This window comes from Psammomys obesus, unplaced genomic scaffold (assembly GCF_907164565.1).
Source record: "Psammomys obesus unplaced genomic scaffold, mPsaObe1.curated_primary_1811, whole genome shotgun sequence".
Lineage (NCBI taxonomy): Eukaryota > Metazoa > Chordata > Mammalia > Rodentia > Muridae > Psammomys > Psammomys obesus.
The window spans coordinates 16,612,338-16,684,426 of record NW_026585894.1 but is presented as its reverse complement, the minus strand read 5'-3'; the positions used below and the strand labels follow the sequence as shown (position 1 = coordinate 16,684,426).

The 72,089-nt window shown below is 39.5% G+C and overlaps 1 protein-coding gene and 1 pseudogene across 3 annotated transcripts; both read right to left on the bottom strand.

Annotated features, from left to right (window-relative positions):
- Nucleotides 1-33,804: 33,804 nt before the first annotated feature.
- Nucleotides 33,805-59,618, bottom strand: LOC129671031 (PABIR family member 2-like). 3 transcript variants are annotated; one of them, XM_055599672.1, is made up of 10 exons: nt 59,552-59,618; nt 58,653-58,758; nt 55,949-56,024; nt 50,489-50,532; nt 50,349-50,403; nt 50,003-50,104; nt 49,644-49,729; nt 48,618-48,682; nt 41,651-41,747; nt 33,805-36,622 (listed from the first exon to the last, which is right to left on the bottom strand). In XM_055599672.1, exons 2-10 carry the CDS (start codon nt 58,748-58,750, stop codon nt 36,478-36,480), a joined length of 768 nt encoding a protein of 255 aa, XP_055455647.1. In that variant the 5' UTR covers nt 58,751-58,758; nt 59,552-59,618; the 3' UTR covers nt 33,805-36,477. The 3 variants fall into 3 exon arrangements, with proteins under 3 accessions (XP_055455647.1, XP_055455648.1, XP_055455649.1); XM_055599673.1 differs by having other exon boundaries at nt 48,618-48,679; XM_055599674.1 differs by lacking the exon at nt 41,651-41,747.
- Nucleotides 59,619-62,276: 2,658 nt separating this feature from the next.
- Nucleotides 62,277-62,707, bottom strand: LOC129671020 (histone H3.3A-like; annotated as a pseudogene).
- Nucleotides 62,708-72,089: the final 9,382 nt, after the last annotated feature.

The following is a 72,089-nucleotide window of genomic DNA, read 5'->3' as shown; positions in this document are numbered from 1 at the left end:
TCTCTGCCTCTATGTCTCTGTCTCTGCCTTTGTGCCTGCCTCTCTGAGTACTCCTATTTGCTCCTGCCTCTCTGCCCCTGCTTCTCTGTCTCAGCCTTTCTTCCCCTGCCTGTCTGCCCCTGTCTCTCTGCCTTGTCTTTCAGCCCTGGCCTCTCTGCCCCTGACTCTGCCTATACCTCTGTGTTCCTGCCTCTGTGACTTTCTGCCTCTGCCTCACTGCCCCTATCTCTCTGCCCTTTACTCTGTCTCTGCCTCTCTGCCTCTTCCTGTCTGCAACTGCCTTTTTTAAATCCCTCATTTTATAGTCATGGAAATTGGACCTTCAAATGGTTCAAAGGTTGCTCAGGATTATCCAGCAGGAAATCTAGAATTCCAGCCTAGGATATCTGTCCAAGAAACAGGTCTCCAGTTTGTGCAGGTGTCACCATTATCTGGATAGCTTTTTAATACACAGATGCCTGAGCTCCCCCTCTGTCTGCTGATTCAGTATATCCAGGATAGGGTCCAAGTCTGCAAATTTGTTTTGAGGCAATGTCTCTTGTAGTCAAGGTTAGCCTCAAACGTAGCAAAAGTCTTCCTTCAACTTCTGATCTTCCTGCCTCCATTTCATAATTGTTGGGGATAATAGCACACACCACCATAATTGGATTGTGTGGTGCTGGGAACTCAGACCCAGCGCTTGTGGACACAAACAAACACTGTACCAACCCTACCCCATCTCTGCCCCCAAGGATTTTACATTTTAACAAGTTTTCAGTGACACTAATGTTGCTGTACAGGAAACACATTTTGAACATTAATACTTCTAAATCTATGTTCTTTTAACAGTATATTTATGATTAATTCATAATGTTCTTTATTGATACATGTTATTTATGGAGTAGAGAATAATGTTTTGATTTGTGTAGATGCTGGGCTGGGAACATAGATAGCTTTAGTAGTTGAGTAATTGGTTTGCCAAGCATGTACAAGGCCCATCAAATTTCCAGACAGGGATGGATAGCTGGCTAATTTAACTTAACATAATGTCCTCCAGTTCCACCTACACTGTTGCAAATGACAGAATGTCAGGTTGAAATCTGAGCTACCTCCCTTCCATTATCCAGGTCATTCCCTTGAGAAATCTTTCATTGACTCCTCCATAAGACTCAAGATAAAGTACAGGTGCCTCCTCAAAGCATGCAAAGTATTTTAATAGTGATCTGGCCTTATTTAGCTTTCTAATCTTACTTCATTCTAAAATCCATTATATAGTGTATATTCATCTGCTAAAACTATTTTCCCATTGTAGAATGTACCCGAATATGCCAGAAATTTGCTATGGCTTCTGTCTACATTTGCTATTTCTTTTCTCTAGGATGTTTGTTTGTATACATTCCTGCAAGCAACAGTTGACAAAATTGCCATATGAGTTTCAGCCCAAGCATTACCAACTGCCAGAGGCCATACTGAATACTGCTGCCTATCCTCATTCTCACTCTGAGCTAGAGTGAGGAGGCCTCCCCAGGGTTCTTTCTCCCTAGGCCTCCCTCAGTCACAGCCTTGCTCTCTCTGTGATACTATTTCCTACACACTAGTTTCCCAAACAATCTTGAAGGATCTGTTTTACTCATTTCCGTATTCCCAGTGCTTGGCTAATGTCTGTTGAATGAGTACTAACAGTGGATAGTCGAGAAACATTACAAGAACCCAGGTGACAATATTTAAAGCTGCTTGGGGAGAATATGAACTAAGGGGGCAGAGAGGAGAGGGCAACTGTCTCTTTCTCTAAGCCTGCCTCAGATGCAAAGTATTTCTGACCATTTTTTGTCTCTACTTGTCTCCATTTCCCCCTCTCTCTCCCTGGTCCCATCACCTTCCAGCGTTGGAGACATTCTGTCCACACTCTTTGGGCTCCTTGCCAACCCTCTGTTGTACAGAGCACGGCTTTTCTTTTTGCTGTGGAGGGAAAGCCCCAACTGCTTGTCTCTGGAAATATCACCACACAACTCTAGTTTCTAAGCAAGTATGCTCCTTCAAAACCCGGGAAGCTTAGGAGTGGAAGGAAATGGGTAGGGCCATCTTTCCTGGGTTGTTTTATTTTTCCTCTTGCATTGTGGTTTGTTTTTATTAGGGTATTTTCTAGCTTTTTAGAAGAATAGAATGAGGTCATCTCTCATGGCTACAAATCTATTATATTTTTCTCTTCCTGACATGAAGGCAGATAATGAATACTGATCGGCTTTGTGATGTATGGGTTATTTCAATGGAGGTTTCTCAGATAAGATCTAAGAAGCACCAAGAATAGCATAATGTTTATGACTTTCTTCTCCAAGTGACTGGCCTCGAGTTTCAGCAAAAGAGTTGTTCAGTGGCCAAAGCCAACAATAGGGAGAGTTCTACTTCATAAACTATAGCTATGAGGTAGGACCAACCACCTCTGCTAGAAGTTCAACTAGAATGTCACTGAGCAAACAGCCACCACTACTACAAGCAACACCCACAGCAAATCTGGGAGGAAAAGAATCCAACTTCCAGGGTTGCTACACTCCACACCCAAAATGTCAAGTTTCAGAGGAACCAGCCCATACACAAGATTAAGAAGTAATTAACAAAAGTATGTTCACAAAAAATAAAAAGAAAAGAATGCACACCAAAAGGAAAGAAAGTAAGAAGGGAGGAAAGAAAAATAAAAGGAAAAAAGGGTCAGAGAAAAACCATACTTCAAGAAGCCCAAATTCTTTGAACTTCTTAGATAAATTTAATTCACCCATTTTAAATGCTAAAAAGCTAAAGAGAACCATATCTAAAAGCTAAAAGAAGATATGAGAATGGCGTTTCAATCAAAAGAGAATACACCTAAGCATAGTGCCAAAAAACCTATAATCCTCAGGAGGTCAGCAGTTCTGGGACTGCCTGGACTACAGAGTGAGTTCCAGATCAAACTTAGGGAGATACCATGTAGAAAAGAAAAAAAAATGTGTCTAGGGGTCGAAAGCATAATAGGAGAAAAGATCCATTTGCTAGAGCAACAGGTATTAACGGGCAATAGCAAGAATTAGGAACCTTGAAGATACTGACACAATCCAGTATGAGAAGCACATGGGGAGAAAGGAAGAAATAGGGAGAAAAAAATAAAAGAAAAAATTGTTAGATTCTATGTCAAGTCAAAATTTTTCCTTTAGAATGAAGAATGCATGAAGACAGTTTGAATATTGAAAAAGCAAAAGAGGATGTTGCAAGGAGACCTGTATTACAAGAAAATACAAAACAAAAGGATGTTAGGAAAGTCCCTTGAGATAAAACAAAAGGATGTTAGGAAAGGGCAGAAAAGACCAAAATGATCCAGATGTATAGAATGCCACAATGAAAGCCACCACTTTGTATGCTAACTATAAAAGTCATTTTAAAGATTAAAAATCCAATTAAAAAAAAGAAATAACTATGATGGAAAGATTTATGTTGTTCCTGTTTTGCCTCCAGTTCAAAAAAATAAAAATATATAAACGGAGAAGGAGCTATATAGTCCTGCTATAACCTTATATCATAAAATAAACAAATCCATATATATACTTGAAATAAAAATACACTAAATGGAAATTATAAGCCACTTGAAGAAATAAAGAATGCTTGTAAATATTTAATGGGACATTTTCTTTAGTTTTGTGTATTGAGACAGTTTCTTGCAACCCAAACTCACTATATAGCCAACTTCTGATCCTTCTGCTTCTCCCTCCTGAGAGCTAGGATAATGGGTCTATGCCACCACATGTAGTTGATAGGTAAGGACAGGCACATGGGAGTGTTGGAGTGATGTGGGAGGAGCTTGGGCAGCATTGTGTCTTCCTATGGTACCCCAACACATGTAGCTCTGTATGCCTCCTGTCTGGCTACTTTTCTAGAGGGAAGTGAAATCCAACACCCGATCTGCCCAAGACTAGACCCTCAATTCATACCAATTTGGTCTAATGGGTGCAGAGGAGGTTAATGTACATGATGGGCCATTTTTGAAAGGGACATTTTTATGACTGCCCCACAACTGCAGTAGCATAGAACTAATAGCTAACCAAGGGCTGCCAAGTACTAGCCTGCCTGATTTCCTTTAATGACAAGATAAGAACATTTACAATTAACACATTTGGTCTATCCTCCCAGGTTTTTGAGTAGCATGGGCCCATTGTGCCTAGTTCAGCTTTGGGGATACCCAGTAAGGAGTGGGTGATAGACAGAAAACAGGGATGTTACTTCAAGGCCAAGAGTTACAAAAAAGGTATTTGGAACCAACTACAATGAAGGAAGCCCCCACAAAGAAACACATTTGCTGGTCCCTGAAACTGCCAGGAACAGATACCTACTTCTGCTTCCCCCCCCCAAACAAAATGAATTGACAATGGTCCTATGTACATTCTCCCATGGTATGCATACACATTAGCACACACACATGTATTCTATACACAAGTCCTTTGTTAAGCTCTGAAGCAGAAAGTTGGAAATTTAAAAAGAAGGCTTCCTGCCATCCATTGAAGGAGCCAAGCCTGAGTGATACAGACCAGAGTCCCTTTCATGGAGTCTTCAAGTTCATCCTAGATGCAAGGCAGAAAACTTTCAGGGCTCAAGGCAGGAGGAGATTTTCCTACCGGATGCTCAATAACCCCACAGTTGCCCTGTGGATGCCCTGGGTCTGTCTATTTTGTTGCAGAAGCCAACAACAGGAAAAGCTCCAGTCACCTACTTTTGCTAGGTCTGAAGAGGCAGCCACATGGATAGATGTATTTTTCTCCTACATACTTTTTTGTATGACCAAGGTGTTTTTTGTTGTTGTTGTTTATTTTTTGGGTTTTTTCTTTTTTTTTTTTTTTGGAGGGATCCTCTGACTAGTGGAGAGATTTAGAATTGGTGAGGATGTTCTTGTAGGCAGTTTGTGTCAAACAGCCCCACGCTGGGTAATAACAGAGAGGCTAGAGATACCTGACCCTTTTCCCTCAGAGAGTGGGACATATGTAAGGATGGAGAAGCTGTAACTTCTCCAAGGGCATTCCAGCAGCTTAAAGGCAAGCAGGAGCTCTGCAAGGTGGCAGGGGTGGTGGGGGACAAGGATGCCCTCTGACTTGGAGGACCTGAGGCCAGGAGGAACGGTGAAGGAAGAAGAAACCAGGTTGTTCTTGTCAGAAACTGCAAGTTACTGGTATGAGAATATTCACTGCCCTTCCACTGTGTGTGTATATATATAAGTATGTGTATATGAGGGGCCTGTGTGTGTGAGTGAGTGCATGGGAGAGAATAAGTGTGTATGAATGTGCGTGTGAGTGACGGTGTGAGTGTATACGTGTGTGAGTGAGTGACTGTGTGACCGTGCGATTGTGTGCGTGCATGTGAGAAAGTGCCTGAGTGTGTGTGTGAGAGTGTGTGTAAGAGTGAGTGTGTGTATATAACTGTGTGAGTATGTATGTATGAGTGTGTGTGATATTATGAGTGTATGAGTATACGTGAAATATGTGTATATGAGGATTAGTATATGTATGTGAGTGTGTTTTGCATGAATGTGTGTATGTGAGTGAGTGTGTGTGTTTGTGATGTGTGTTGGGAGGTTGCAGACTGACGGGATTTTTCTTGCTGCACATCAGCACAAGGTCTGTGTAGTAGCCTCAGCTTTGTAGAATAAATCTCTCGTTCTTCAAAGTCCTGAGTGGGTCATATGAAACCTAGTTGAGGTTCTTGCCCAGATGAAATAAAGTAAGCCAGGACAGCTGTGCCTGATGAGGAAAACAAGGAAGCCTGTGCCTGGCTCTGCCTTTTCTGGGAGAGGAATATTCTTGTGGGAGCCTCCACTCCCAGTCCCTGCTCAACCTCTCTGCTTCCATTCCACTTCCTCAGGCCTGGTTGGGACCCCATTCGAATCAATTGGGTTGTAGATTGGGAATAAATTGTTGAAGTAAGGTGGATTTTTTTTGTCCTTTGTTTTCTTTTGTTCTTTGTTTTTGCTCAGACTCCATCCTGGTGGTCTTTTCACACTTAGCCTATTGTCCAGTGCCCATTGGCAACAACCTGGGCTCAATCACAGCCTGCTCATTTTTAGATAACTGTGAGTTCTGGGAAACTGTGGGACTCAAGATGTACCCAGAGCTCAGCAAGCCAGTTCCCTTTCTCTGTTCTTCGGGGCTGGCAGGAGCTTAAATTCAGGCCAAATCCCTCTACTCCACACCTGCAGAGGGGATAATAAGCCTAATTTTTGCCCCCAGGGGCTGGCATACAGGGGTCTCATTCACAATTCACTGCCTCTCATGAACTGGTCTTTAAGGAGACTTTAAGGAGTTACCACTAACAGCCAAGCTACCCTAATCTGGAGGATAGGCCTCAGCTTTCTCTCCCTTAGCATATTTTTAAGGAATGGTGTTTCCCCCTCCCCTCTCCATTTTTTTTATCATCATCAGAATGTATTCAGAAAACACCCACATCTCTGTCCACACTATAAATCAGGGTGGGGAGCCTCTGGCCCACAGCCCAGATCTGGTCCTCAGCTTTATTCATCTGGCATGGGGAGGATGCTGTATTGGCTGCCACAGCTGCAAGCTGGAGAATAATGCCTCCCTCCCCACAGCTTCACCCTCCAACTCCCCCCTCCCCGGGGCCTTCCCACTCCAAATGGAACCTAGAAAATAGCAAGGCCCCAGTGTGAGTGTGTGTGTGTGTGTGTGTGTGTGTGTGTAGGGGGGGGCATCTCCTGCAACTCCTTCAGCCAACAAGGTGATTTTCAGAATAAGTAAAGTCAATATTTAGTGGCTACTTTGCTGATATTCAGGGCTTGGCTAACATTTTCTTCTCTAACTTTTTTTGCTCTGAGACCTCGTGTTTCCCTCTCCAGAGGATGGTACTCCATGCCTAGTGAACAGCACAGCTAGGAAACAAGTTCCCACACAACTTACAGTAGGCACACTACAACCATTTTGCCCATGGGGCTGTCCTTGGAGGAGCTTGCCTCCAAGGCAAAGATTTTTTTTCTGTTGTTTCTTTTGTTCTTTACTAATTTGTTCTCTCTCTATCTACTTACTTATTTCAGATAGAGTCTCATTATGTAGCTCTGGCTTGACAGGTACTTATGATATTGCCAGGCTGACCTTGAACTCCCAATAACCTTCCTTCCTCAGCTGTGTTGAGATGACAGACATGTAGGCCACCACAGCTGGCCTCTCATGGTTCTTGAGTCCAAACCATGTGGTAATCCTGTAGTAACTAGAAATTTGGCTCCTGTTAATTAAGTCTGACAATTTGTGCTCTAAAGATTCATTTCCAAAGAGAGACATATGGCTAAAGGATGGATATTGTATTAATCAGTTACTTAGAATTTGCTTGAGACAAGGCCTTACTTTGTTGCCGAGGCCAGCCTGAAACTCACTGGGAGACCAGCCTAACCTTGAACTCCCAGTGATCTTTTTGATTCTGCCTCCTAAGTGCTGGGATCCAGGCAGATACCACCATGCCTGGCAAAAGACTAGTTCAAAGTTTAAAAAACAGTGAAACTCTTCTGCAATTCAAAGCACAGAGATTCTTCTTTATTTCCCTATATAAGTCCTTTGTTATTATTAATTGAGGGAAATGAAAAAAAGAATACACACATAAACACAGGGTGCAGGGGACTGGGGTCTCAGTGAAACAGAGATCATGGAAACCCACTGATTTCATACACCAAGTGACTTCTTCAAAACTTCTGACAGCACTTCGTTGCCTCAGCTCCCAAAAGACCAAGTTGGAATGGCAGCTCTGGGTGGGTTAGCTAAAATCCAGAAACCATATCCCAACAAAATAGAAATGTGTCTGTTCAAGAAAAGTGGTATGTGTCCAAGAGTACCCAGAAGTTAAATGGTTAAAGACAAAGAGATCCTGCCAGATCATCTGTCTGTCTTAAAAAAGAAAAGTGTGGGTGTGTGGTGTAATATGAAATCTACAGATCCTCGTAGGCTCACAAGTGCCCCTTGCTGACCTTGCATGGTAACAGCCAACTGCTTGGGTTTAGGAAAAACCAGAGGGAACTCTAGACTGATCCAAGAAAGAAAGGCAGCTTCTGGGTGACAGAGCCTAAGGAGGCTCCAGATTCCTATTTCTTAAGGCCTAAGTGAATAGAAGTACAGAATAAAAGGAAAGCTTGACTGGGCCCTTGACCCTACCACTAGGAGTGGTCTCTGAATCCAACAGCTGATACTAACAGTCCTGGCAGTACAATACTCCAAATGAGAACATCTTGTCCCCTCAAGGTCCTAGGAGACTGAGGATTTGCTATGCTCATTATGAGAAGGCTCTGGCACCCTTCAACCCATTTGTACCTTATCATCATCTCACTAAATATTTGTCGTCTGGCAGGCACAGCTGCAGGCTCCTAAGAAACCATGGCCCTAAGCCTGTGGAAGGTCCTACTGAAGTGGACCAAGTGGAGCAGTGCCGTGAGAGCCATCATTCCTAGAAGTCACTGGACTCTACAAGACTGACCACAGAAAACCCATGTGTCTATCTTCATAGACTGTTTGTATCTTCCCCTGTGTGGCACTCCAAAGGAGTTTAATTCTCCCCAGAGGGAAGTATACAAAAACTACAGGAATATAAGGATGTAAATCAAAATAGCAGCGCCTCTTGCAGCCTGGTGACCTATTTCTGAATTGGATGCTGGAATCTCCTTCTCACAGAACAGCCAATTGTGATGTGCTAGTATTTTCATGCTGTGTAGCCCTCTGGCATGGGGGCACTGCCCCAATCCTTCTCAAGGAAATTCCACTCCAGGCAATGTTATGATTAGTGGACTAATAGCACTTGTCGTTGGAATACTCCAGACAAAGCTGTAGTGTGGACTGCCCTCCAAGTCCCTTAATTACCTATTTCATCATCTCAACACTGAAGCCCTGGCAATGAAGAAGGGCTTGTGGATCCCAATAATTAACCAAAGAGACAGTTGCTCCTTTGCGTGGGGAGCTTCCTTCCTTCCCTTCATAATTCCAACCCAATCTGGGATATTAACTAGTGTGAATACGTTGGCCAATAGTGGATGGATTAGTACATAGGCTAATTCTGGGGCAAGTCACCTGCTGACTAAGTCATGACATTCATGCACACACAGTTTCCTTGTGATTAACTTGCTGCCATTCTGGACTGGGGCCAGCGGAGGAGCAAAGAAATGCATGAATGTGCCTGAAAACTGACTGGAAGCACCAGCGATTCCCAACTACAGTAGCTTGCTTCTTTATGCTTCCCCTTGACATTGCAAGAGGAATGTGGAGGAAGAGGTGCAAAAACTCCTTACATACCAAAAGTATATAGGTAGCCAGTTGGGTGTATAGGAAATCAAGGGGAGTTGGTGAAGGGGACAAGAATTAATAAATTTTTCATTCTGATCCCTTTAGATTGAGCTTCAAACCAAATGAGAATTAATTAGCTGAAGGCAGGTGCTTATAGGTTCTGAAGGAACTAACTCACAAATGAACACGGGTGAAAAGAGAATGTGACAACAGCGATGAATAGAAAAGAGTGAAGTTGACATAATCAGATGAGGAGAACGGTGCCTTTGGGGACTGTTTTCTCACAGCGGCTGGTTATTGCCAGACCAATGGATATGACACCCTTTGTAATCTCAAGAGCCATCAGAGCTCTTTGGCCACATCTTTGAGGGAAGAAATAAATGTATAAAGAGAACGTTGAGATAAAGGGGAAACCACAGAGTGGAAACAAGACAGGGTGTGAGAGAAAAAGAAAATTCCAAAAAAATAAAGGAGAAAGATCTATTATTGTTGTAAATAGGTTCCCTAATGGCAATGTCTGGGAGCCCTAAGCAGAAGCTTTGGAGCTTTGGGGGATCCTCAAACTGACTTCAGGGAGAAGCTCTTCTCCAGGGCACAGAGCTGGACTGTGTGAAACACTTCAGCAGTCCTCTCAGAAACAACACACAAGACACGCAATTCTTCATGATTTCCTTCCCACAGGTGTTCTCCACCCCCAAGGTGCCTGAGAGAAGTGTACTCTTCACGGAGTTCTCACAAGCTCTTTTCCAGGATGAAATGGCTCCCCCCAGGGTCAACTGAGAAAATCTTAGGTTTCCAGCCCCACTGGGCCCAGGTAGCAACAGAGAAGAATTGCATCTGCTCCCTTCTCCACCCACTCTGGGAAGGACAAATTGCGCAGTGACCAGACAGCTCAAACAGTCTCTGGGAAAGTTCCACCCCAATCCTGTTCCCAATGACCTTTCCAAAATCCGTTTGGCTTTGTTTTGGGCTCCACAACTTATGAAAGTGAGCTTCCAAGGGAGCTTGAGAGAGGCATTCCCAATGTGGGATTTAGAATTCATTTTTTACCCAAGTGCCAGAGTAGAGTCTAGGGCTGTTTCTCCCTCATATTTAGACAATGACGCAAAACTTATTGATTTATTTAGATACAATTGTCCCTCAGCAAGACAGATGGTATCTGACAGAATGGAATAATTTAAAAGAAATTTAAAATAATTTAAAAGAAATTTTAAATGGAAATTTAAAAGAAATAATTATATAGAAAACATGGTTGGAGTTGAGGAAGCCTGATAATCTATGTAAAGAATTCATGTTTTAACCACATAAAATTATCACTATTGATGTATTGCCTTGTTATCCTAAATTAAGTTAACTCCATCAAGAAGACATGTGTTATACTGTACTATTAAAGACAAACTTTAAAAAAAGATTCATGGGAAAAGTGACACAAAATTTTCAGTTTTTAAATTCCTTCCTGTAAATAAAGTAGTTGTAAATAAGAAAAAAAGAAGTAACACAGTAGGGTGTGGGAAAGCTATTTTATTAAATTATTTTGTTGTTGTTTTCCAGCTTTGAGCTGCTTTTGGCTCTTTGTAGCTCAGGATCCAAAAGATAGGAATCCTTTCTTTTTTTTTTTTTTTTTAACAGACATTTCTTTAAATGAAAGCTTTCAGAGGCTGGAGGTAGAGTGCTTGTCAACTGTGTGTGAGGGCCTGAGTACCATTCCCAGAACCACATAAATGAATAAACAAATAAGTAATTGCTTCATGCTTAAAACTCCTTTACTCACACAAGTGAGGGTGAGACACGTAATCCTGAGCCAGCTGACTCCTCCAACAAACAAGAGGCCTACCGTTAAGGAAGAAGCGGTTACACTTGCCTTGCACACTTGTTCACACACTGTGCTTCTTGCCTGACCCTCCCTCCATGTCACTGAGCTCTCTTTTGCTCTCATGATATAATAAAGACAATGCAAGCATGAGTGTGATCTAGCATGTTGACAGCATACATGAGCCAGAAAGATAATTTGTAATTCTTCAACATTATCTATCTAATCTGAATATACACAACTTAAGACCCATAAATTTCAGTCTTAGGAAAACCTAATGAAAAAGTATGACTGGGTTTCCAGGAAACAAAAAAGAAACGTTCCTAACAGCATTAGTCATATGAGCCAAGACTGAAAAAAACCCAAAAGTTGTATCAAGAAAAGAAAGGGCATTAGGGATAAAACAAAACACAAAACATCCAGTAGAATACTATACAGCAACAAGAAGAATGGTCAATAACTACAAATAATCTCATAGAATATGTTTACAAGCATGATGTTGAGAAAAAAAAAACATTCAAAAAAGGGCATAATCATTCTATATCCATGATTCCATTTGTACAAAGTTCAAATTTAGAAAAACACCCAATCTGTTAGGGGCCAGACCAGTGGTGACATCTGGAAAGGGAATGGCTACAAGGATAGATGAGGGGTATAGTAGATTGATTGGTGTCTCCAAGAAAGATTATGTTCACATCACAGATATGAAGCTGACCTTGTTTGATAAAGGATATTTTTAAAGACAGATTTCCCCCAGCTGGTCTTGAACTCTCTGTAGACCAGGCTGGCTCTTAAGCTCACAGAGATCCCTTGCCTCTGCCTCCTGAGTGCACAATTAAAGGCATGCTCCATTTCACCTGAGGAAAGAGTCTTGCAGATGTAACTAAGTTATGGATCTCAGGATGAGATCATCCCAGATCATCTGAATAGGGCCTTGGCTCAACCATTCAATGTCCTTATGAGAGAAAGAAGAAGGGAAGGCACAACAGAAGGCAAAGATAGAGGCAGATATTTTTGGACTGATGCAGCCACAAGCCAAGGCATACCGAGAACCATGAAAGATACAGAAGGACTTTTCCCTAAAGCCCCTGGAGAAAGCAAAGTAAGTCTTGCTGTAAAGTTGATTTCAGATTTCTGGCCTCTAGAATTGTGATGAAATAAATACATTTTCGTTCTTTCCTTCTTTTCAAAGAGAGAGAGAGAGAGAGAGAGAGAGAGAGAGAGAGAGAGTGTGTATGTAACCACATGCATATGGAGGTCAGAGTACAACTTTCAAGAGTCAGCTCTTCCTTTGTACTGTGTATTTCAAGGCTGGTACTCCTCAGGCTTATGAGGCAAGCACATTTTCCCCACTGACTCATCTACCCACCCCTTCTTCTTTTTTTTTAAAGGGGGTCACATATTGTTTGGACTAGACTCAAACTCTTTAGGTAGATCAGCAGGCCTTGAACTCCTCTGATCTACCTGCCTTTGCCTCTCATGTTCTGGGGTTACCAGTGTGCACCACACACTCAGCTTAATTTCTGTTGTTTCACACCACTAAATGATAATCATTTTTTTTTGTGGAAGCCACAGCAAAGTTAATCCTCTGTTTTGTTCTGGTTATATGAGTACATCTGTTTTTAAAATTCAGCATGTTAGGCAAAATCATGTTAAGCAAAGTAAGCCAGACTAAAAGAGACAAATGTTGCATGTTTTCTCTAATATGTAGAATCTAGACTTAAATATAAATATGACATGAAGGTAGAGGGGAAACAACTGGAGGAGAAGGAAGAAATCTCAGGGAGAGAAAGTGATGGGAGAAAGATACCATATCATGTTTTTTTCTCATGGGCAGAATCTAGACTTTACTTGATGTGAAAGCAGAGGACCATTAATGAGGGAGTGTGTCGTTAGCAGAGGCATGAATAAAAGCAAGTTGCTATAATTATATGCATGGTAAATGCCAAAATAAAATCCATTATTTGGTACATAAATTTTAAAATGAATACACCAAAATGATCTTTACATTTATAAACATTTCTTCCAAAGATGAGTATCATATTTAAAGACAAGCTAGAGAGTAAGGCACAGTAGTCTGCAGGCATGGGCAAGGGGATACCTTGAGCCAGTAGGCCCAAGCAAGTCTTCATGCATAAGGACACTTCATCTAAAGCAAAGTTCAAGTTGTCCACTGAGTATTCATGTTCTTTTCTCCATGTATACTATATTTCGGTGAAAAATATGTTTTAAAAGCCCTTGATTCTGTAATCTATTTTCCAAGTACTCACCACTTGGAATAAACAGAGGCTGGCTTTATGAGGTTTTTTTTTCACTTTGAATTATATGTGGTTCTGTTGTTTGTGTTGAGCCTTGCTATATGATAGGTGGCCTCTCCTCCTCCCCCCCTCTTTTTTAAAGACAGAATTTCTCATAGCCAGAGTGGGGGTGGAGGTCTTGAATTCAGTATGTAGCCAAGTCTAGTCTTAGATTTTTGATCCTTCTACTTCTACCTCCAGTTTGTCAAGACATATAGGTATGTGCCATCATGCTCAGATTATGTGGTGCTGATAACTGAACCCAGCTTTGTGCATGCTAGGCAAAAAAAAGGTCTACCAACTGAGCTGTGGCCTCAGTCTCAGCAACTCCTTACCATCAAATAAAAAAATAGAGCAAACATACACACCCACACACCACACCACACACACAAACACACCTTGGAGTAGGAATACAGATTAGTAGTAGAGTGTTTGCTTAGCATGTTGGAGAGCCTATGTTCCATCTGCAGCCAGCCCTTCCACAAAAGAAAATATACCTCTAACAGTCTTTACCCCCACTTTCACACAATGAAACAAAATGCCAGAGGCAATGTACAAACACCCAATTTATATGGATTTTTCTCTATGCTGAAGTAGGTAACAGAATAGTGAAGAGACAACAAATGTCTGACCATTTGGGGTTGTGAGTAAACATGTTTAATTACAGAGGACTGTCAGAGTGGCCAGCACTTTACTTTTGCTCAAAGCAGATCAGTTGTGACCCCATTGTGATAAACAACAAGTTTTCCCAAGCCTTACCTAACTTCATCTTCTCTGACAATTTTGCAGTGTGTTAGAGCAAGAAGCCTTCCATATGATTTGTATGTTGTTAAGAATGAGATTCAAAGACAATTTTCTTGTCTTGGGTAGGGGGAGGGGGAGAACATGCTTGGCAGCCTACAAACAATAAACCAGTGGAGGTTTCATATTTTTTCCAAAAGAAGGAAATGCCTCCAAACTGAGCACGATTTCCTTTTTCCACTCCCTCCAAGCCCAGGCAGATGATTCTCTCCTCTCACTGGCTTTGAAGAAGTTAGCACTTGCCAGAACTGTGGACTCAAGGCAAAAGCCAAGTGCAGATGGAAGTGGCTGTTCAGAGCAGGCCCAAATTCCCTCAGCAGGGATTACTGAGGAACAAAGCTGGCAGGGTGCAGATTTCAAACAGTCACAGGTGCAGAGAAGCCCAGGGTGAAAGCATCGAAAGGGGGCTTTGAGGAAGGGCATTTTCCCACCCTCGCTCACATAGCTCTCAAGCATGTCTTCTTAAAGGGGGCCATTGCTGCCTGAGTACAATGATTAAATCTGGAAGTTCAAGAGGTCCTCATCACTGAAGATGGGCATACAGACCTACTCTTGTCTCCATGAGAGGGTTGGCCGTCTCTCACTGGTCTTGCCCTAGCACTGAGAGCACAAGAACGTGAGAGCACTGACTGGGACATTGAAGAAAAATGAAAGAATACAGTTTGGGTTTTATTTTTCAACTCTGAGAGGGCTTTGAAAGCTCAAAGTCAGATTGGGCCATGTGTCGTGATATATGCCTGTAATTCCAACACTCTGGAGGTCGGGGAAGGAGTATTGCTGCCAGTTTGAGGCCAACCCAGGCTACAGAGTTAAAGCTTGCCTTAGAAAGCCAAACAAGTAAAGAACATGAAATAAAATTAAAATAACATTGAAAAAAATAAGAAAAAAAAATAGGAGGAAGACAACTTTTGGCAATGACTTGGGTGCTCACTTCCTTAAGAAGCTAAATTAGGTTCAAATCGATGACTCCTCCAAGTCTCCTCCTACACAGGACTCCCCAGATGTGTGTGTTTTGTTTTGGACAAGTGTCCTGTCTTTCTCCTCTTTGCGCACAAGCAACAAAAGACAGCAAGGGCTGGGCCTCCTATTTCTGTTGTCACCTTTGAGCTGTTGTCTTCTACACACAGCTGTTAATATAAAAAAAGAAAAAAGACACAAGAAAAAAATGAAGGCAAGTGAAGACAGAAGTGAAATGCTACATGTTCCAAATTAAGTCACTTTTGGATGGCTAAAATGGTGACTTCTTCAGCACAATGAAAAGCTGCACTAGAGGATTAGAGAGAGAAAAGGGTGGAATGAGAGTTCAGAGTAAAAAAAAAAATTCCTCCATAGGCGATAGAGAAAGAAAAGCAATGCTCGCGGGAGCAGATAATAAGTAATCAACTTGACAGGAAGTCAGAACATTAGGTAATGTGAAATGTTCAGCCTGAAACCTTGACTCCAACATGTATTGCATATTCCCCCCCCCCCAATTCAGTTTTGTCTGTTTGGATTCCAGACAAATGTTCTAACTGAAAGAACTTGAGGAAAGCTGGAACATGTTCAACTAGACAGTCAGTGCTTTGTTCTTTATTAGATATGCATGCTGAATAAGGCTCTTTATTCTTAATGTTTTATAACTTTTTAAATTTATTTATTTTATTTTTATGTATATTAATCTGCATTTATGTGTGTGCAGTGTGTGCATGCCTGGTACATGTGGAGACCAGAGAAGGTGTCCATTCCCCTAGAACTGGAATTATAGACAGTTATGAGCAGCCGTGTGGGTGCTGGGAATTGAACCTGGGTCCTCTGCAATAACAGCAAGTACTTTTAACCACTGATCAATCTCTCTGGCCCCTCTACTGTCCTATTATTATTATTATTATTATTATTATTATTATTATTATTATTATTATTATAGTTTTCAAGACAGGGTTTCTCTGTGTAAAAGTCCTGGCCATCCTAGAACTCGCTCTGCAGACCAAGCTGGCCTCAAACTCAGAGATCCACCTGCCTGTCTCTTGAGTGCTGGGATTAAAGGTGTGTGCCCCCACTACCTGGCCTCTTTTTTTTTCTTAAATACAGACTTTCAGACTTCAATCTTCTGTCTCATTCTCCCTAAAGTTGGGATTACAGATCTATAGCATGATGCTCTTTCCTCCTTTGTTTTTCTTAAAAAAATATTTTTGTGTGTGATGGAAGGTCTTTTCTTAGAGGCCCACAACAAATTTTCCTTTAGCTTTCATAGCTATGTACTAGGTCATTTGTCCATTCCCAAACTGAACTTTGGAACCTGGTAGATCTGAAACATCCCAGGGGCATAAAATTACCAAGATTGACTCAGGCTAATTAGACTTCGTCTGCAGAAGCTGGAAACAATAGCCAAAATGATTTTGCTAAACAATGTTCAAGAGGTAAAATGGACAGTGAGCTATCAGACCACAATGGCCACCATCTTAAGTATAGTGTAGCTGAGCTCCTTAATGCTGGGATAATGAAAAATTGCCCTGCTCCAAGCAATTGGTCTCTCCCTGAGAGCCAGCTGAAGTTAAGGTCTACCCCAGTGACCTCTTTGAAACTATAGTCATATCCGGAGTATCAGGAATGTCACTGCCTGGAAAAACAGGCTCCTTTTCTAAAATAGGCCTTCCTTTCTGTCCAGACTGCTTGGTCCATAACTTCAGCTGATAGAATCTTTGGGAGAGGCTTCCTTGGCCTTCTGTTTGAATGTTGTGCCCCTTTTACGATTCTATACATGAAAAGGAAACCAGCTGTCAGGACCCTGATAATTGCCTCAGTAGCAAACATGACTGAAGCCATAGGGAGCTGGGTTCCTTCTTTTCCCAGAAGGAAACTAAGCCACACTCCCTTTGTTTGAAGACACTGAACTAAAAATCACCAGAAATAATTTCAGAGGGAGTTAGGGTAGGGCTGGAGACTACAATCTGCTCCCTTCTTCATCCCTCTGTTTTTTCTGTTAAGTTGAAAATGAATCAGTCTTGACAAGGAAAGATTCATCCAAGACAAGGCTGAGGATAATGTAAAGCTGCAAAAGTCAGTCACAGGCAAGGCTGCGGACCTCGGTGTGACCCACAGTACTAGAGGATGTGCGACCATGGAAAAAACCTGTGGGCCTTAAGGTACAACTCTAACCATCCACTTTTTCCTTGACCTGTTGTTAATTTTCCAGATTCCCACAGCTCTTGCAGCAGGGTTTTAGTTCCTTGTCTGACCTGTGCCTTGTCTTCCTGGGCAGGTTGACTTACTATTTCTCCCCTGGCCTGTCTGGCTAACTGCCTAGTCATCCCAAGAGACAGGAAGGCACACTTTACATCTCTCTGCTTTAGGTCCATTTTCACTGCCTTTCTGGAGTTCACACCAACAACTTTAAACACATTTTGATAAATGGAGATATAGAAGTTAGATAGGATTGTGGTCACTTTGACCCTCATTTTTCTTGCTGCTTACAAAGGAGGAAAATTCAGTGCTGTTTTTGGATTTGGTCCAATACCTTTTCTGTCCAGAATGCTAATAATTTACTCTGCAAGTGACTAGTTTGGCTCCACTGACCATATCATTTACCATACATTACAGATAGTTTATCACAGTCATTGGCAACACTGACCAATGCCCAAACTCCACTCATGGGCCCCCAGCATCACTACTGCCAGAGGTAACCATACATTCAAGATAAGGAGACATGGTGAGCTGCTAAACCAGTCTGCATTATTTGAGGCAAAGGGATAGAAGCAAAAAAAAAACTTCCAGGGTTCTTGGATAAGTATCAGTACAATTGCTTTTGGACTGCAAAGACTTCAAAAATTTTATTTTCAACATGACTTAGGGTTTGTTTTTCAAATCATGTGAAATATTGTGTACAGAACATTTTGCTCAGTGTTGAAGGAGCTACAGGGCTGGAGTAAAGGGATACTACGATATACGCTGAAATAATGTTGAACAACCCAAGGCTGTGTATGCTTAAATTAAAAGGAATGATATAAAATTTACAAGTAGAGTTAGGTGTCTGTGTCTGCAACGTTTGGTCTGTGTACTGTTTTAAGGATTTTAAATTACTCCATTCATTTAAAAAAAAAAGGAATGGTACAGAATAGACTATACCACAGAAGTAGAGAAATTTACCTTCAGTTGATATATAACAGTTTAAGCTTATTTCTAAGCATTGCCCTTAGGCTTTTTCACTCAGAACAATGACATACTCTGGGAGAGTTGGGGTGGAACACCACTTTCCATCTAGAGCTAAATGAAATCTCTTATTAACCTATGGCTACTCTGTACCCAAAAGTTCAGTTATTAGCTTACTGAGGCTAAAGTTGAACTATCCAAGAGGCCAAAATAGTGTGGACCTAGTGGTTTATATGACAGATTGCTTTTTGCTGGGAAGGGAAGATAAATGTGTACAGGGGTGGAGAGAATGTTGATTGGATCTCCCTGGGAAACATCCTGCTGTATTTCGAGTTGCCAGGTCACTGAGCTTAATGAGCTTAAAAGAAGACATTATTTTATTTTGTAGCCTGTAGAAAAGTTTGCACTCTGCTAAAGAAGGGAAAATAAATGTCTGTGGGAGGAAATAGTATGGCCCTCCTTAAGAAAGTCTTTGCTGGTCATTGAGAGTATTATTTTTTAGAAGAGACATTATGGAGTCAAAAGAAAACCTTGGCCTGAAAGTCAGGAAAATTGCTATGGGTGGGCCCATAAGCAGAAGTAGGGAGAACGTTGGCTTCTCGAAACTTACCAGTGGCTTTTATAATAACAATAATTATATGAATGTTTCATGTGATGCCACATAACTCTTTTCGAATCACTTTCACATTGCCTACCATAAAATCATAGAATCCTAAGCACAGGAAGAAACAGTATAAATTATGTATTACAGTGTCAGGTAGTAGCACAGAGTTGTGATCAGTCCTAGCACTCAGGAAGCAGAGGCCAGCCTGTGGTGTGTCGATAGACAATGTCTCACAAAGGAAGAATGGGATGGAGGGAAAAAAGAAAGGACAGAGGAAGGAGAGAAAGAGAAGAGAATAGCCAGTGTAGTCTCCAGTCGGTGCTGCTCTTCCAGAGGATCCAGGCTCAATTCTAGAAGCTTCCAGGTAGCTCACATCCGCATCTCATCTGGAACTATAATTCTAGTTCTAGGGATCCAATGTCCTCCTCTGGCCTCATTTGACACTGAATGCATGTGGTACACAGACAAACTTGTGGTGTGGCAGAGGGTGTAGAGGTGAGGAGGCACTCAAGACACATAAAATTAAAAAAGAAAAAAACCTAAAAATACAGACTGAGAACATTACATTTATATATTTAAAGATATGTATATTTATACATATACATACTTGCATATAACAACAACTAATGAAAAACAGGCCAGAAATTTGAAAGAGAGTAAGGAGAGGTATACAGGAGGGTTTGGAGGAGAAAAGGGAAGGGAGAAATAAATTTAAAACATAAGGATAAAAAAATATTTATTTATTTTTATTCTGTGTATGAATGTTTTCTCTGCATTATGTCTGCATACCACAGTGCCTGCTGAGACCAAAAGTGGGCATTGGATAGCTGGAACTGACGTTGCATATGGTTGTGAGCTACTGCGTTAGTGCTGGGAACAAAACCTAGATCCTCTGAAAGAGCAGCCAGTGTTCTTAGCCACTGAGCCATCTCTCCAGCCCCTTTCTTTGTTTAAAGATTTTATTTTATTTTTATTTGTCTGTATGTGTGTCTCTGTGTGCAATGTGTACATGAGTGTAGTGCCCGTAGTGTCCAAAAGAGGGCATCAGATCCTTTGGAGCTGAAATTATAGGAAGTTAGTTATGAGCTCCCTGACCTGGGTGTAGGGATTACAGTTGTATGCTACCCTGTTTGGCTTAAGGTTTTTTTGTTTTGTTATTTTTATTTTGTTTCTTTTGTTCTGGCTTTTTGTTTGTTTGTTTTCAAGACTTTTATTTATAATTTTTTTAAGCTGGACATTACTTCTTATTCAGCAATTAACAAAATGCATGCTATCAATTGTTACTGTTTTGTTGTTGTTGTTGTTGTTGTTGTTGTGTTTAAGATGAGTAGTCTCACTTTTCAGTCCAAGATGGCTTTGAACTTACTTGTCATCCAGTCTAGCACCAAACTCATGGTCCACTTACTTCTGTCTCTCAAGCGCTAGGATTCTAGGTGTGTTCCACTGCACCTATTCTTACTGCTAACAAACATGGAAAACCTGTTGAGACTTTATTGTATATAAAGAAAAACATTGCATGTATCTAATAGAAGTAAAAAAAACCTGGACTTTCTTTACAAGTTGCTTAATTGAAATAGAAATTTATATTTAAGGCATTTTTCCTGATGAAAAAATAAATCAAACAAAACATATGTCAAGCCATAATGATTCCCAAAGCTACACTTTAGAATGAACTCTTGTACAAAGTGAGGCTCAAATTAAATGAAAATATTAAAAGGTCATATGTTGAAACAAAAAAAAAGCTATTCAAATGCAATACAGAACTTCATGTTCTTTAAATCTATTCCCAGAAGAGTACATTGACTTCAGAGATTACATATCAACTACTCAAAAAAGGTTATTAATAATGGCAGGTGTTATCACTAGACATATCATTTCTTTCTCTTGTCCCTTTTATCACTGTAGTACAATATAATTTGATGTTTTCTGGCCATTTCAAGCTAGTTAATATCTTAAAAACTAAACTTCTAAATATAAAGTTGATTTGAGACTCAAACTTCTGCCAAAAAGATTCTGTTGCTAGGTAAACATAAGATACCACCACTTATGTACATATATATGTATATATATATATATATATATATATATATATATATATATATATATATGCACACAAATATAATATATTATATATATTTATAGTTTAGAGGAAACTTGTGCACTTACGAAGCAGATTTGTGTCATGGCCTGGAAATGAATGGTTTGTGTTTTTTGGTTTGTTTGTTTTTGGTTTTTTTTTTTTTTTTTTTGGTTTTTTGGTTTGTTTTTTTGACACAATGAGCCAATGCAAGTCTATCTGACAGTTTCCTAGCTGAATAAATGCTCTGGACATACATGTATCAAAGATGGATAAAAGGGATAATCCTGAACAACAAAAAAGATGATCCCCAAGTCCTGGCAACACTGATATTCTTTCACAGTGGGGATTTGCGTTTTCAGCTTTGCACTTAAACATTTTTTAACAGCAGAAAGTAAACCAACCCAGCCCGTAATGCAACCTCAGCCTGGCCATCTGGTTTGGAGTCAAGTTTAATGAACCCAAAGACATTAACTTTGCTTGTCTAGTACTCCAACTAATCAAAGAAAGGCTGCTTAAAACCATCAGGGGTGGAACAACAGGACATAATCTGCAAATACTGTAACTAGAGTTTCCTTTCCTGTTTAAATATTGAGACAGAGGGGGAGGTTTGATTGATTTCAAGCACATAAAGGCCCTTGCAGCTCATATTTCTTTTTTCTTTTTTTAATTTTGTATTAATTACACTTTATTCACTCTGTATCCCCCCTGTAGCTCCCTCCCTTCTCCCCTCCCAATCCCTCCTTTCCTCTCCCTTCTCCACGAATGCCCCTCCCCAAGTCCACTGATAGGGGAGGTCCTCCTCTCCTTCCTTCTGACCCTAGTCTATCGGATCTCATCAGGAGTGGCTGCGTTGTCTTTCTCTGTGGCCTGTTAATGCTGCTCCCCCCTCAAGGGGAGGTGATCAAAGAGTAGGCCAATCAGTTTATGTGAGAGACAGTCCTTGTTCCCATTTCTATGTAACCCACTTGGACACTGAACTGCCATGGGCTACATCTATGCAGGAGTTCTAGGTTATCTCCATGCATGATCCTTGGTTGGAGTATGAGTCTCAGGAAAGGCCTCTGTACCCAGATTTTTTGTTCTGTTGCACTACTTGTGGAGCTCCTGTCCTCTCCAGATCTTTCTATTATCTCCCCCTTCTTTCCACAAAAAAAAAAAAAAAAAAAAAAAAAAAAAACTGGTGTTTATTTAATAAGCAATTGGTTCACAACTGGCCTTCAACTGTCTGGCCACATCCTGTAGAATCACATTTAGACCCACACTGACATCTGCAGGTAATTAAAACAGGGCTAGGACTGGACCTTAGACTCTGGATCCTCACTCAGCCCCTTCAGCTCACAGTAGGGTGCTTCTCCACAAAACTTCAATATCCTGGATGGCAATGAGTTTCTTTCAAAAATATGCTCAACATTTAAGTGCTTTCCTACAACAAATTAATGCAGCACATCGAAAACATGCTCGATTTTGTAGTAAACCCCACAGGCACAGCTCTTTCCACCTGATGCAATTACAGCAACTTTTATTCTCGCTTTAGAAAGTTTTCGCCCTTCTCACATTCTCTAAGTGGTATACAGTGCTTTCTCACTACCTTATGGGAAGATTACTGCCAAAAATTTAAACTCAGATCTGTACTCACCCTAACTTAAATTCATATCCATCAAAGAGTTTAAACGTGCATGTACACACATGCGTGTGCACACACGTATACACACAAACACGTCTTGCTACAATAAATTGCTAATCAGCATGCTTACTTATATAGTTTATTGAAACTCTAAATCACATATAAGAATAGGAAGAAAACAGATCTGTAGCAAAATCAAGCTGCTCCATGCTGTCTAGGCATGTGATTTTTCTATAGTGCCCTTCAACTGGACAATATAATAAAGTAATGTTTACTAGGTCAATTTGTAATTACTGTGTAGGCAACAATGGGATCTGTTAGATAGAGGTTCCTTTCACAATGACTATCTTAGGGAAAGCCTGTTTTTCAAGGCTTGTAAAATCAAGTGACTCATTCCAATTCTGAGGGGAAAAAAAAAATCAACATTTAAAGAAGCCCTTATTCTACATATTGAAAACACATAATATAAAAATGCATCACAGATTTTTAGCTGTTAAAAAAAAAACAAGAAAACAAGGATGACTGGGTATGGTTGTGTACACCTGTAAGTCCAGCAGTCAGGAGGTAGATACAGGAGGAATGTGAGTACAAAGCTATCCTAGGCTATATAAAAAGTCCTTATCTCAAAACAACAAACCAAGTAAAAAAAATTTAAAGGATGAGCATGGTAGTCTGTGCCTTTAATCCTAGCACTGAAGTGACACAGGCAGACAGTTATATGTGAGTGTGAGGCCAGCCTGATCTGCATAGTGAGTTCCAGGCCAGCCAGGATGACACAGTGATATTCTGCCTCAAAAAAAAATTATTAAAAAAAAAAAAAAGAATGCACAACATGGAGACAAAGGGTAGAATCTAAATATATATTTTCACTAACTCTCTCCTCACTTTCAGTTCTTGCTCACTTTCCATGTCAGTATCTCCTTTCTCTGTTTTCCTCCAAATTTATGTTTCCATTTATTAAATAAAGCCTTCAGCATTGCTCAGTCTCCAAGTGGGTTCTCTAGTAAGGGAAGCAGGGACTGTCTCTGACATGAACTCACCTCTCCCTGGGGGGGGTGCACAGCTGTGCCAGGCCACAGAGGAAGACAATGCAGCCAGTCCTGATGAGACCTGATAGGCTAGGGTCAGAAGAAAGGGGAGGAGGACCTCCCCTTTCAGTGGACTTGGGGAAGGTTATGGGAGGAGAAGAGGGAGGGAGGGAAGGTAAGAATGGGAGGGAACAAGAGAGGGGGCTACAGCTGGGATACAAAGTAAATACACTGTAACAAATAAATAAAAATAATTTTAAAAATAAAATAAAAAGAGGGAAAAGGATAAAAGGAAATGGGAAAAAAACAACAAGTGTGATTGCTAACTTAAGAGCTCATTAATATATTCCATCAACAGGCCCTCATAAATATGCACTTGTCCAATTTGGCAATGTATTCCATTTCAATCATTTATTGATGTATTTATTTCTGGTGCCCAAAACGAATTTTCTTAAAAAAAATAAAATAAAGTTATAGTGGTTAGGGTTGCAAGTAATTAGCAAAAGTTAAGAGACTGTATGTTTGCAATGAGATGGTGGGAAACAGTTGTAGCAGTAAGATAAAACATATTTTTGAATGATTTTAGCATTGGTTATTTCTCATTTTTCTAGTTTTGCTCCGTGAGGACATCATTATAGAAAGATAAGGCAGCAGGACGTTTCAAGGCACTTTGTATGCTAGTGTCTGATTTCTCTTGGGAAATTCCAACTTTTCTTACTTTTGATGAAGGCACATAGTTTATGCACATAGGCAATGTTGAAGGCTCTATTTAATAAATGGAAACATAAATTTGGAGGAAAACAGAGAAAGAAGATACTGACATGGAAAGTGAGCAAGAACTGAAAGTGAGGAAAGAGCTAGCGAAAATATTTAGATTCTACCATTTGTCTCCATGTTGCTCATTCTCTCTCTCTTTTTTTTCAACTAGTAGGTGTTAAGCTGTATTGGTGAGTACGGGAATCAAGTAGTTCCATCATTTATTCATTCAACAAATGCTACTTGAGTATTAACATTATGCATAGAGGAAAGGATGCCAGCCTGAACAAGATAGTCTTGGTCACTATCCTTACAGCCATGAAACAAATAATACCATTCCAAGTAAGGAGTTCCAGGTTTATCCCTAGCTATATGGAGTTGGAGGCCTCAAAATAGCAACAAAGAAAAAGAAAGACAATCAAATAAAAAAAATTACACCTGTAATGCCAGGTACTTGGGAGAGTGAAGCAGAAGGATCATGACAAAACAGGTTCAAGGTTAACATGGTCTATATAGTGAAGTCTAAATCATCTAGTGCTACACAGTAAAAATCTGTTGTTGTTTTGGATTTTTGAGACAGGGTTTCTCTGTGTAGCCTTGGTTGTCCTGAACTTGCTTTCTAAATCAGGCTGGCCTTGAACTCACAGAGATCCACCTGCCTTTACCCGGTTTCTTTCTTTTTTCTTTCTTTTCTTTTTGAGTTGAGCACAAGTCTGAGATACAATGCAAAACCATATCTTCAAAACAAATAAAGAAAAATAAATATGGATGGGAGAAGCCAGGCATGGTAGCAAAAGCCTGTAATGTAACCCTAGTTCATGGGAAGTAGAGGTAAATGGATCAATTCAAGGCCAGCTTCGACTACGTAGTTTGACGACAATTTGGGCTACATAAGATTCCATTCTAAAACACACACACACACACACACACACACACACACACACACACGAAAAAAAGAAAGGATCAAGTAAGGTAAGTGTCACAAAAGGGAAAGCCAGGAAGCCAGGAGATCTTGGATTGCCTCATGGCATCACAATAAATAGTTTTGACTAGATGGCTGAAGGCTAACAGATAGTGGAGGTAGAGCCTGATAATACCAACTGAAGCCATAACAGACCAATGATTCTCCAACTGACTTAACTGATAAGATCACTTGTGCTGGGCCCTGAACAAAAGAACCATCCCACTTACACAGAGAGTAAAGAGGAAAATGAATAACTGTTAAAATTAAGTCTCTCACATTTTTGAGGGGAGAGGGAGTAATGTAAGCTATATTATAATAGCTCATACAAGGTGTTCATGATAGATTAGACTTGTAATCTGTGTTTGGGAGACCAAGAAAAAGAGACATTCTCTAAAAAATATTATTGCATTTTTTAATGCAAGCATGCTCTTTCTGCATATACACCTACTTGCCAGAAGAGGACATCAGATCACTTTATAAATGGTTATGAGCCACCACGTGGTTGCTAGAAATTAAACTCAGGACTTGGGAAGACCAGACAGTATTTTTAACTGCTGATCCATCTCTCCAGCCCATATTTATTTATTTTATTTTATGTGTATGAGTATTTTGTCTGCATGCACACATATGTGCACTACATTCATGCGTGGTACCAAGGGTCCCCTGGAACTGGGGTTACAGACACTTGTGAGATGTCATGTGGGTGCTGGGAGGTGAACCCAGGTCCTGTATAAGAGCAGCCAGTGCCAGTGCCCTTAAACACTGAACCATTTCTCCATCCTTGGGATTTTTTTTACTGAATAATATTTTATTGTGTATCATTTTTTTTAAATCTATTCTTCCACTATGACCACTTGAGAGATTTTTACTTCTTTTTTTTCCCCAACATATTTTTTTTTTGCTTATTTAAGAATTTCAATTAATGCACCCCAATCACACTCTCTTCCCAAGCCTCTCAGGCCAGCAGCCCCACCCCATGACCTCCCTCCCACCAAAAATGAAGAAAAAAAATACCAAGTCCAATTTATGTTCCCTCTACACTCATTGGAGCATGGTCAAACTCCCAGCAGCCAGGCCCTTAAAGAGAACTGAGTTCCTCCCCACCCCCACCCTGCCAGAAGTGATCAACTGTGAAAAGCTATCAGCCATACCATCCTGAATTCACTGATCTCTTCTGATCTGGGAAGGTAAACAGGTTGAGCAGGGTTAGTACTTGGATGGGAGACAAGATATTTTAGAGGCCGGCCTGAGCTGCAGTGGAGGCCATATGGGGCTATCAAGTGAGATTCTTTATCAAAGACAATGCCCCCTCCATGCCCAAATAAATATGCTATTTATTGTGTAAAATATGGGTGGGGGAAAAAAGAATATATGAATACGTTTGGGGTTTTTTTTTGTTGTTTGTTTGTTTGTTTGTTTTGTACAAACTTTCCCTGTAAGTAGGCACAAGAAATGGAAAGCAGTTACCTCTGGGGGAAAGGGAGCCATGGTAGATGGGGGGAGTGGCAGGTAATTTATGTAGAATTTTGAAGCATCTGAATATATTTCCAGTGAATGAATGTTTCTACTGAGATCTTTCTAGAACCCTTGAATAATTTCTAGGGGAAACTAGGAACTCATAAACTGGTATAATCTTTGTAGGTTAGAGGCATGGCTTAAGCAGTGCCTATAAAAATATGTAAATACATTTGCAATTCAAAGACTATTCCTGGGAGAATCTGCCAGAAGCTGTTAGCATCTGAGGAAAGATATATTAGACTCTTTTCCCTATATATTCTTTGCACAGTTTGATTTTAATTTTAAAAATTGAAATATAATATATTTTATTAATTATTTGATAATTTCATGCATGCAAATAATGTTTTTTGATCACATTCACCTTCACTCAGCTCCTTAAACTCCTTTCAAATCTACTCTGCCACACTACCCATATCCAACTTTGTGCCCTCTTTTTGTTTCTTTTTTGTAACCTACGTAAGGTCCAATTTCTGCTGCCCATATATCTGAGTGTGGGCTGTCCATTGAAGTGCAGTCAGCCTATTAGGGGCCACACCCTTAAAAGAAAACCGTGTCTGCCTTTCCCAGAAGCCATCAGTTGTCAGTAGTGCCTTGGCTAGGAGTGGGGGCGCCTGAGCCACCCCTTCTATGCTGGAAATTCACTGGTTTTTACAAAAGTTTTGTGCAGCGAAGCATAGGAATTTTAAAATACACACTGAACTTGTGTTACCTTTCCAAAAGAAAAATGAGTGAAAATGCTGTTTGACCTAGCAAATTAGTACTCCAAAGAATCTCTCCTAAATATGTTAGTATATAATTGTAGTCTCAGCTGCTTGGCGGGCTGAAGCAAAAGATTCAGAATCCATGCCACCCCCAAATGCTTGTTACAGAAATACAGAAAGAAACAAAGATAAATATACCAGGTCCTTTATTTATATACACTAATGCATTATTAAAAAAAAATTAAAACATTTAATGGTGGCAAGGAAGATAGCTCAGTTGGTAAGGAATTTCCTCCAAGTCTGATAACCTGAGTACAATCCCCCCCTCCCACCAAGACCACGTGGCTATCCTCTGACCCCTACATACTGTGGCATTTTCTACCATGCTCATGCACGTGAGCAAATAAGAAATAAATAAATGTAAAAAGAATTAAAGAATCCAAATGACTATCAATTGAGAACTAATTAAAGCTGTAGAATGCTGACAAAAGAGAATACTATATAGATGTGGAAAATAAACCCATAATTCATCACCTTGCTTAACATGGAATGTACTTTTGTTTTGAGACAAGGGTCTCACTGTGTAGCCCTGGTTGTTGTGGAACTCAATATGTAGACCAGGGAGGCCTGGGCTTCACAAAGACCCACCTACTTCTGCCTCCAGCATGCTAAAGGTGTGTGCCACCACACGTGGCTAATACAGAATACTCTTGAACTCTCAGTGAACACCCCTTCTAGTCACTCATTCTCTAGGAATGAGCACAAACTGAATAACCCCCTCCCCCGCTTCAGCTTTCCGAATGCTAACATTACAAGTACAAGCCACAGCATGTGGCAGAAAGCCTAGAATTCTTGACCCTTCACCGATAAACAGAGTCCCCTCTCTTTTCAGAACTCCACAGGCCCCAAGGGGAGACAAGATTCATGCCACTTAGATTACAGTGTAGTCACCCTAGTCATCAGGGAAGTAAGGCTAAAAGTTCTTGGGGCCCAAAGCATCAAGCCTCAAGAACTGAATAAAACTATTGCTGTGTGTATGTGTGTGTTAATTTATGTTAAATGAATATAAACTTCTATATTATATATAACAACTATATATGTTGTTATATTTAGTATAACAATAAATCTATAATGTCTGAAGATATACTTTGTATATGTATGTGACATTTAAAAAAAATTTTAAGTTAGGTATGATGGCTCAGGCCTATAATTTCAGCACATAGGAGAATGAAGCAAGAGGATCTTGAGTGTAAAGCCAGCCTAGACTATGTACCAAGACTCTGTCTTTAAAACTTTGGAGGCTGCCCTCAAACTCTGTCTTCCTGCTTCAGCTTTTCATGTGCTCGGATTACAAGTACAAGCCATAGCACATGGCAGAAATCCTAGAATTCTTGATCCTTCACCAACAAACACAGTCCCCTCTCTTTCCAGAACTCCACAGGTCCCAAGGGGAGACAAGATTCACCCCACTTAGATTACAGTGTAGTCACCCTAGTCATCAGAAGAATAAGGCTGAAAATTCTTGGGGCCCGCAGCATCAGGCCTCAGGAACTTGACCAGAATCTTATTTCTCTGAGGAATCCATTCTGACCTGAGCTCTAATTTAATCAGAGAGATAAGTAAGTAAAGCCCTGAAGGGCCCTGTAGACCCCTATCCCCTTAAACCTCATGCAAGTTTCCTCTTGTCCTTGAAGGCCAGGGAGTGGTTTTTTTAAGAAGTGAAACATGAGGGTGAGGCAACCAGACCTTTCTTTACCAAGGCAGGAGAATATCCAAAGGAGAACCTAAAGAAATACCCTGAAAAGAGCATTCCATACAGATTAAACAGCTCCTCATTTCCACACACCAACAAGACCCACTGTGTTTCTGTATCAAAGTCCTTATGTATATTTATCCCTAAGATTTTGGCCATATCTAAGTATTACTTAGAACCATTGTTTCTCTAGCACGTTTCTTTAGATAAGCATTTTAGCTTTGCTACTTATTTTTAAAACACAGGTCTTTAGAAATCTTATTTTCTACATTTAATTCAATAGAAAACTCCATAGCATTTGCATAAATGGAAAATTTATAGGTATCAAAATACAGAGAGAATGGGAATATTAATAAGTATTACCTAAGATGGAAGTACTTGACAAAGAATCCTCCTGCAAGTTCTTGTCAGAGATGTCTGGAAAGCGGTCCCCAATGTTATAATATCTGGGAAATACTTTCCAGGAGATTTTGTTTCAGCTGCTCCTATAGGTTAACATTCCCCTGTGATTTTCTTTTAGCTCCACCTGTGAGAGTGACATTCTCTCAGCTCCCCCTATAGGTTAGAGGGTGGGATTATTAGCCAGAACAATTTTATTGAGTGACTATTCTTTTTCAGATACAGTGCTAACTGCTTGAGATACAGGAGAAAGGGAGAGATAAATGGTAATTGAGCACAGATGGAGAAAGCGGAGACTCTGTGATTAGAAGACATCTGACACAGACTAAACACACCAACAGTCTCCATTTTATGAGCCCATCTCTTTAAACTGGGACTAAAAGCACACTGGCAGAAATGTCTCTGGAGCTTCCAAATTATCAGATACAATGGGAAATTATCACCCCAACTGTTAATCGACTTTGTTAATCACGCCTTCCTTTGCTTTACCGAAGAATTTGGCTGCAGGGTTTCCTCCTATCTCCCTGCCCCCTCTCTCTTCTTTAACGAAACACCTAAATGCTGGGGCTTGCTGGGATCTTTCCCTTTGCCTTCTCCTCACGACCTCCCAGTGGAAGTCAGTGGAAGTCTGATCACATAGCTTCCACCTACACAGTAATCTAGACTCCCAGATCATAAGAGAACACACAAAGCCTGTTTCCCTCTCGAGTCTCATCCTCAGCTTTTATACCATTATTATATTTCTGTAGTGGAGCTTTGTTCAGCCTGTGTCCTGATGCCTGTTTCTATCCCAAGTTTGTTCAAGATTCAGTCTCAAGCCATCAAGTTACATCATTTAGGGGATTAGACTGAAGATTTGGCCCCAGCCTTCATTCCACCTGCTGAAAAGCCTTGTGGAACCGCAGCCCTTGCTTTTAATGCCACAAACAACTCTACTCCATCCCCTTTTATCATCATCATCATCATCATCATCATCATCATCATCATCATCATCAACCATCATCATTAATCAGATAAGGTCTATGTTTGGGCCTGGTGGCACAAACCTGTAATCCAAGCACTTGAGCTCTATGGCCAGAAAAAAAAATCTGTCTCAAAAGAAACAAACAAACAACAGAAAGAAAAATTGAGCACAGTCAAACATAATTTAAAAGGAACTTGGAGATGTATGCATTAGCCACTGTTATGTAAAACAATTTCCTTTTTTTAAGACCCTTTTTTCCCCTTCTGTAGTGACACCAATGCACGGAGTCAAAAGGATCAGTCCTTGAAGAGAGGTTTTGCTACAGAGAAAGCCCAAGTAGAGGCTGGCAGGAAACTGGTGACATATCGTTAAAAGAACTAAATTACTTTGTGGATAAAATAGTTGGGTTTCTGCAATACGGTGGTGGCACATGCCTATAATCCCAGAACTCAGGAGACAGAAGCAGGTGAGTTCCAGACCAGCCTGGTTTACAGAGGAAATTTCAGGCCAGCCAGGGCTACACAGAGAAAACCTGTCTCAAAAAAAATATCAGGTTTCTGTCAGAAAATGGAGTTACAAAAATGTTTAGTGAAGACCCTGGAATGACCCTTGTGATGGTGAATTGGAATCAGAGGTACTAATATGAACTCATGACTTTTTATTTTGTTTCGTTTTGTTTTGTTTTATTGAGACAGGGTCTAAATAGCCTAGGCTGGACTGGAACTCGAAATCCTCTTGCCTTACTTTCCTGAATGCTAGGATTCCAAGTGTGTGTCTCAACAAGCAAACTCACTATTTTCAATAGACAGACATATAGTGTGTACATGTACATGTATGTGGTATACATATACATGTATTCTTCTGGGTTCTGAGGCATTTGAACAATTACAGCTTGGGGGCAACAATGATCATACCTAAGTGCCCTTGCCTACTTTTTAAAATCACTTTCTATCAAATGAATCAGAGCTCCTTGGAGAAATGGTTCATCCCAGGTGCTAGGGCATGGAAAGTATGACTCTGGGATATTATGTAACCAACTGCTGAAAACCAGTGTATGGCAAAAGGACATAGGAGGGGGTGAACAGATGGCTGCAACCCAAGTTGTGTTGCCAGCACCTTTATCAGGCAGCTCACAACTACCTGTTACTACAGCTCCAGGGGATCCAATGTTCCAATGTTTTCCTTTGGCCTCTGAAGGAAGCCACACACACTTGTATGCACACACACACACAGACACACACACACACATAAATACATTTTTCATTAATCACTTTACAGCCTGATCAAAGCCCCTCCTTACTCTATTTCCAGTCCTACTTCTAACACTAACTCCATCCCCCAACCCCTTCTTTTCAGAGAAGAGACTCTCCCCATGGGTACCAACCCACCCTGGCACATCAAGTCATAGGAGGATTAAATGTATCCTCTCCCACTGAAGGCAGACAAGGAAGCCCAGTTAGAGGAAAGAGATCCAAAGGCAGGCAACAGAGTCATAGAGAGCCCCTACTCCCATTGTTAGGAGAGCCACATGATGACCAAGCTGAATATCTGCTACATATGTGTAGGGGGTCTAGGTCCACCAACCATACATGCTTTTTGGTTGGTGGTTCAGTCTGTGAGCTTCCCATGGGCCCAGGTTAGTTTACTCTGTAGGTCTTGGTGTCCTTGACCCTCTCTAGCTACCTCAATCCTTTCCCCAACTCTTCCACAAGACACAAGATTGTTTGCTTTGGTTCTTTACATCTGTTTCTATCAGCTGCTGGATGAAGCCTCTCAAAAGACAGTAATGTTAGGCTCCTGTCTGCAAGCATAGCAGAGTATCATTAGTAGTGTTGGCTCTCTCCTATGGAGTGGGTCTCAAGTTGGGCCAATCACTGGTTGGCCTTTCCCTCAATCTCTGCTCCATCTTAATCCCTACACTTCTTGTATGCAAAACAAATTTTGGGTTGAAGTTTTTATGGGTGGGTTGGAGTCCTCCTCCCTCCACTGGAAGCTCTACCTGCCTAAAGTAGGTGGTCACATATCTCCCCACTGCTGCTAGGAGTCCTGCTCAGACTCCAGGGAGTCTACCTTGTCTCAGAGATGAACCCCCACCAATTTCTGTTCTCTCTCCCAGGCCTCCCTCCCTCCCTCCCTCCCCACACCTGATCCTCACACTGTCTCCCACCCAGACTCTTTCCTCTATCTGCTTCAGATGTCTCTTTTATTTCCCCTTCTGAGTGAGAATCAAGCATGCTTCAGAAATTACACAAACACACACACACACAGAGGGCAGGGGACCATATATTTAAAAAGATAAAATAAATGTGGTTTAATATTCAAAACTGGGAACTAAGGTGAAGAATATATGGAAAGTCTTTGAGTACTTGCAGTTTTTCTGGATTTATGAAATTATTTCAAAATGTTAAGCCTTTTAAAAGTAAGTTGTCATAAAATGTCTCCATGAACTGTCCAGGGTGACCATGACCATACATGCTATCTGATTGCCTTTCCTCAGGTGTTACTCTACTACACTGCCTATTCCAACTTCTGAAATGTGTTTTCCCCCCACTTATATTCCATTTTAATTTTTTATTGATTCTTTGGGAATTTTACATCATGTAACCCAATCCCCATTTATTTTCCAGTCCATGTTTGCTCTCTACCCTTGTAACCTCCATCACCCAAAAGGAAATAAAATAAACAAACAAAATGTTTGCTTTATTTTTAAAATGTTTTTTTTAACAATACCAAAATTAAAATCAAGTGTTTATAATGTGAACCATGTACTAAAGTTTTTATTTTTGGCTGTTTATAGAGGCTTATAAAGGTTTTTTTTTTTCTTTTTAAGATAAAATAAACCAAAAGAAAGCAAGAAATACATGGCCATGGCAAAAAGTTATCTAAACTGTTAAATGTGATAAAATAGTCTTGAAAAATTGACAGATCATGTGGAGAGGCATCTTCTCTACTGGGATAGACAGCTTGGACTTGAAAATAGCTACCTATTAGTTCTCTTGTATGAAGGATAATCTTTTACTCAAAACTTGACCTGCTCCTAGAAACAGAGAATAAGCTCCTGGAATATGGTGACAGAAAATAATTATAAACAGCAACAAGAGAAGCAGACCTTTAAAACTCTTGTCTTTTTAAATATGTATATATACTTTATTAAATTCACATTCTTAAGATAGACACTAGGTCAACATTTCACAAAACTTTCTATTATTCCAAAAGCAGTTATCATAAAACAGTGGTTTATAAGTCGGTCAAGCAAAACCAGGATCTATAGGATTTTATTATGTTTTCATTTCTTGTACTAGTTTTCAAATAGAAGCTTAAAATATATGATATAATATGAGAATAGGAAGAAAGAAATTTGGTTTATAACAACAACTGCATTTCAAATATTAGACTTTATATAAAAATAAATGGGTACTGTCAACAAAGCTGCTCTGTGGATTAGCATATTACCTGTCTTTTGTTTATTTCAAAACAATCCCTGCCCAAACTTAGCTTTCTAGTCCATTTAAACAATATGTGGGGCAACAATAACAAAAGGATAGTTTACAAAGGAAAAGACAATGTGGCAAAAAAAAAAAATCATAGGAAAAAGTGGGGATTGACAGAGGTGGGAGAGATATGTGAGAGGGTGAAGAATGAGAATAATCAGAATGAATTATATACATGTGTAAAATCTGCAAAAGAACAACTTTAAAACATTAAATTAAATCCATTGATAAAAGTTGGCTTAAAACTGTAAAGTGAATCTTCCTGACCCTTTGATCTCATCACACCATTTCAATTTGCTGCTCTGGTTTTACCTTGCCACTGAATTTTTAATATAACTTTAAATATCACATTTCAAAGGTTACTTCTTAAAAGTCCCAAATTTGGATACAAAATTTGAACTGAAAAGAGTTCCTTTAAGGCAAATAAGACAGAAGAATGAAGGCAAACCAGTTTCTTGAAAGACAAAGTCATCTCTTATTATTTTGAAAGCAAAAGCTGTTGAATATGTTTCATTAACAGAGTGGATATACCAAGTGCTATCAAAGAAATGTTTCTTTAAAACAGCACACAAGTGGGCAATTCTTGTAACAGTACATTTACATTAGGTTTGAAGGATTATGAGCTTTTCACAGCTAAAGCAACATGGGAACTAAAGCCAGTAATAGCTGTTGTGACAGTGATTACAATGTTAACTTGAGAACAGGCCTAATTCTATAATCACTGCTGCAAGCTAAGTGATGCTCTCTAATGATTAGAAGAGAGGTTTTGCTTCAAGCTCACCAACTTCTAGCCTGAAGATTCCTTCAAACCACCTCTAAGGATTTTAGATTTCAAAAGACTTAAGTTTAATCATTTTCTGCTTGTTCCTTACATCCACTTAAATGTGAATATAAAAACAATTAGTCCATCTACCATGTTGAACATTAAAAGGAAGATAACAACACAGTCTACGTAGTGTAATAAATAATAAATAATGTAACAAACCATCAAACTTGGATTTCTTAAATATCTTAGTCAGGAGTTTCCACTTGTAAAAATGACAGCATATTTTACGTCTCACTGCATATACACTGCATAGAGCTCAGAAGACTTCTGGAAGCAGAGGGCACAGTAGCATTTAACTTTACAGCTCCTCAAAGCTTCCTTACGGATATTACACTGCCCTCTATAAGGCAACAAGAACAAGAACTGGGTTCTGACTCTAGCACAACACAATAACCAAAAATACCAGGTAACTACATGACAAAACAAACTCAATGACAAAAAGGAATCAGAAAAAAATCCAACAAAATAGCACTCACATACAGAAAGCGTCCACTTCCAAAAGACCCTATGATACATATCCCCTATAGGACAGCAATGTACCCCAAGGCACCTAAGGCCTCATAATACTATCTGAGACATTGACAGCTTCATGAACGCTTGCTTTTATACAGTCGTTTGTGTAAATAACTATTCGTTCATTTGTAGATGTTCCACATATCTGGTCAAGGCAAGAATTTCTTCTCCTTGATAACACCACCTAGAAATATCAACAATATTTTATATATTCCTTAGGGCACCAAGTTTGGGGAGGGAAACAGCAACTGTGGTAGCTAAGTCCTAAGAACCTGAGGTGATTAATGTAGGCATTCTCTAAGTCCATTAACATTCTCCACTCTAAAAGCAGTCTTCACTGCATACATCCCAACAGCAAAGAAGCAGTAACAGTGGTGATGGAAGCGACTATGGGTTTCTTCCCCTCTGTGAGAAATGGCAAGGAAGCAGCTCAAACAGGCAAGGGAAACAAAACAATGTACTTTAAAGCTGATGCAGAAAAAAAATGAAAATTTGATGTAATCAAAAGCAATCTGAATATTACTATGAAATAAAGAGATGGGAAAGTGTGTAGTCACCAAGAATTTTTATAAATCTCTCAAGCAACAAAATTTCTGATCAACTGTTATGTTACTGCTAGGGAAAAGAACAATCATAGAAAATATGCTTTAGTGCTCCCCTTAAGTGCGTGAAGATAGGTGCTCTTTGAGGCACTAGGGAAAAAATCCACCAAACAATCAAAAATGTGTATTTGAGATTTTGACATTTAGTCATCAAACACAAAATGAGGTCAGCCCAAACAAATGTTAGTAAGGTAACTATGCTTGCAAAATTGAACTTTAAAGGCGAGGTGCCCAGAAATGAGCATCAGAACGGTTGCAATTTGCCAGACTTTAATCCCCATTATGGAACAAAGTTCTCCACATTCCTCACTGAATGGTTTATGTGGGAAATAGTTAGAACACTGAATCAGAAATGGGTAAGTCACTTGGATGAGAAATCATCCATCAAGACGAACGAAGAGCATGAAGTGGAGCATGCTACTGGAGACTCTGCGGGACCGCTGCCTGTGGCCAATGAGTCTGAGGACAAGCGACCGCTGACACTACTGCCATCCAAAATATCAGAACTGAGGACAAAGCAAAAACAATTATAAGCGAATGCATGTATTAGGATACACATAGCATGCAATGACGTGATTTCAAGGACGCACACATCAATACACATTGGTAAATACTAGGAAGCATAAAGGCCACAGCAATGAAATGTATAAGGTACTGGGCTGAGAAGCCTGTGAAATTCACAAAACCACAGAAACCCCAAAGTAAGACCTGCAATGTCCTGTATACTTCTATTATCCCTCTGGAGGTGCCTGACTATCTAATATATGATATGTACTCCTCTTGATATGCCATGCTTATTGTATGTGTGTGGGTGGGGGAGGGGTTCCTGACCTTCCATCTTTATATTTATCTTCTTACCTGTGCAGAGACTTAAAGCAAGAATAACTGATGTTTACTAAGGTACCTATTCTCAAGCTAGCTGAAGTGTGCCTTCACACATATTACTTCTATTTTTTCCACTGCCCTAAAACTGACCATTTTGTTTGCCTACTCCCTAGAGGCTTCAATGCAAATATTTTTAATGATTTCCTCCCATTAATTTTTCCCATTCTTCTCATCTTAGGAATTTGTTATATTGTTTCCTTTCAGACCCAAAGATCTCCTTGCTATCTAAAAGAGACTCCTTTTCTTACCCCTCTCAGTTACTCTACAGTTAAGCTTCTAAAATGCTCTCTCTCCTCATGGTCCTCATCACGTCTCTTTAATCCAAACAACTGGCCTCTGTTCTCATCTTCCCTCCAAAACTGATCTGGACAGCAAGTGCCTCCATAAGCCATCCCAGGAATATGCTTCCCATCCAGCCCAGATGCTCAGTGTTCCCAGGTATCAACTTTGGCCTGCCTTGAAAACAGGGCTTCTTTGCACTTTACGCAAAACCTAGAACTTTTGCTTGACATCAAGTTGTCTTTCTTACTTCAATTCCCAGGGATCTTAGATCTGGGCCGTGTACTTGCCTTGACTTTACTCATTCACTTATTCTAATATTTACTAAGTGCCTGCTAAGTGTAGAAGGTATATAGACAGTTAAAGGACAATGGTGTGAAGGACAGACAAGGTCCCCGGGCTCACTGAATTTACAGGAGAGTGGAGAAGACAGAGACTTAAATAATCAGGCTCATGCAAAACATAATTACACTTTGTGATGTGAGTAAAAAAGGGCAGAAGGGACAGGGGGCTATGAGTTTGACCTATGGGGAACCTGATCTAACCTGGAGGAACTGTGAAAGGATGCTCAGAGGTGAGACTTGCATTCTGGTGGAAAAGACGAGTAGGTATTACCTCTGGAAGGTGTAGGAAGAAGCAAAGATAGTTCTGGGAATTAAAAGCAGGTGAGTACAGAGGCAGTACAGAGTCAAGAGAACACAGTGAGAGACAAACTGGAGGAGTTGTCCAGCAGTTTAAGTTTACACAGACACTCTTTTTATATTTTGAAATGGAAGAAAAACAGAATTATAGGAATTGTGACTCAAGGAAATACGTGATCTAGTCTGTCACTAGCTCCGTGGCAAAACCCCTTTGTTCTAATACATGAAATCAAAATATTACACCTCTAATATTATTTTTGTAAGTTTCCAAGCTGATGTATTTTCATTATAAAGAAGCTCAGAGTACATTTGTAAGTCTCAGGCCTACGCCATCCTCCTAAAAGGCAACTTTTCCTTTCCCGCCTTTCTACTCACTACTTTTGAAATGTCATTTCTTTCTTTCATGATTTTACCTGCAGTGCTAAGGGTGGGACTCAGGCCCTCATGTATGCTGGGCAAGCACATTACCACTGAAGCTACACCACAGCCCCCTCTGTCATCTCTTTCTATTGCCTGTGGGTTGTTTTTAGGTGGAGACAGATTACAAATAGGTTTTGGAAGAGTAAAAACAAAAAATGGAAACAGTATACTCCACATTGCTCCTACACTATACACACTGCTATCAAATGCATCATTAATAATACCACTTTAAGTAAAATGTCTGGAAAAGTTAGTTGCCTCTGATATTCGTTCTACCACATAGCAAAATGGTCCAAAATATGAATTATTCAACAACTGAAAAAAAAGTTGCACAAATAATTTAAGACACTGGAAAATCAAAATAACCTTTTTATTTGCCTTTCTATTTGGAACATATGTGAATTTTTCCCTGAAGCTTTTTGCCTAGACTAATATTAAAATCAATTTACTTTCCTAAGGCACATACTGGCTGAGCAGCACAAGGGCATGCTCTATTCCATTTGGCAGGAAGAAAAAAACTTAGATTAAAATTTGGCCACCATGCAGATAATCTGAAGATAAAGAAAGAATTCCTTATTGCAAACAGCAGAATGACAGTGAGCCCAGGATTAGAAGATTTCATTTTTAACAAGAGCTGCTCGCTTAGGTGACTCTTGTATTCATTCCCAAAACACAAAATAAGAGTGTGCAGGAAATGTTTTTCTTAACATTGTTGATTACTTACTAGAAAAAAAACTAACAGAGACATTACCAATTAGAAAAAAACAAACAAAAACGAACTTTTCAAAATGTCTCTCTACCATTACACATAAAAGTCTCTAATTTTTCTCACTGTTGGAAAATGGCAAAGCTACATTTTTATTTCTGCTGCAATTAGCTTCAAAACTTAGTAGTGCTTAAAAAGTAGATATTGTCACTGAACTAAGATCCAGATTCTGTTCTAGTTAGCGTGGCAGGACATGGAAGAAAAGGTCAGAGGCCATGTTACCCCATCATTAATTAGATCCATGTAGAGCAGGACTTGTGTAACCATGTACTCCACAGGAATCACTGTGTGCATATTACTTTTATTGATCAACATTACATCTTATACCAGAGTTTCTAAAAACGATAGAGTCTGGTCCAAATTGAGTTTCTTACTTTCTCACATGTCTGATCAGAGTGCTAATGATAATGAGCCTTACTTCCAAAAGCCAGACAATCATGAGAGAGCAAAGATAATTCAGACTAGACTGACATAGGACTATCTGAATGCAAAGTGAACTATGTGAATTCAAAGTGAACTAATTCACACCAGCCAGGACTGGTGTGGAAATATAGCTCAGTGGGTAAGGGTACTTGCTGCCAAGCCTGATGACCTGGGTTCAAAGGACAGAACCAACTCCTGAAAGTTTTCTTCTGATTTCCACATGTGCATGCCCATACACAAATAAAGAATTGTAGAAAAATCACCTAGGCATGGTGGCACATGCCTGTAGTCCCAGCATTTTAGAGGTAGAAGTAGGAGCATCAGGAGTTCAAGGTCATCATCCTTGGCTACATAGTAAGTTTAAGGCTAGCTTTAGATAAAGAGTAAGAATTCTATGTAAAAAAAAACATTAAAAATAATAGCGTGATAGCACATGCCTGTAGACCCAGAACACTTGAGACTGAGGCAGGGGGATCTGAAGTTCAATGCTCGACTGAGCTACATAATGACTAGACTATATAATGAGAAGACTCAAACTATAAATCTAACCCAAAATGTTAAAATTAACTATCACATTAACCACTGATGCACTGGGCAAGAAAACTCAAGAATTTTCTTTCTTACAGGCAAAAGAGGGTACCCCTTAATCTCACCACAGGGATAGAGACCCTGAAAATACTGCAGACACATACTGTCATATTCCCAGCTCAATGAGGAACAGAAGAGAAAATCCATTTAGAGGATAGCATTCTATTTTAAAAGTGAGTGCCCCTATGAGTTTTAAAAAGGATTCTGAGCTATAAAACCCAGGGAACAAAAAGTTCTAAGAGGTGTTACACAATTGTGTATAGAACATGAATACCCAGCAAGTTGACTGGAATATCCTGAAAGATTTCAAAATATTACCTAGGAATTACTACTATGCTTTTCTCTTAGATGTCTGTAGGCAACCAATTGTTCAACCTCAAAATAGGAAAAGAAGTCAATTCTTTCATAAAATTCTGGAAACCCTTACATTACAGACCTAACCTAGAATAAGAAAGACTATTGACCTGGACTATAACTTAGTAATTGTTACTTTAAACCTTCACATTAAAGCTGAGGTTGATGGTACATGGCCATGGTCCCAGTACTCAGGAGACTAAAGCAGGAGGGGTGTGAATTCTGAGCCAGCCTTGATTACATAGTAAGCTTGAGGTGAGCCTGGACTATATAGTAAGATTCTGTTTCAAGATGCAAAGAGAAACTGCAGTCTTAATTAGCATTGTGACTGATCACTATAAATTCTCTAAAAATATTTCTATCACAATAGATCACATTACTTAACAAATACCAGGGCATAATGTTTTGAATATGAAATGTCCCCCCACCAGCTCATGTATTGAATGCTTGGTTACCTGGATAGTGGTACTATTTTGGGTGGCAGAAAATTTAGGAGGAGGAACCTGTCTGCAGCAAGGAAGCTACAGAGGGCATGAGCATAAAAGTCACACCTTGTCCCTAGTCCCTTCTTTTCTCTATGCTTCCTGGCATCCATGAGGGCAGCAAACCCTGTCAGATGTTCCTACTGCCATGATGACCTGCATCACCACAGGTCCAGAATCAAGAGAGCCCGAGAACTACACTGAAACCAAGATCTGAAATAAATCCTTTTTCCCTTGTTTATGCCAAGGACTTTGTCACAGTGGTCAAAAGCTCAACTAGTACACATAGTTAAGAGAATACAGCCATTTTTTAAAGTCAAAAGTATGAAACATAAAATGCCAGCAGTGATAATCAATATCCATTTTCTCCACAGCAACCTAGGGCCTCTTTCTCACACCAGTCACTATATGACACTATCCTATGATGGTGATGACACTACATCACACTATCCTATCCACTGAGGCAGGCTGACCTACCAGAGGCTAGGAACAAAAGCAAAGGTGCAAAAAGGATACACATACTTCCAACGTAGTATAAGTGACTTTCAGAAGCCCTGGTTATTCAAAATCCCTTAGACCTCTGTGGAGACTCCTCCTCTGTCAACATGGATTATATTTTACATTATATCAATATTCTTTCAATGTGTTTTTTTTTAATGTGAATCATACCCTAAAAGTTTTTAATTTTATTTTTACCATGAACTGAGATCAGACAATTGGGCAGCATCTGTAGACAGCATGTTGGTGGAGCCTTGGAAGAGTCTCTTAGGCTGGCTTTCTGTCTCCATTTCCACTATAACAAAAGAAATGTAGCTACCATAAAACAATTTTAAAAACCCAGGACTGGTGCTAAAATGAGGGTGATATTTGCTTAACCAAAGCTCAGAATGGCTCAAAACTATTATGTAAAAGCTCCTGCATGTGCCAGGAGTCCAGAGTTCCAGAGCCTAAGGCAAGAAGATCAAAAGTTCAAGCCTAGGCTACATAGCTACTTCCCGGTCAGCCTATACTGTATAAGATCTTTTCTCAAAACACCTCCCCCTCAAAACAATGACTTTCCCACGTGCTTTAACATAAAAGAAATGTTTCTATATACCTTAGCAAAAGGGAATAGTTTTAATTTTTTCATACATTATGCAATAGCATCTCTCTCTCTCTCTCTCTCCCTCCCTCCCTCTCTCTCTCTTTCTCACACACTCTTTTTAACTTGAATCACAGCTAACTGATGGGAGAAATAAAATAAGTATTCCCAAATGGTTAAAGCTCACAGTAAATATTTTATGACTAGCAAAGAGCACTTATTTTAAATATTTTGATGTTTTAACATTTCTTCAGACAGCAAAAAAACACATTTTCTGATAATGTGGAAATAGAAGGTTAAGTGAGATGATATACTAAAAATAAATACATAGTTGAAAGAACACCTGTGTGAAAGCAATAATAGTAATTCAATTCACACATTTGGAACTAAACTGGTTTACTCAACCCTGTAGATTTTCACAGAACCTGTAATCATAAAACATGGTGTCAATGGAAATAGTGCTTAACCTTTTACTGCTAACTATTAAGGGTGGGTTACCTCATCTCCCTACCCCAACCTCTGTTTTCATTTCAAATGTGCGTAGTCATTGGATTTGATGGTCTTTACCTGAGCTTAAAAATAAAACAGAAGACGCCAAAACCATACAATGGAAAAAAGACAGCATATTCAACAAATGGTGCTGGTCTAACTGGATATCTACATGTAGAAAAATGTAAATAGATCCATATTTCTCACCCTGTATAAAACTAAAGTCCAAGTGGATCAGAGCCCTCAACATAAAACCAGACACACTAAATCTGTTAGCAGAAAAATTGGGGAAGAGCCTCAAAATCATTGGTAAAAGATACAATTTCCTGACAGAACAACAACAGCACAGGCTCTAAGATAAACAATCAATAAATGGGACCTCATTAAAATGGAAAACTTCTCTAAAGCAAAGGACACTGTCATCAGAAAAAAACGACAGCCTAGAGACTGGGAAAGGATCTTCACCAACCCTATATCTGACAGAAGGCTAATATCCAGAATATATAAAGAACTCAAGAAGTTAAACAGGAACAAATCAAGTAATCCAATTAAAAACTGGGATACAGAGCTAAACAGAGAATTCTCAATAGAAGAATATCAAATGAGAAAAACTTAAAGAAATGCTCAACATCCTTAGTCATCAGAGAAATGCAAATCAAAACAACCCTGAGATTTTACCTTACACCCATCAGAATGGCTAAAATCAAAAATTCAAGTGACAACACATGCTGGAGAGGTTATAGAGAAAGAGGAACCCATTACATTCTCCATTGCTGGTGAGAATGTAAATTTGTACAACCACTTTGGAAATCAATCTAGCACTTCCTCAAAAAATCAGGAATAGTATTACCTCAAGATCCAGGTATACCACTCTTAGGCATAAATCCAAAATATGCTCAAGTATACAACAAAGACATTTGCTTAACCATGTTCTTAGCAGCTTTATTCATGATAGCCAGAATCTGGAAACAACCCAGATATCCCTCAACGGAGGAATGGCTGCAGAAATTGTACACATATGCAACGGAATACTACTCAGCAATTAAAAACAAGGAAATAATGGAATTTGCAGGCAAATGGTTGGAACTAAAAAAGATCATCCTGAATGAAGTACCCCAGAAGGAGAAGGACACACATGGTATATGCTCACTTATAAGTGAATATTAGAAATATAATATAGAATAAACATACTAAAATCAAAAGAAGCTAAGCAAGAAGAAGGAACCTGGGTAAGTTGATCATTCCTCATTCAGAAAGGCAAACAGGATGGACATCAGAAGAGGGAGAAAACAGGGAACAGGCAGAAGCCTACCACAAGAGGGCCTTTCAAAGACTCTACCCCGCAGGGTATTAAAGCAGATGCTGAGACTCATAGCTAAACTTTGGGTAGAGTACAGGGAATCTTATGAAAGAAGGGGGAGATGAAAGACTTGGAGGGGAGAGGAGCTCCACAAGGAGAGCAACAGAACCAAAAAATCTGGGCACAGAGGTCTTTTCTAAGACTGATATTCCAACTAAGGTCCATGCATGGAGATAACCTAGAACCCCTACACAGATGTAGCCAATGGCAGCTCAGTGTCCATGTGGGTTTCCTAGTAAGGGGTATAGGGGCTGTTTCTGACATGAACTCAGTGACTGGCTCTTTGATCACCTCCTCCTGAGGGGCGAGCAGCCTTACCAGGCTACAAAAGAAGACAGTAGAGCCAGTCCTGATGGAACCTGATAGGCCATGGTCAGATGGAAGGGGAGGAGGACCTCCCCTATCAGTGGACTGAGGGAAGGGCATGGGACGAGAAGAGGGAGGAAGGGTAGGATTGGGAGGGAATGTGGAAGGGGGCTACAGCTGGGATACAAAATGAATAAATTTTAATTAATAAAAAATAATTAATTAAAAAATAGAACACAAAAGCCAATTTAAGATACATATGGGGAATATATCTGTAATCCCAGCATTTCTGAAGTAGAGGCAGGAACATAGCCACCAAGTCTGAGAGCAACTAGGCCACCCAAGGTGCCATAACAGTCTGTACTACAGAGGAAAACCATCTCTCAACACAATCAAGGAAGTAAGCAAAAACTAAACCTATTGGATTCTATACCTATCTATTCCTCAGCAGGACCATGGAACTGAACTTAAAACTGTATGAACTACTTATGGCAGAAAAAGACCAAACAAGTACACCTGTAACCTTCATTTCCCCTATTATGAATTACATCATATTAATAATCTTCTGGAGCTTTTGTGAAAATAACTGAAATTAATAAAAACTGTGTTTCTTATTTGCTTTGTTTGGTGCTTTAATTTGCAACTTTAAAACTATATGGTTTTTAATTCTGGCAAAGAATCCCTCCACCTACTGGTAGATATTGGAAGAGCTACTAAACAAACTAATTCCATAAACTTTCTGGGCAGATTTTACTTTAATAATAACAACAACAATAGCTTTCATTTAAAGTGTGCTTTCACCTAATACTCCTGAGAACATTCCTAAAGTTATAAAAAATTCTTTGCAAGATTAAATAAAGGAGCTTGGTTCACTAAATACAAATATTGTCACTATTAGGATCTACTCTCCAAAGCACATCATCTTTAATATTGTTTTGAGAATTTCACACATGTATAAAATTAAATGACCATACACCCCCAATTCCCATCTCTTACTCTCCATGTGTCCTCTCTTCATGTCCCCATTCCAATTTCATACTGTCCTATTTTTTTTAAAATAACCTTCTAAGTCCAGTATTGTTCATGTGTGCATAAGTTTGAGGCCATCCATTAGAGTACGGGCACCATGCAAGTGGCTACAACTTTGTATAGTCCTTGGTAGTCTAGACCTCACTATGTAATCCAGCCTGGCTTCAAACTTACAGTGATTCTAATGCCTCTAACTTCTAACTACATGGAACAAAATGCTATGTATATCCCCCTTTGCCCAACATCTCTGTGCCACTGTGTCTCTCCTCTCTTCTTTCTTTCGTAAACAAGGTTTCATGTATCCATCCTAGGCGGGTTTTAAACTTCCCAGGTAGCAGAAAATGACCTTGACCTTCTGACCAGCCCTATTTGATTTTTTTGAGACTGAGCCTCATGAAGCTGAGTTGACCTTGAATGTCACTATGTAGAAGAAGAATGATCTTGAAATCTTTATGTTTTGTTGTGGTTTTGTTTTTTTGTTTCTTCTCTGTGTAGCCTTGGCTGTCCTGGACTCACTTTGTAGACCAGGCTGGCCTCAAACTTACAGCAATCCACCTGCCTTTGAGTCCCTTCATGCTGGGATTACAGATCTTGAACTCTTAGGCCTCCTGTCTCCACTACCCAACTGCTGTGATTACACAGCTGTGTGCCACCATACCTAACTATCCTTAATTCTAAGTTGCCTCAAATACAATACTTCTTAATTTGTGTGTGAGTCTAGGACTAAAAAGATTTCACCAAAGCCATTTTCCTAGTATTAATTTATTTGTCCTAAAGGTGATCTGGATTGCTTATTTTTGAGGGTTTTAAAAAAACAAATGTGTTTATTTTTAGGTGTACGAGTGTTTTACCTCCATATGTGCATGTGTACCATGTGTGTCTGGTGCCTGCAGAGGCCAGAGGAGAGAAGGGATCAGATCTTGTGGAACTAGAATGGTGCTTGGAACTGAATCCAGTTCTTACAAGAGCAGTTTGTGGTCCCAACCATTGAGCCATCTTTTTAGCCTGCCCCACCATACTTTTTGGTTTCTGGAGGCAGTTTTACTCTATATCCCAAGCTGGCCTAGAACTGGCTATGGCCAGGATAGCCCCAAGCCCTGGCAATTCTATTGTCTTAGCTTTCCAAGTACTTGGATTATAGGCATGAACTACCACACTAAGCTAAACTACTGTTTTAAATGTTTAAAAATTTATTTTTATTATTTTAATAATGTGTGTGTCCATATTCATGTTGACATGTGCATGAGGATCCTTTGGAGTACAGAGGTATCAGATTCCCCCTGGAGTTACAGGTGTCTCTATAAGCCACCTAATGGAGATTCTGGAAACAGAACTCAGGTCCTTTATAAGAGCAGTATGCTCCCGTAATCACTGAACCATATGTCCAGGCCCTTAATTGTATTTTTTTAATGCAACTATTAAAACTCTTCTTTAAAATGACATTTGCTTATGCCTGTAACTTGAAGCATTTTCCTTTGGTAATTCTAGTATTTCAGGTTTTACATTAAGGTCTTTGATCAATTTTGAATTGGTTGTGTGTGTGTGTGTGTATGTTGCATGTGCAAGTGCTGGATAAAAGATATGGATCTAGTTTCATTCTTCTAAATGTGGCCATCCAGTTTTCCCAGTACCACTTGCTAAAGAGGCTGTTATTTTTTTTAACACCTTTACAACATTAGGTAGATGGGTGCTGGAGATATGCTCTGCGATTAAGAGCATCTGCGGCACTAGCAAAGGACCCAGTTCAGTTCTCAGCATCCTATGGTGGCTCACTCAAACCCCATCTATCCACTCAAACCCCAGTTCCAGGGGATCCCACACTCTCTTCTGCTCTCTACAGGCACTGTATGTATGTGATGCATACATATGCAGGCAAAACACTCATCCACACAAAATAAAAACAAATCTTGTAAAAATTATGCATAAGTAACTCTGTAGGTCTATAAAATGTACAGATTCCAGATTAAATTTTTAAATGTACAATTATGTGGATGTAAGTGTGGGTGTGAGTATAGAACATAAAACTAGAAAGGGTATAAGGGAAAAAGAAGTCTCAAGTACACAGAAAAAAGGGAAGTTAAAAAAATACAAATAGGGGCTGGAGAGATGGCTCAGTTGTTAAGAGCACTGTCAGTTCTTCCAAAGGACCCAGGTTCAATTCCCAGCACCCACATGGCAGCTCACAACTGTCTGTACCTCCAGTTCCAGGTATTCTGACAATCTCACACCAATTCATATAAAATAAAGTTAAATAAATTATATTAAAAAATACAAATACAAATAACAAAATCATTGAAGGAGGGCAAAAGGAGAAGAAAGGGATGAGGTAGGATAGTAGAAGAGGATCAACATAAACTAGGCATGTATAAAATGCCATAAAGAAACACATTACTTTTGATGCTGATCCAAAAAAGAAAAAAGAAAACTATAGACAGGTGATAGCACCTACTTATAATTACAACACTTGGCTGGTAGAAGCAAAATGACCAAGAGTTCAAGTCTAGTCTTGGCTAGGTAGTGAGTTTTTTGCCAGCCCATGTGACATAAGACTGTATCAAAACCAAAACAAAACATTAATAATAAAAAGCAAAATAAAATGGCACCTGCCACTTCTAATGATACAGTCAAATTGCCAGTAATAATGACTAAAGCAGTATCAAATATCTTGGCCATGTTTCAACAAACACATGCTATCAAGGGCCTTACATAAACATCTAAAACTACTACTGACTGAGAAAACTTTAGTGTGTTGTGCTTCAAAATAAGCTATTGAGAGCACCAACACACATCAAAAACATTACAGACTTGACCATTTGACAACTTTACTTTGCTGAGGCATGATTTGCTGATGGGAAAGTGAATGCCACCTGAGCAAACTCCATTTTTTACAGATCTATATTCTATGCCAGTATAGATTACTGCACACAAGTCAGGTTGTGCATCTCTTTTTTGTAAGAAGGGAATTAGTTTTTGGAATATATATCAGTAATATGAATATGATAATATAATTCATATATGAATTATAAAAATATAGACAATAAAAAACAGTTAATGTATATAACTTAGAATCCATAGCGCATGCTGAAAATATTTAACATTTCTTTAGAAAAAAAAAAGGAATTCTGTGAATTCACATCAGACAAGAATTCTAGTTTCTAATTCAAGCTTGGCTAAATTCGATAACAGAAGTGTGATGAATCCTTTCTTCCAATATTACTAAAATGAATGTATACATACTTAGTAAGGTGTACAATGTCATGATCTAGCACATATACAAACACATCTATTACCACATCTACTTACCCTTTTTCATGGTGTGTGATAAGAACATTTAAAATCTATAGTAATAGCTGGTTTAGAGTATGTAACACAATATCATCAATCATGTTGCCACATACCTTTTCTCTTAAGAGGACCAAGAACACTGGGCCTAATGCACTTGACTAGATTCTGACTCCTCCTGCTTTGACAAATAAACAAACATGATGATATGAAGTGCTTCCAAGATGAAAAAGACTAAAATACAGCATTTCATCCCACCAAGTAAGTAACATGGATAGTTATATAGACAGAAACAGAAAGTACTTGTATCGTAGGGTGATTTGAGTCAGCATATGATATGAACAAAACATGGCATTTTAGCCATTTAAAATATTCTTATATTAAGAATATTAAGCATTTAAAAATACTCATAATTGCTCAAAGAAGAGTCTTACTAAAAAAAGTTATTTGCATTTGTATCTATAATCTCTAAATAGTATTAGGGTATGCAAGAGTGTGTGTGTATTGGGGGGAGTAGCTTAATGGTGAAGTGTTTGCCTAGGATTCATGAGGCTCTTGGTTCAAGCCTCACAATCAATCCATCAATCAGCATTAAGTCTCAAACACAGAATCTTGTAAAATGTTAATGCCTCAACATAATCAGTAAGCATATGGTTGTTCACTATGAAGTCCTAACAATTTTGATGTCTGAAAAATTCCATAACAAAATTAATTTGATGAAAAAAGTAATGAATGATACTCTAGCCACATTTAGCTCTGTGTGGGGTGTGTGTGTGTGTGTGTGTGTGTGTGTGTGTGTGTGTGTGTGTGTGTTATACATGCATGTACACGTGCATGTGCAAGTTCATGTGCTTGTGTGGGAAAGCTCTTGCAGGCCAGAGAAGGATGGTCTGTCACTCTCTAGCTTATTCCTGTGAGATAAGGTCTCTCATTAAATCTGCAGCTAGGCTAAGCAGCTAGCATACCTGAGCTATCTTCCTAGACCCACCTCCCCAGGTGCTGGGGCTATAGAGGCAAGTGGCCACAGTGAGCTTTTCATGTGAGCTCTGGGATCTAATTTCATCATGCTTACAGAGCAAGCAGTATTACCCACTGAATCATCTTTGCAGTTAAATTTGAATTTAACATTCAAATTCACTTACCTTGAAAAATGTCTCGGATCCGGAACAGGACTTGATGGCATATCATTGCTACTCACAAACATTTGCAAAGAGGGCAAAAGGCACTGCTAAAGAAGCACATGTACCATTAAAACAGTTAGAGCATTTCAGTTTTCCAAGGGTGCTTTTTTTTCATTCTGTTGTTTTTCAAAAGGTTCTTTTGAAATATGACAGCAACTGTATAGCTATCCAAGTGCTTTATACATATGATGTTTTCCCAATGTACTACCATAGGTTTTCATTGCTTCTTCTAGTCTATGGAGACTTTGAAAGTGAGTTGGATTGTGCCCATAAACAGCTTGCTGAGAAAAAGGACAGTTAATATCTTGTCGACATCCTACCTTTCCAAATCCTCTGGTTGGCGAAGGCGCTGGACAAACTGGAATGGAGCCAATCCTCTTTGGAGAACATAGTATCTCTGGCTTGTCAAAATCACTGTCACTCTGTAAATATAAAGTGTTATTCTCATTCAGCATATCACAGCTCTTATTCACTACTACAGTAACATCCCCATCTCTGAAGAGTACATATGGATACATTCAAACATTTTGCTGATAAAGCAGAGATCAAAACTGAGAATCATTCTAGAAGCAAGGACAATGGTCTATTAAAGAATCAACCAAGTCAGTTGAACAACACAAAGATTTCTGGAAAGTTACAAAACAAGCACACATCAGAATACTTTACCAGGCTGAAGCTTTCATCCCAAAACTGGCTTATCTGCATCCCTGATGGTGCTTCCCTAAAAAAAAAAAAAAAGAAAAAAATCATCAGGGCTTACAAATGAGGCACATTAGGGGCTAGGCCTGCCCTTGCTAACCACTAACCTTTCATCTGAAGTTTCTCTGTTCATCATATCCAGGCCTTCTTCCTATAAGGATAAGCATAGGTGCTAAATCATAATTTTCCTCCATGTGTCTATTTCAAATAAAACTGGAATAATCCCAGGTGATCAGAACTCTCATCCTCAGATTGTCAGCCATGCCAGTATTTTAAAGTACACTCAGAAGTGCAATGCTTCCAGCTAACTACAGATGCACCCTTGATAATCTATAAGATTTTAGTTTTAAATTTCTGACCTGGGCTAGTAAGATAAAATGACCCTTTATATTTGGCATAGTCTGCTACTAAGAATAGGATTAGGTGAAGGTGGCAGCAGCTAGGAAGAAAACATTTACTATTTTGTGCATCACAAAGCATCAGTCACTGTCAGTGTTACAACCTCTTCCTACAGAATTCTTCATATTCTTAGAAACTTAGCTCTGTAACCCCATAAACATTAATACACTAAAGGCAATGCATGCATTTTCTTGAGAAAGCACACCAGGTGTCCAACCTCAAGGCACCATCTGCTGCTAGACCAACAATGACTTTAGCACTTTTCCCAAATGAATGGAAAGCTGTGCAAACTTAAGGGGAAAAGGACTGGGCCTTAGAAGTATTCATTATCCCACTAATCTGAAATAAGGAGCTATGTGAAATGGGAAAGAAAGACGCCAGTGCGATCGATTTTTATTACTGATGCACTAATGAGTAAAGATAGGCCCAAAACCCAACACCACATTTTGTATATGATTAATGTTCTCGGAAGTACTTTAAAATGGCAACAAGGACATTTTGCTTCCAACTCTAAGGTTTGATTTCTAATACCATCACCACAAGCCATAATAGTTAAAGGAAGATCAGCATTAGAGGGAGAGCGTTTGCTTCACATGCACAGTGCCCTAGGATCAATGAAAGAAGGCAAGGTTAAACTTCAAAAGAATTGCTGCTTTCCCTTACTTCATGTTTTTCTTCTCTTTCAGACATGATTTCATGTAGCCCAGGCTGTATTTGAGCATGTTGTTTAGCTGATGATGACCCTGCATTTCTGATCCTCTAGTCTCTACCTTTTGAATATCTGATGTATGGAGTACTGGGGATGAACTAGGGCTTCATACATGCCTGGCAAGGACTCTATCAATGGTCTCAAGCCCTCATTTTTTAACATCACAAAACTGAAATGATTTGGAGGCTAAATTATGTTCCTTCAAAATAATTACAATCCTATAACAAAATGTAAGATATAAATTCAAACCAGTGGATCTTTCAAGATTGTTACAGTTGTAATGTAAATAATTACTATTTTCTCCTAAGAAATACAAATGAACTTTATAAGAGTATAAAATCAAATAAGACAATTATTCTGATTAAGACGCCTTATGCTATTATAACTTAGAAAAAACAATTGTAATGTAGTGAGCTATTTAACAATGGGCTTTTTAGGCAAAAGCTAATTCAAGTAAAATTATCTACTAAGATATGATTTTACCTTAAAAGACATGTTCCCATTACCCATCCCTTTTAGTAAAATCTTTTACAAAGTCCTTTTCTTTGCATTATGAAAGCAATACATGCTTACCACTGAACTTTTAATGAGTTCACTGAAAAATGATACACTACCAGGTAAGGAAATAAGTCAGGGTTGCTCTAACAGGCTGATGACAGGCTTGGTGGTAAAGTACACATATGTGTGTCAGTTAGAAAAGGTAGTGAAATTATTAGCAAAGCCAAAGTGAGGAGGAAGTCAGAAATTTAAATGCAATATTGATAAAATATACAATTTCTCAATCTTAGATAAGACTACAAAGTGGCTCAGAAACAGGGAGAGATAGGAACAGAACTATGTCTAGAACCAGAAACAAGAATAATTTATCAGCTGAAAAAAGAATCTTCTAAGACCTTTACGGAGATGATGTCTAGTAGTGTTAAGGAAAGCAAAGAGCTCAAGTGGGATAAGAAACGAGGCCCCTGATACTGACAATTAAGTGGGCAGTAGTGACATTTTCAAGGACAGCCTTTGATGGATCCTTTAAAGAAGCAGCAAGATTCCCAACTAGCTGGAAATTAGGAGACAAGAAGCTAGAGGCTAGATTATTCTTTGAAAAAGATCAGGGAAAGGAAAGGAAGAACAGACCTAACATGAAAAGGGGCCATTATCCCTTTCAATAGGGATATTGAGAAAAGGAAGTGGGAGCCAAAGACTTAGAAAGAAAGACACTGAAGAGACTGACTGAGACTCCTAGTTTAAGATAGAGACAATAGCTACACAAAGTGACAAGGGCATCAGGAAAATAGATTAACCACCAGGGAGACGTGCCAGATGTGAAGAAGACAAGGCCTGTTTTAAGGAGAGAAAAAAACTCGTATTATAAAAGACAGGTGTCAAGCCTGGAGAGCTGGCTCAGCAGTGAAGAGCTACTGCTCTTGCAGAGGGGCTGGGTTCAATTCTCAGAACTCATATGGCAGCTCACAACTGGCAGTAACTCCAATTCCAGGGCATCTGACACTGTCTTCCGTCCCCCTTGAGCTCCTGAATGCATATGGTGAAAATATATTGATGCAGGCTCAAACACACATTAAAAAACATATGTATTTAACCAGGCATGGTGGCACACACCTGTAATTCCAGCACTAAGAGAGGCAGAGGTAGGCGGATAGATCACTGTGAGTTTGAAGCCAGCCTGGTCTACAAAGTGAGTCCAGGAAAGCCAAGGCTACACAGAGAAATGCTGTCTTAAAAAAACTAAATAATAATAATAAATAGTAATAATTTTAAAAACTAATAAATAGGTGTCTGCTTTATCTGTGAAATAAGAAGCATCTTTGGCTGCAAGTGAACAGTGATAAAACAGGAAGGTAGCAGAGACTAAACAACAACAAAAGACATAGAATATAACTTTGGAGAACACGGAATCAGTGGTGCCTTAGCCCCTGGAAAGGATTAATCTTCCCTTTCAGACTACCCATCTTTTTAACTTCTCTCCTTGTACTCAAGGCAATACCACTCTCCTGATCACAATGAAACACAATTTCAGTCAGTTGGAGTCCTCCTTCTCCCATAATTGTTATTTTAAAAAGTTGTAATAGTGAAAGGCTGTGTAAGCAGAATAATTACCTTGTTTGGTAATTATACCATTACACATTCATTTGTATTTTCTTATAGAAAATAGTGATTATTTACTTTATGACCGTTACAGTCCTGCAAAATCCACTGGTTTGAATCATATCTTACACTTTGTGACTGGACTATGATTATTTTGAAGGGATGTAATTTGGCCTCCAAAGCAACTGCTAGCAACTATTAGCAGACCTTTAACCCAAAACTACCCTTCTGATTTGCTGCCCCTTACACAACACTGAGTTGCAAGCTTAATATAATTGTATATAAATTTTTAGATGATTCACAAATATATAATCAGTTGGCAAATTACAGAGATCCTAACTCTGCTTGTCTTTTTACCATCTCATCCTTTCCATTTCATCTACTAACATTTTACTCTTTGCTTGTTACTATGGGACAAGAATGAGCACATTAAGATTTCTACAGGATGCTGTAATATTAGTAAAGAGTGTCATTAATATGATGGTGTGGGAACGTGTACAAAGGAGATATAAGGATTAAAGTAGGTTTCAACGAAGCAAAAAAAGCTAGAAAGGAGGAAGATGGGGTTGATGGGTAGCATAAGGATCAGGGAATTTCCGTGGCCCTTTAGAAAATGAGACAGCCAGAGCAAAGGATGGCAAGGAATGACAGATGTGCCTAGACCAGAGCGGATAAGAATCTTCACCTCTTATAAAAGAAATAAGTGAAGTGTAGAGAGGCAAATTCGCTTTTCTTGTCTTTGCTATGCTTCTCTTATCAGGAGCACAGCTGTAAAACACATAAGAACATTTTCATAAACCCAACAAAAATAAGTAGTTGTATTTTCAAGTATTGTCAGGGAAGTAGGTGAAACAAATCAAACCTCTAGATAGCTAACATACCCTGTTTAAGTATTTTTAGCCAGTTCAATGGAAATCTTTCTAAAATGTGCTCTACTATCCCCCTCCTCAGACAGGTCATACCAAACAGAATGGCACTAGAGGATCTCTAGTCTAGTGCCAGCTCTGCCACTTACTACTGTGTGATCCTAAGCAAGTCACTTAAGTCATCTGAGTCACTTGCTGCTGTTTCTAATTGGGAAAAGAAATACCTTTTGCCTTGTCTCTTTTCTGCTTCATGGAGACTGCTACATGAACTAAATAAGTGAAAGTACTTTGTAATGTAAAATACCATCAAAGTGTAGATATTAGTGGAAATTAAGAGAAGGTTAATGACCTGAGATCTTTAAGAATATTACCATATGTTTCTATACTAGTGACACTCTCGGGACTAGCAACAGGCTCTTAGCCCTTATGCCAAACCACAAACTTATTGGGAAGGGGGAAAAAACTGTCTGCTTTTCTGCTTCTCCCTCTCCTCTCTTGCTAACAAGTATGAGCAGACCTTTAACCCAAATGTACCCCTTCTGATTGGCTGCCCTAACACATCACTGAGTTGGAAGCTTATTATAATTGTGTATAAATTTTAAATGATTCAGAGGTCAGAGAAGCTGTCCTATAAATAAATGGGTAAACTTTTGTGCACAGACTATGGAAATCTAGTACAGCTAGTTAGAGATCTGTGTGCTTACATCTCAGATGTCTAAGGCTGCCAGGTGAGTGAGCTCTGCATGTGAAGTGCTACTATATAAAAACCTCTTCATAGGGCTGGAGAGATGGCTCAGCGGTTAAGAGTACTGTCTGCTCTTCCTAAAGAACCCAGGTTCAATTCCCAGCACCCACATGGCAGCTCACAACTGTCTTAACTCCTATTCCAGGGGATCTGATCCCCCTCACACATGCAGACAAAACTCCCATGTACATAAAATAAAAATAAATATTAAAATGTTTTTTTTTTTAAAAAAAACTCTTCATAATATTCCCCAATACAGCTATCTAATCTAGTGATTTCCAACAGCTCTGGCTACAGAGAAAAATATACACTCATCCACTCTTCTGGGAATATAAGCACATATTTTACAGAGGTCTTTATTTTAGACAGCCAGTGTTATCTGACAGATGAGTGTTGTAAACACTCTGTCACTATTTGATTTTTTTATATCCTAGGAGAAATAAAGACCACTGTTCTCAGCTATATTTGAAGGTTATTACTGATTTACCTCACAACTGTGATACAAGTAGAAATAAATAACAATGAATTTTTTTTCTACAAATACAGTTCTACAGCAATGAAAGCAATTTTAACCCTCCCTCCAAATCACTCCTAAAAGCTGAATGGCCCTAGCAAAACTAGTAAGCAAGATGGGTAAACAAAATCTTTTTCAAAAAACAATTGTGCATCGCACATAATTTCCCAGAAAGTGTTATATTTGAAAGTATTTTCTCCAATCTAAATCACTCCAGACACTTACGTTGATACTTACCAAGCTATGATGGTTCATAAATGTTGTACTGTTCCAAGTTCTAAGTGGATATGGCTCAAAATCCTGTGAAAGGTCACTGAAAAGTAAATAAAATAAAATAAAATGGATTAGCATCTTCAAAAGAAAGCTGTCTTTCAACTGAACTCAACACCCTCCAATTTGTAGCTAACAATGGAATCTTCAATGGTTCCTCATTTCCTACTGACAAGGAAGTCCTTACTGTCCTCTTAGTAGGGCCAGGCTGGTGTACAACGATTCTGCTTTTGTTAGATACTTATCTCCTGAGTAGTTAGGGGACAGCTCTGAGAGGTATTGGGTAGAGCTCCAGACTGATTCATTCCAGTTGCTTTGGGTCAGAAGTGCACCCCCAAACCAGTTCTTTGTAGATGTGAACAGCTCATCTCTTTATCCCAGAGAAACATGACAGTTACTTACTGTTCTGCCTGTGCTACCACCTGAGAAGAACTGGTGAGCCCTATTCTTAAGACTGAAGTCTCACCAACATGAGAAATACTCTCCTGCCTCTGAATACCTATGTCCAACTGAATAGATATAACTGAAGAGGTTTGCAATTTTTTCTTTCTCCTCATGTTTGACTCACATGCCATCCCTGTCCTTCCACACTTAACCCAAAAGCCTTGCCTCCATGAAGGGATGGCACAAACCCCTCCTCATTCTGCAAATTAATGCAATAATTTCCCACTTTGAACTCAAAGAAACTAGGAGATGGCACACTTCTTGAAACAGCCCCTTGCTTTTTAAAGACATGATTTTGCTATGTCATCCAGGCTGATTTTGAACTCCTGGGCTCAAGCATACACCATGACAGCTGGGTAAATATTCTTTTTATTTTTGATTGTAGAAATAGAGATAGAATCAAGAACCTTGCATATCCTCATCAAAAGCTGTACTCTGAGCTACATCACCATACCGATATGGTACAGATGTCTGTATGTTTCAGCTGATGAAGCCATGGCCTTCCACATGCTATGCAGACAAGTACCTACCACACAGCTACATACTGAGCTCACCTTCTATTAAAAAAAAAAAGAGGGGCTCCCCAGCACCACAAAAGAAGTAGAAAAAGGGAAAGAAATAAAAAAGTGTAAATGTGTATTAAATCTCCAGAGAGGTGCTTTATTCATCTTTGTATAATATCCCTAAAGTGCCAAGCAGCCTGATCTGCCCATGAATTCAAGGAAGCCAGTCATGGTGGCACACTCCTTTAATCCCTGAAGAGGCAGGCGGATCTCTGTGAGTTGGAGGCCAGACTGGTGTACAAATCCAGTCCAGGATAGCCAAGGTTACACAGAGAAACCCTCTCTCTGAAAAAAAAACAAGAAAAAAAAAAGAATTCAAGGATTTTCAAAACTGGGCTCTAAGATACCAGTGACAATACCTGTTTCAGCTATCCTCACTTTAAAATGAGAAAACAGATGCAAAAAGCTTAAATAACTTACTCATGAGCACAGCTAAGTGGTGACAACTGAAACCAAATGGTCTCTTCTCTCCTTTTCTGTCAATTCATGCTATCTTTCAAGTAATTACTTAAATTGTGGCTCACAAAAGTGTTTTTTTTTTCCTTAATTTTCTAAATGCAGGTCAGTGGGACAGCCCAAGGCCTTGGCAGTTGCTTGCTTACCAGACTCTCAGAAAACAAGGGAGGAGGTGAGGTATCAACGAGACAAAAATAGACAGTTTCCTCTTAATATCCAAAAATTACTTGGTGATGCCAAGAACCACACAAGAAATGCAACTGTCACTTCATCATTGCCTCAGTTTCAAAATCATATTTAAATCTAGAAAAAAAAAGTACTTGCCCCCTCTGTAAAAAACTGATTTTATAATCAGTTCAATCGGTGGCAAAGCATTATCAAGCCTTCGACTGTGCTTGAAAAAATGTTTGGCGCTAATATTACTCCCATCCTCTGCTCTATACTAATGCCCTCTCTGGAGTCTCAAAATCTACCTCAGATGAATTGTCTACTTACAAAAGTGAAATGTGATAGTTTCACTAGGAGAGCAACCAGCCTTCACTATCACAGCTTTTACTTAAAAACTCCTTGGTGTCTTGTTCACAAGAAAAGAGAACACCCGGTCACTAAAATTAAAGGAGTGATTTTTTTTCCCATTATTTTCTCAAACCTGTGTTTCACTGACCTAACTACAAACCATCTCTTTTTTTCTTTTTATTCACTGCAGCTTTAAAAACTGAAAGCACTGTAACTAATCCAAATCACTTAATAGGATATGCCCACACCATGTAATCCCAAGTTATTAGATAAACTGTGATTTCTTAAATCAAACCTGTTAATGCCAGGGTTCCTAAACTCAGCTTAGAAACAGCAGTTCTTAGAGACAGGTGTCAAGTTACAAGCCTAAATAAGGGGGTTCAGCTTGATTTACTATGACGGAAATTAGCCAGGGCAAGCAACCTGTCAGCAGAGCCAGAAGGTTTCTATATACTCTTTTAGAACTGAACAACATGGGCCCCAGGTAGAGAAGGACCCCTTTCCCGACATGGCCAGAGTGTGAGGTCAAACTTTCCCTTCATCTAGAGGACCAAGTCACTGTAAAGAAAATAAAATCTCAACCCCTCAGTTTGGAGTTCAAATGAACTCGAACTGGTACTTTCGGGAAGGAAGCCTTCTAGCCCAGGACAAATCTCTGAATCCCACACTCTCTCTTCCCCAATTCAACTCACCTGAACACATGGTCAAGGGGAGCACTGTTGGATCGTCTCAGGGTGCCCCCATCAGAAGTTTCACCCTCAAAATCCAGTTCCATTTTTTCTTGAGCCATTTGGAGACCTGTTAGACCACACAGTTAGTAGTGCTCAGCTCTGAGTGCTTTACTATGGATTCACTACAGGACTGAGCGGCTGAGGTCTGGTAGCTGGGGGCGGGGTCTAATGGCCAGAGGCTTGATTTCGAGGGTGGAGAAAAGTAGGAGAGGAGGATGTAGTTGAGGAACGATGTGGCGGGGAGATTTGGGGGACAGAATAGTATGCAGTTTGTGTTGGGTGGGTGACAGGATGAAAAAGATGATGGGGGAAAGACAAAGGCGAGAGAACAAAAATGAGTCACAATGGTTGATAAAGGATAGAAGAAAATGCAGGGCATAGGATAAATGGAAGAGGACCGAAGTGGGAAAGGAAGACAAAGGTTAGCGGAAAGAGGAGCACAGGGACGGGAAAAGAGGAGGACGGAGTTTGTAGAAGAGGAAGACATAGTAGAAAAGGGAGTAAACTAGGCAGCCGCGGAACCCACGCTGTCATTTTTCCCGCCTAGGACCGCACACGCGGCTCGGCTAGTTACTGTGGCTGCCTTTACAGCGCTAGTAATAACTTAACAGCGGGCCAGGAGGCCTCGGCAGTTCCAACTCCACATACTCAGAGTCTCGGTCTCGTCCGCCATGCTCCAGGACCCCCCCACCCCCCGGGGCCCCTCAGCGGAGGGATGGCGGTTTTCGCTCCCTGGTCCCCGCCCTCCTTCAGAACTCGGAAAAGGGATTGGCCCTCTACGCCACAGAGGCGCTGTTTCTTTCTCTTGTTGGCTCTAACAACCGGCAGAACCCGACGGAGCTCAAACTGAATTCTATAACCTGCTGCTTCTTTCGCCTCCCACGCTTCACAAACCGGAGCCTCCACAGGTCCGGTTCTTCCGCATCTTGTAGCCCTTTGGCCGTTGCGCATGCGCTTGGCAGCTGCTCCAATGGCCTGCGGGCACGGCGCATGCGTAAGAGCCTCGCTCATAAACCACCCTTCAAAGGGGCGGGGCGTTACCAGGGGGGCCCAAAATCTTCCTGCGTGGCATTGGTCCAGGAACCCTGGCGCTTTATTTTGAAAAGAGCCAATAGTTTGGAAACTGAAGCATTACTTTTTAGTAGTTTAGACTATTATTCAAGTGAAAAGGATTTTCACATTGTTTCACTCCGAATTTGTACTTTTACCCCAGTCATTTCTTTACAAAAAAATGTTATGTTCATTTGTATAGGGGATAGTATGTGCGTGTGTGCGTCACCTGTGTGGAGGTCAAAGAGGTCACTGGATCTCCTCGAGCTGCAGTTGAAGGCAGTTGTAAGCTGCCCAGCTTGGGTGCTGGGATTGGAACTCGGGTCCCCGGCAACAGCAGTAAGAACCCTTAAACTCTGAGCCATGTCTTCAGCTTCCCTTACTCATTTATTAAATTCCTTGCTTGTGTTGGTTTTCTGTCTACCAAGGTCTGATTTATTTTCAGATTATCTGTTTTAGCTGCACTAGACAAAAATAAGAGATTCAGTTTCTTCCCAAGGCTTATGGAGATTCTAACAACCATAGTTACGATGCATTGTAAACGCTGGAATTGTTTTCAATAACCACATACATGGTGCTTACTATATGTGGGGCGGTATTATAACAACTGCAAAAATAACAATCATCTAATCTTTACCTCCTGAATATCCCTTCCAAGATATTACTACATCCTTTCAATCATCCAACTCTACAAAGTATGGGAAATATACTAGTTATGAAATTGGTTTTGAAAATATAGCAAAATGAGGCTAGAAAGACGGCTGAATGGTTTAGAGCACTTGAGGCTCTTCCAGAAGTTCTGAGTTGAGTTCTCAGCACCCACATCAAGCACCTTCACAACCTCCTGGAGCTCCAGCCCCAGCCAGAGAACTCCACACCTTCCTCTGGTCTCACTGGGCATCCACAGGCATGAGGCATAGTCTCACACACAATATAATATGTATACAATAAAAGTATAATATTATATATATGCTATACTTTTATATACATATAATATACACATATATAGTGCACATACACACATATACATATATAATGTATGTAATAATTCAGACTGAAGAAATTGCCCATTGGTTAAGAACATTTGCTGCTCTTGCAAAGAACAAGGGTTCAGTTTCCACTACCCACATCCGGTGGTTCACAACCACCAGTAACTTCAGCTCCAATGGGTCCAACGTTCTTTTTTTGCACACACGCACACAAATAAAATCATTTTTCTATTTAGCAAAAATCATTTTCTTATCTCCTCAATTCAGTTGTTCCAAATTAAAGTTACTCCACACAATTTTCATTTAACACCTCAGCATTTAGGCTTTCTGACTATAAAATGAGAGTTTATGTATATATTCGTTTGTTTTGTATATATGTGTCTATAGCCCACATTTGAAGCTAAGAAGACAACTAGAGGGAGTCAATCTAGTCTTTTCACCATGTGGGTCCCAAAGGTTAAACTCAAGTTGTCAGGCTTCACAGCAAGCTCCCTTACCTTCATGATCCATTTTTTTGGTCCTATTATGAAGACTTGCAAATAATTTTTGGATAGTTTCTTTATTGTTTTTTTTTTGTTGTTGTTGTTAAAAATCATTTAATAGTGTTTATTCTTTAGTCAAGCTTGCTGAAATTTTAAAGACATTAGACAAATTAAATTTAGAGGAATTTATTTAACCAAAGAAATGACTCATTGGTTGTTCAAAACTCTTCATTTCCTTTAATCTGCCAGCTACATTAAAAATATGACCTCCGCAATAAAGGCCAAGACAGGAGGGTTGTGAATTCAGGTCTGCTTGAGTTACATAGAAGAAAAAATCTGAAACTCTCTTAAATAAAACAAACAAAGATCAATAATATCTCTAACACTACATGGTATTGCCAATTCTCCTTTTCACTCCCTAAACCTTGATGGTTTAGATGCCAGATACTAGACTCAGACGCTGAAGATGCCAGGTACTAGAATCATGGAACATGGAGCAAATTTTGTATCTATATATTCAATTGTTATCTCAACATCTCAACACTGTCCATTCTTCTTGCTAACTATATAAATAGTTTTTCTCCAGTACCCACCAAGACATCTTTTGCTGTGTACATATACTATTTCTAGCTGTGACAAGTTAGTTTAGTGTCATGACTCTTGAACGTTAAAATGTTCTCTGAAAGGATAGTCTTTTTTTTGCCATCAATAAGAAATTTACTTATTTTAAAAAAATCCAAATGCTGCCATTGTCCAGATAATTTTAACAGGTTTATTTATAATTATTATAAAGTTGAACTGTTGAAATGTGTTCACTGAAACATTTTGCTTGCATTAATGCTTTACATCTTGCATTTATATTAAAAATTCACACACAAATGAAAGTGGAAAAACTGCCAATACTTGATTTCAATCCCCTATTTTTCCACTCGCAATTATATACTTAGGTACCTTTTGACCCCATGGAAAAAAATATCTAACATTCAGAACTACTGATAACTGGAAGAAGAGGAAAAAACTTTTTTTTTTTTTTTTTTTTTGAGAATGAAATGTTTACCCTCATAGTGGACTCTTAAGCATGTTCTCCGCGTCTGCGGCGTGCTGGCTGGATATCTTTTGGCATAATTGTTACACGTTTGGCACGGATAGCACACAGGCTGGTATCTTCAAAAGGCCAACCAGATAGGCCTCACTTGCCTCCTGCAAAGCACTAATAGCTGCACTCTGGAAGCGCAGATCTGTTTTGAAGTCCTGAGCAATTTCTCGCACCAGACGCTGGAAGGGGAGCTTGCGAATGAGAAGTTCAGTGGACTTCTGATAGCGTCTGATTTCACGCATCGCCACAGTACCAGGCCTGTAACGATGAGGTTTCTTCACCCCTCCAGTAGAGTGCGCACTCTTGCCAGCGTCTTTTTTAGCCAGTTGTTTCCTGGGTGCTTTACCACAGGTGGATTTGCTGGCAGGCTGCTTTGTACGAGCCATGGTAAGGGCACCTCCTTACTTAGCCCCTTTCTCCTTCAGCTGGAGCTCGGCAAGCTAGAGGCAGCGCTGGCGTTAGAGAGAGAGCGGCCGCGGCGGCGCTGGCCGCGGCGGCGCTGGCTGGCCACGGCGCAGCGATGGCTGCAAACACAATTCAAAGATAGTCTTAATTTAGTTGAGTCTCTAACTTTTAAGAGCTTAACTGCCAATGTCAGTTCATGTGGGCAATTACCATGTTGTGACTAAAAAAACATTTTTGCTTTAGTCATTCACAGCCTTGTGTCTTATAATATTTCCCCTTCCTCTTCTGAAATGATCTCTGAGCTTTGAGACACAGAAGTGTGACATAACTGTCCCATTTAGGAATAACTATTCTGCAATCTCTAATTTTCTGTACATTGTCCACTTGTGGGTCTCTGGACACCATCCTTTACTACAAGAAAAAGCTTCTCTGATAAGGGTTCAGAGATACACTTATCTCTATGGGTATAAAGTTTTAATAAGTTGATTTAATACTATGCCCACTTGGCAGAATAATAGCAGTAGATTCTCCACTAGGGCCTACTATAACCTAGATAGCCTCTATATTCTTCTGGTAATGGTAGCAGACATGAATTTTGTCTTTTGGAGTAGGCCTTAACTAGAATCAGAAAGTTGTTGGTTACTGTCTTAGTTTTCTATGGCTGTGAAGAAACACTGTGACCTAGCAACTTATTAAAAAACGGTTTAATTGTGATTACAGTTCTAAAGAGTTAGAATCCATGATGGTGGAACAAAGTCATGGCTAGCCCAATATTGACTCTGTCAAATGGTTATTAGTAATCACTTGTATGTAGGCCTACAATGAAAACGAGAGAAAGTCAGGAAAGGAGGATAAAAAATGTGCAGCTTGAAGAGAAAAAGAGTACTGGGAAATCTGATGTTGGATTCAAGGCTTGTGCAGAAAGAGATAAGGAGATCAAGGTAAGGCCTAGTCTGTATTGGGATGAAGTGGGAGGTGACCTCAGGGCAAGATCCAACCCAGATGATCCCACAATTTATGAAAGAAAAGACCTAAGAAAATTTATGTTTCTAAAAAACAGCAACAAATCAAAGCTGTTGCAAATACGGTTCAAGGAATTCAAGGGATTCAGGGTTCATCTTGGCAGTATTGTCACATGGTTCTGACCTTAGAGTCCTGAAGGATACATGAGCAAAGGAGTTATGGAATCATCCTCAATGGTTAAGGAGAACTTCTGAGGATAGGCATGGAGCAGGTAATTCTTTGCATGGAGGCATCAGGCTCTTAAAGTGAAGAGTGGATTATGTTGCAGACCCCAAAATGCTATAGATGCCCAAGTGTTGTAGTAAGTAAAAAATAAGTGTTGGGCTATATAAAGTTTATTATTAGCCCTAAGATTATCATGGTGGTATTATTTAACCTGCTATCACAAATAATAAGACGCAAACACCTGTTAAATTTATAATTGCCTTATTTACGTTGGGCCAGGCAGATATTTCACCTACACTGTCTCAATATCCTCACCATCCATCTCCCAGCCTCTATCCAATGCCATCTACCTTAATCCTCCTCATCCAGTCTAACTTCCATACATAATCATATGGTACTTGCTTTTGTTCTTCATATTGGCCTTTCCAAGACATTATTTGAGTCCTTTCTTTTGGCCCACACAGTTTCTTCTCTATGCTAACCCATCATGGTATCCTTCTTCCTCCTCTCTTCTGTTTCCTGTGATTTTCTCTTGAACAAAGCTTGGGAAACCTAGTCATACCTATCCCATTCTGTCCTGCCTAGATATACACTAATCAACGGATCAGGTATGTTTTAGGCAGGTTTACAAAACAAGGATAGGTGTAACCAGATCTTGAGGGCCAGTAACACACATCAGACCAACCTCCAACACCTGAGCCATAGAATGTCTGCCAAGGAGAGCTCCACATGAGGAGCTGAACCAGCCCCAAGAAAGAAAAGCATGTTGACTAGCAAAGCCAGAAGGGTGGAGCATTTAAGGATTTAGAGTTTGCACTGCAGACTTCAATCTTGCTTTAGTCCAGTATTTCCTCACCATGCCCCCAATTCTTTGCTTGGGGAATGGTAATGTATATTCTGTGCCACTGTATGTTGAAAGTTAAAGTATATAACTGTACAGGGGTTACAATTTAGTGTACAGGGGTTACAATTAAGAGATTGCCTTGAGTTTCAGAGAGACTGTCAACTTTCTACTATTAAACAGTCTCGAGAGAGAAAGACTATTGGGACTTTTGAAGTTAGACTAAATGCATTTTGCATTAAGTTATGACCAGGTGAGCCAGGCATGGGGGTACACGCTTATAATTCCAGCACTCAGGGAGGCAGAGGCAGGTGGATCTCTGTGAGTTCAAGGTCAGCCTGGTCTACAAAGTGAGTCCAGAACAGCCAGGGCTGTTACACAGAGAAACCCTGTCTTGAAAAACAAACATAAATAAATAATAATTATAGCCATGAGCTTATGAAAGCAAGTGAGTGGAATGTGGTAATTTGAATGAGAATGCCTTTTTGTTTTCAAAATACCATAATCATTCTCTGTGTGCCCTTTGTCTCTTCCTTGCAGATCAGTATGTGAGCTCTCAGCTGTTCCTTTTTCCATGTTTTTGTTCCACCATCATGGATTCTAACTGTCTGAAACTATAAGCTCAATTATATGCTTTCTATTATACATTGCCTTGATGATGGAGTTTTTTTCCCAACAATAGTGTAGTAACTAAGACAGTGCAACTCTTTTGAAACCTCAACGCCTTCCTACAGTGACACACCTCTTTCAGCAAGGCCATAGTGTTTAATCTTTCCCAAACACTTCCACCAACTAAAGACCAAGTATTTAACATACACACCTGTGGAGGCCATTCTCATTCAAACCACCACAGTTACTCCTGCAATATTTTTGCTTCTATTGTACCAGTGGACATAAGCCTATCATTACTGTAGTTCACAGGGTACTACAGTACCCTTCTGGGTAGGAATGATGATTACATTCCTCCCTGGTAATATACATAGTTCCTTCCAGCACTATGAAAGCTAGCCACTAAAGATGAAGTCAGTACCAGCTTGATTTCCCCATGTTCTGTGATTCTAGTATGTGCTGTTTTCAACAATAGGATGTTACCATCAAGTTCTGGATAGTAACCAGGAGCAATGGCAATAGCTTGTAATGTTTGAGATTTATTTTATTTGTGTGTGTGTGTGTGTGTGTGTGTGTGTGTGTGTGTGTGTGTTTTCATGTGCCTGAGCAGGCTAGAGATATCTGATCTGTTTCCTCAGGTCTGGAGTTACACATACCTGTGAGTTGCCTGATATGAGTGTTGGGAACCGAACATGGAATAGTACACACTTTTAACTACTAACACTTCTTCTAACCCCTACATCCAGTTTAGCCATATCGTTTGTTGTCTACCTAGTTTTCGTTGCCTTTCATGGAATCTTTTAAATCTTTTATTTGTGGTTTATGGCCAGAGATTTAACTTTTCTTTGACTTGCTCTTGTGGGAGGTAAAGGTTGAAATGTAACTTTAAGGTTGTTGTGACTACCCACCAAATAAAGAGCTGATTGTAATACGTCTGTAGAACACCTTTAGCAGACTGGGACATACAAAGCAAAAAAGATAGTATAAGTTTTAAGCTAAAGGTCCAAGAATACCATTGATCTAAGACAATGGCCTGTTGTGGAAGAGAAAACACTAATGGTAAGTATACTAGTTTGTAGGTAGAGGTAAAAAGAAGTATTTGCCATTTGTAAGGTACAGAATTCCTCTGGCTTTGTAGTATTTATTTGGTACTTTTGATATTTTCACCTGTGGTTGTACTGAGACCTGTGTATGTCTTTACAAGGTTTCAGTTTCTGACATGTAAATCTTCTCTTGTGAAAGAGAATACCTCCTATTGAGTAATAGATTTAATGTCAGCTCATATAGTTAGTCATTTCATATTTCTCTGCCACCACTTTATTATTCTATTTTTAAGTATATTTTTAATTGTTTGAGAATTTCATACATATATACAATGTATTTTTATTATACTCATACTCTACTCCTCTCCCTAACTCTTCCCAGGTCTGCCACATCCTTCAACCTCTTCCAACTTCACAGCTTCTTATTCTTTATAACCCACTGAGTCCAGTTTGTATTACCTCTATTCACATGAGTGTGGGGCCAAGCACTAAAGTATGGTCAATCTAACAGGGACCACACTGCTAAAGAAAATGGACTCTCCTTCAATCGCTAGCCATCAACTGTCAGTAGCTTTTCAGTTAGGGATAGGGGGTTGTGAGCCCCTCCCTCCTCCTCCATGCTGGAATGTTGTCTGGCTGGATCTTATGTAGGCAACCACAGCTGCTGTGAGTTCATAAGTGCATCAATCCTGTCATGTCCCAGAAACACTTTCACTCAAGCCCTCCCCAGTCTCTGGTTCTCACAATCTTCCCCACATCTCTTTCACAATGGTCCCTGAGACTTGGGTTGAAGGGTGTGATATGGATGTCCCATTTATGACTGAGAACTCCAAAACTCTTAAATCTCTGCATTTTGACCAGTGGCAAGTTTTTTCATTAATCACTGTTTACTGTAAAAGGAAGATTCTCTAAGGAGAAAGGAGAGCTGCAGTAATCACGTACTAAGATATGTATTTAGAGGTTAGTTTGGTAATGTGCTCGTTTCATAAAATATAGTAAGTTTACCCTACAGTCTATGAGCTCCACAGCCATAGGTTCTTGGTCAGAAATGTAACAGTAGGTGTACATTTCCTCTTGTGGAATGGGCCTTAAATCCAACTAGGAAGTAGTTGGTTATGCCCACAACATTCATGCTACTATTGTACCCATGGTCATATCTGGACAGCTATCTAAGAGTGCTCAAGACTTTTTCACCATAGCAGGCTATATAGCACTTTCCAGTACTATGAAAACTACCTAGCGGGAAGGAGGTTTCCAGTCAGGACCAGCTTGATTTGTCCATGTACTGTGAGCAAAGGGTGTGCTGTTTTCATCAATAGGGTCTTAACATCAATTCTGGTAGGACACCAGAAGCAATGTGTACTACCCTTTTTCTAAAAAACATAGTCCCTGATTCTGCTTCGTTGCCATTACATTATACTTATTTCTTAGTGTTATTGCATTTAGATTTTTAAAAACTATCTGAAATACTCAAGTATATGAAACTTTGTCTATTTGCTCAAAATGCAGTCATTAAAACATATTACCTCCAAGAGCATTAATACACTACAAGAAAATTAAGATGGAGGCAAGAGCTTTTGTTCATGCTTATATGCCATAGTTTTTTGTTAGGTGGTTTTATCTTGACCTTCTCTTCAGTCTTTAAGCACTTCCCCTTTCATGCACTCACTCATTACTCAGCTTTAAGAATTTTTTTTTACAAACTTTCCAAATAGCCAGGGAATTTTAGCAGTGTCTTTCAGATTGTGAGTGGTAAACTGGATTTTACTGGTACCAAGTTATATATAATAACTCATATAATCTTCTGAGATCTGTATGAACTTAAAATGGTATGTAATGTATATATTTTACAAGACAACCATGAAGTACAGATTATTTAAATTTCCATGTATTCTTATTGCAATTTAATAAGTATGTATTGCGTGTTTACTATAGAAATAGAATATATTTCTATAGAATATATAAAATGTATATATGTATAGAATTACTGTTCAAACAAAAACTCAGAGGTGCTTCATCTATGTATTTACCTGACCAGAAAGGCCAGAGGAATCTTGTCTTTGCCACTTAGTTGTTAGAATTTGAAGAACCTCTCTGGGCTTTGGCTTCCCCCTTCGAAATATGAGCATTGTGATAGTGCCTACCTCACAGAAGTATTGTAAGCTTTAAATGTGATCACATATTTAAAGTGATTAGGATAGTACCAGACACATAAGTGCCTAATAAATGGTAGGTATTATTAACCTGTCTTTATCAGGAATAGAGACTCCCAGATCATCCTCATGTCTTGGATTCAGATAATTTAATTCTAACATAATCAAGTTCTTCTTCTTCTATTCCCAGTATGAATGAAAAATAAGTGATTATGATCTTATATGTCATAACTTTTCACACACTATCTCAAGACAATTCAATTAGTTTAAGCTCACCACTGATTAGCTGAACAAGGTTGATAACTGAACCAAACTGATACATGTGAAAACATTTTGTAAACTCTAAAGTGATATTTGAATACTATGACCATTATAATTTTTTTAAATCCCATTTCACTAAGTTCATTTACTTTTTTTCTGCCAATTGTGTCTGTTTCCTAAACTGTGTAGCTTTACAATATCATTAATATGCTGAAGTTATAGCTCAGCAGAGCAGCATTTCCCTACCATCCTGCTGTAGGTTCAGTCCCCAGTACTCCCTTGCCACCCACATACTCAAACACAAAATCAAATCTGGCCATGGCTGCTCATGCTGCTAAACACTCAAAAGTCTAAGGTAGGAGGACTGCTACAAGTTCAGGACCAACCTGTGCTCCTTGGGCTACAGTGTGAGAGCTTGTCTCAAAAAGCCAATACTAACAAACAAAACAAAACACCCTGATATTATCAACATGAAGTTAAGATTTTAACACTGAGTAGGGTTCATTAAGTGGTGCTGAAAGATTCTGAGAAGGTAAGTGTTGCGAGCTGCAGAAGCAGTGTTAAAACTGTTGAAATGACTACAGCATCAATATTAATACTACCTAAAATGAAAACACTGATTTGGATGTATTCTGAGATATTTGTTTTAAGAAAACATACTTCTCTATGTTACATCTATAAATCAGCTGAGGACTTGAGCTAACAGCCAAATTTAATACACTGTACAAATTCATATCAGGTTATCATAAAAAATAGTTAAAAACAGTGATTTATGTGCACATTTGGTTCAGTCAGGAAAGCGATTTATCAAAGCTATAAACACTTAGCATTTTGCTCTTTTTTTTCTTTTTGAACATTAGTTGTGTTTTTTAATTACAGAGCTGTAGTTTGTCTGCTGTTATAAGAAACATACATACCATTAAGCACGCTTGCTGATTTCAAACATGAAAGATGACAGACCAGGCCTGGGAAAACTGAAATATAGGGCAGAAAATAAAGTATTCTTGTATAACTCACTCATCTCTACTCTTTCTTGAATGCCATAGTCAGCATGGGAGCAGACAAATGACCTTTAGCACAGCAGCATGAAGAACACAGGGGAAGGGGGCCATGGAGAGGCTGTTCCTAGACTCTGCTGCCCCAAAGTCCGTCTGGAGTCATAAAGGATGCTAATTGCTTGAGTAGTCTGAATGAACAAGAGATGCTTTGGGAGGCTTAGCTGCCCTTGTTTCCTCAGGACAGTTTAGTTTCCTTTTTTCCCCGGTTTTTTTTTTTTAACAGTTACTTGTTGCCATGGATTAGAAAATGGAGAAGAATTCACTTACTCATTTGTATTGGTGACTTAGACTTTTTCTGCAATCAGGAATCCAAGTCAGAACTAGAAGGTTTTAAGATAGCTCTGCCAAGGCTTATGTCCACAAATATTAGGGACACTAGGGCTGCAAAGGTGAGTGCCCTTACTCATCTGAGGGCTCTGCCATGCTTTTATCCCCCTTTCCTATTTGCATTTCTTCTAACAGCATCTCCCCACCAAGACAACATGTCTATAAATGAAGAAGAGCCGGATACCCTTCAAATTTTTCAACTAAGCAGATGGTTTGTCCTCAACACTGACAAAGCAAAGGAGAAAATGGAAGCAGCAAATTTAGGTCTGTCACCAGCTTCCACCTTGGTAGAACCCATCCTCTTTAGAAGATCCATCAGCATCTGTTTGATCAATGGATTGGATTTGGGTGAGCAAAGTGGATGTACCTGAGGGCAAAGGGAAGGGGTGTTAGATAAAATGACATCTGATAGGCTCTCCCTGTTTTTATATATCAAGGTCTTACAAGCATATTCCATATCCCTATTTTCTAAAGATCCCACCTCAGCCTAGTAGAGGAGAGGGAGTGGATGGGCCAAACTGAGGGAATGCATTCACTCCACCCTCAGGTTAACACATATCTGAACATTCTCCTCTGATAGATCTTCATGGACCCCACTATAGCCACCAATTGGTGTGGAACATGACATTCACCTTATCTCTTAGCCACTCCTTTGAAGAAGCTGAGCATCCCTCCACCCAGGCCTCCAGATTTATTATGACTATTGCCTTTTTGTTTTCTCCGCTGACTTTGTCACCTTTGCTTGACCTTCACCTCCTGCACACTGAAGATGGAAATGGTTGTCAAGCAAATAAAAGTGGACCTTTTTTTTAATACCTAGTTTTTTCTGAAAAAAAAAAAAAAATTAGGTCCTGAAGAAAGTTGATCTCTTGAATCATGCACTCTCAGTGGGTTATATCCCCAGCCACAAAAAGAAGAAATAATTGGTTCAGAACCATATTTTACTCTTTTGTTCTGCAAAGTACAGGTAGACATATAGTATATGATCAGTTAGGTGGTACATAGGTAGTTGTCTTGGTAATTTCTTATTGCTGTGATAAAGCACCACAACTACAGCAACTTAAAAAAGAAACATTTAATTTGGGGCTGGTTGTTTCAGAAGGTTAGAGTCCATGAGTATCCTGTCAGGGCATGGCAGCAGGCAGGCAAGCATGGCACTGGAGCAGAGCTGAGAGCTCACATCTTAAGAAACAACCACAAAGTAGAATGAAAGAGACATACTGGAGGTGGCTTCAGTCTTGAAACCTCAAAACTGTTCTCTAGTAACACCAGAAAGCTGCACTTCTTTTTTGTTTGTTTGTTTATGGTTTTTTGTTGTTCAAGACAGGGTTTCCCTGTATAGCCCTGGCTGTGCTGGACTCACTTTATAGACCAGGCTGACCTAGAACTCACAAAGATCCACCTGTCTCTGCCACCCTGAGTGCTGGTATTACAGGTGTGTGCCACCACCTCTCGGCAAAGCTTAATCCTCCCCAAACAATTCTACCAACTGGTACCAAGTGTTAAAACATATGAGCCCATGGGGAGATGCTCATTCAAACCACCAGAGTTGCATCACATTTTGCTGCTGGGGCTAAAAAGATAGTTAACTGGGTAAATCTCTTGATACACAAGCATGAAGATCTGAGTTCAGATCCCCAGAGGCTGCAATAAAAGCTAAGCATGGCAGTGAGGACCTGCGCTAGCATTTGGGTCCATAGACAGGTAGATTCCAAGGACTTGTTAGCCAGACAGACTAGCTTAAATGATGAGCTTTGTATCTTTAATGTCTACCAGATAAATTACTATTAACTAAGTTTTCTGTACAAATATTACTTTATGCAATAAGACCTAGAGCTATGGAATTTATCTCTAATTGCACATTAATATTAAATAAAATTCTTCAGTCCTGAGCAC

What these genes read in the sequence shown, in the direction of transcription:
- LOC129671031 (XM_055599672.1), bottom strand. Translation starts at nt 58,750, where the DNA reads ATGGCTCAAGAAAAAATGGAACTGGATTTTGAGGGTGAAACTTCTGAT. An exon ending in AGAGAAACTTCAGATGAAAG is followed by an intron (nt 50,404 to 50,488) that starts GTTAGTGGTTAG and finishes TTTTTTTTTTAG; the next exon opens with GGAAGCACCATCAGGGATGC. An exon ending in TTGTCTGATCTCAGTTCATG is followed by an intron (nt 36,623 to 41,650) that starts GTAAAAATAAAA and finishes CTTTGTCCTCAG; the next exon opens with TTCTGATATTTTGGATGGCA.